The sequence below is a fragment of the Gracilinanus agilis genome, chromosome 2 (genome assembly GCF_016433145.1).
Source record: "Gracilinanus agilis isolate LMUSP501 chromosome 2, AgileGrace, whole genome shotgun sequence".
Taxonomy (NCBI): domain Eukaryota; kingdom Metazoa; phylum Chordata; class Mammalia; order Didelphimorphia; family Didelphidae; genus Gracilinanus; species Gracilinanus agilis.
Genome location: NC_058131.1, coordinates 270,466,031 through 270,536,324, shown reverse-complemented (window position 1 = coordinate 270,536,324; position 70,294 = coordinate 270,466,031). Strand labels below are relative to the sequence as shown.

Genomic DNA, 70,294 nt, shown 5'->3' with positions numbered 1-70,294 from the left:
TCCCTGCCAAGGAGGTGCTCCTGACCCCCAAAGCAAGATGCAGGGAAAGGGAACTGCAAATGGTCCCTGCACCTATAAGATGCCCCCTGTGGGGGGGGGGGATGAGGAAGGGGGTCCTGGAAACCCTAGGCCTAGCTCTTCGAAGGCCTGGAGTACAGTAATGGGAGAAGAATGGGGGAGGGGGAAGAATAGGGGTTGAGACCTGGGGGGCTGCGGGGGTTGGGTTGAGGGATCTGGGCAAGAGGAAGCCACCTCAAGCCCTTTTTCTTCTTGTCAGAGAGTCACCCCACTTAAAGGGGAGAAAAATGGGGGGCTTGAAAGAGCCCAAAGCCCCTGCTTGAATAAGCGGATCCCAGGCTTTGGCTTGCACTACAACTGTCCCTAACCCTCCAAAAATTGCCTTTTTCTCCTCCTCTGACCTCCTTGGGGGCTGCAGGCAGCCACCATACCGTGTCACCACCCCCCACAACTTCTTGCAGGTGTGGTCAGCACCATGAAGCTCTCAGCTGATCTGTCTGCCCTGTGCCTCAGACATGGGCAGAGAGAAGGCATAAGAACTTCAGGGAAAGGAATGATCTGCCCTTTAGCCCCTAGGGCCTCAGGGTCTGGGCTTACACTGTCCCCATCCCTTCTCTCGGGCTTCCCTGGACACTACTGAATAGAGATGGTTATCACTGAGTAGGCGGGGAACCCTGGGGACTGCAGAAGGGACTCCAGGATATGAGGGAGGCAGAGCTGGAGGGAGCTCCATGTGTACCTGCAGGGTGGGGACTCTGCCTTTGCAAGAGGAGGGTCTTTCCCAGAAGGAAATAAGAAGGCAGTCTGGCTGCTGGCTACCTTTATTCCCCACCCCTCCTTCCCAGCAGCATATGTGCATGTGTGCACATCGTATGTGCCCCTAGTTTCCATGGAGCTCATCAATTAAGCCTTCCCTCTGAAAATATCAGAAAAGAAAGGGTTCCCTCTCTTTTCTGCTGGGGTCTTTGGAAACAAGGGCTTTGCCAGGATGCTCTGGGCTTGAAAGAGGGATGTGGGCTCAATGCTCATAAGAGTCCCCTTTGAATTTCCTTCAGGATTCACAAATCTCCAGTGCACATTTATTAAGTACTTACTCTATGCAATGAGCTGCACTAGGCACCAGGAAGTTTTACCTTTTGGTCTAAACACCTGATTAGCGGGGTCTGGGCAAGTCCTGGTGTAGAAAAGACATCCATTCATGCAGATCAATCAATGGAGCACTCGTTAAGCACCTACTAATCTAAGAAATATCTGCTAGCTGCTGAGATACAATGACAAAAATGGAAGTCCCTGGACTCAAGGAACTTCAGAAAAATCAACAACTAATTAGCTTATACAGAGAAGAATTTTTAAAAGTCATTCCTAGGGGCAGTTAGGTAGCTCTTGGATAGAGAGCCAGTATTAGAAAGAGGAGGTCTTGGGCTAAAAATTCAGCCTCAGACACTGTGTGATCCTGGACAAGTCATTTAACCCCCATTGTTTAGCCCTTACCACTCTTCTGCCTTGAAACCAATACATAGTATTGATTCTAAGATGGAAGGTAACGGTTAAAAAAAAAAAAAAAAGTTTTCCTTCAAGTAGTTTGCACTCTTTTGGGAAGAGACAGATACAGATCATTTGAGGAGGGTAAAAGCACTAAAATAGATCAGGAAAGTTTTCAGGTGGCACCTAAATTGAGCCTTAAAAGCAGCTAAGCATTCTAAGAGGCCAAGGAAAGGGGGAGGGAAAGTAGGAATGCATTGGGGGGTGGGGGGAGAGAAGAGAAGTCTTCGAATGCATGGAGAGGAAGCATGAAGTTCAGGGAAGGGCCAGCAGATCATTTTGGTATAATGTAATTAGTATATGTGAAGGGAGGCAACAGGAAATGAGTTTAGGCTGGATCTGTATTGTGAAGAGCTGTAAATGCTAAAGTGAGGAATTTGTCTAAGGTTCTTGAGCAGAAACACCACCATCAGGCCTGTGCTAAAAGACAGTGTTTGCATCTGGAGTTTAAGTAGTAAGCTGAAAACAGTCTAGGCAAGAGGGGATGAGGACCTCCAGTGAGGAGGTGGCCGCAGGAAAGCAAAGCAGAGAACAGATTCAAGAGATGTATGGGTAAAAGCCACAATACTTGGAAACAGTTGGAGGAATGGTGAAGAAATTGAAGGATGAAGTAGGAAAGAGCTCCCCTCTAGGCCCTGTATGTGCTGATGGGAAAGGGATAGAGGAATGGCAGGGGTGGGTACTGGGACCCTGCAGGTAAATACTTATGGAAAAGCCTCTTCCAGAGAGGCATAGTCTGCCCATTTTCAGGGAAGATAGAGGAGGCCACCGAACAGCTCAGGTTGTGAACCCTATACAGATACAAAGAAATATTATGAAGGGTGAGTAAGTGGGGGAGTGATGAGAGACAAGTTCCATTGAAGGACAAGTGGGAGTTTGGTTAGCTAAAAGAGCATCTTCTATGAGATGTAAGAAGCAGTGGAGTTGGGGCTAAAGTTCAGGAGAGAGATTAGGCCTGGATGTTAAGATTTGGGAGCTGTGGATATAAATGGGTGGAAACCAGATAAGCTCAGAAAGAAAGGGAATACATTAAAAGAGAGTCCAGGCCAGAACCTTGTGGGGGTTGGGGGACAACACCCATAGTGAAGAGGCTGAACATGGATAATGCAGCAAAGGACACAGGAAGGATGGGTTGGAAAGGGAGACAGAAATGAGTATTTTCACACAAGCTAAGGGAAAAGGGAAGAGAAATGAGGAGCAACATGGTGATATGGGCAGGGTACCAGCTTTGGAGTTCAGCAAGTCACAACCTCTCTGGGCTCTATCGCTTTGTCTTTAAAATGAAGTTAAACTAGATGACCCCTCCTGCCCAGGAGAGGAAATGGTGAACAAAAGTTGCAGGAGAGGTCACAACAATGACTCAGAAAAAGTCCCTGGACTTAGCGATTAAAAGAAATCAGTGGTAAATTTGGAGAGAATTTCCATAGAGTTGTGGAGTTGGAAGTCACATTGCAAGAGGGGAAAGAAATGGAAGCAAAAACAGCTTTTTCGAAGAGTTTGGTATTGAAAAGGTGTTAAGAAACAGGACAGTAGCTTGAGGGAAAGATGGGTCTAGTGGAAGCTTTTTAGGAATGAAGATGACCTGGGCTAATTTGTAAGCAGTGAAGAAGGATCCAATCAACAGTTAAGGAGAGACTGAGGATGAAAGATAAGAGCAGCAGCATTCTAAGAGTCAGGCTCCTGGAAGCCATGGGAACTGGGATGGAGCACTGAGGTCAGCTCACCTTGGAGAGGGGGCCAACATCCTGGGTAGAGACTATAGCAAAAGAAGAGTGAATGGAGAATGCATTTACTCAGTTCACTTTCTAATAGGGAGAGACAACACAAAAATTTCAGCAGCAGCTCAGAGGAAAATGCTTCATGATCCTTGGTACAGCTTCAAAGCAAATGGTATCGTGTGTTCTTTAATATTATGCCCACTGGAAGCAGCGACGCAGCACAACCTGAGGCCTGAGTCGGGAGCACCTGGGTTCAAATCTGGCTTCAAACATGTAGATGTGGGTCTCTGGGTGAGTCACTTAACCCTGATTGCCTCACCCTTACAATTCTGTCTTAGAATCGACACTAAAACAGAAGGTAAGGGTTTAAAAAGGTCTACTAATACATCCATGTCTGACAGTGAACCAAGTGACTCTGGAAGCAAGAACTTTCTTTTCCAGGCCTTCATGGCTCTGGCTGCTGAGACAACAGGGTCTTTGGCACCTCCTGAAACAGTTGCCAGGTGGCATCTCCACAAAAGTTGATTCCTGGATGGTTGTAGGCACTGGCCTGGAAGGGGAAATGGGGAGGGGATAAGGAGATTCTGCTGTTCCCAAGACTCTTGAGCCCCAAGTTCTAGCCTTTCCTTTCGTGGTCTGGGGGGGATCTAGGGAGTGACAGTGGTTTCGTGCAAGGCTCCCCTGGCTGACCTCTTCTCCACAGGGATTGCTCCTCTGGATGATGGCTTCGGAGGCAAGGCTAGAAGCAAGGCCAGTGGTCTGGGAGGTGCTGCTTTTTCCAGGGCTTTTGAGCTTACCAGCCCATGAATGGCAGTTGGTCAGTGGTTGGTAGTGAGTCTTTTCTCCACAGGAGCCAATTCCCCTAGAAGGGCTGTGATCTGGAAGCCCTGCTATTCTTGGGGCTCTCCAACTCGGGGTTCAGGGTCATGGGGGTCTTGGTAGAAGCAGTAGTCAAGGCGAGCCCGACACATGCCACCACTTGGCAATCTCCCTTGGGATTGTATGAAAAGGTGGGCAGAGGGAAGGAATGATGGGTGGATTCTATTTAATAAAACAGGAGACTCACAACCAGAGTAGGCTGGAGGAGGGGAAGGGAAGGTAGTGTGGGAGGCCTGCGAGAATAGGGCTAATTATGGAAGATTCACAGGATTACCGGCTGGCCGAAGAAAGGGTCTGGTTTGAGACATGAATTGGTAGCAGGCCCAATCAGCAAGGTGGCAGCAGCACACGGCTCAGCCTCACACTGCTTTCAGCAGGATGGGAGAAGGGGATGATGGGACAACTGGAGATAGGACAAGAGGTGAGGGCCTGGACAGTAGAAAACCTTCAGTGGAACTAGTTAACCATGAGGAAGAAAACACAACCTAGTTGTGGCCAGATAACCAAAGTTCTGGATCAGGGAGGTGGGACAGCTCCAGGAATGGGATCAAAGCTAAGATGGTGCCTCTATAGGGGTTGAGAGGGAAGGAAGGTGATGAGGAGGTTGCTGAACTGGGAGGCAGGCCACTCAAGGGGGATCCATGTTTAGATTTAAGCATGTACATGTAAGCATATGCCCGTGTGTGTAGACATGCTGCAGTGTTTTTAGCTAGCTTTATAAGAACATGTTATGGTTTGCAAAGCACTTTACAAATATTACTTAGGGGGGCAGCTAAGTGGCTCAGTGGATTGAGAGCCAGGAAGTCCTGGGTTCAAATGTCACTTCAGACACTTCCCAGCTGTGTGACCCTGGAAAAGTCACTTAACCCCCATTGCCTAGCTCTCACCACTCTTCTGCCTTGGAACCAATGCACAGTATATTTCAAGACAGAAGGAGGTTTAAAAAATACCAATATTACTTGGGTGTCAGTCACAAAAATAGTAATATTACTTAAGTGTCTTATGGCAAGCAAGGCCTAGATTCGTGAAGACCAGTGAGTTCAAATTTGACCTCACTTACTACCTGCATGTCCCTCAGCAAATCACTTAACCTCTATCTGCCTCAGTTTTCTCAATGAAAAATTGTAGACAAAAATGGCAACTACATCCGGGATTGTTGTGAAGACCAAAAGAGATAAATGTACAGTGCTTACCACAATGTCTGGCACATAGTGCTATGGCTATGTTAGCTATTTTCCCATTTTATCTTCACAGTGATTATTCTCATTTTGCAGATGTATAAACTGGGGCAGAAAGAGGTTAAGTCCAAGGACATAGAGCCAAGATTTGAATTCGGGTCATCCTGCTTCTCAGCCCAGCACTATCCACTTCGCCAAATAGCTGACATTTCTGTGCCTATAGGATTTCTCATGTGGGTGCCCATGAACATTTGCTTCTCTGAATTAGTGATGGCAGCCTGACTGTGGGCACCCTGAGGTGTCTGTTCATCCTAAAATGTATCCATGATCTCATCAGTTTGTGGTCTTATCAGTGCTCATGCTACCTCTCAGCACAGATTGCAGCGACTCCGGACACCTCATTCTATGCATTTCTTGGCCACATCCTTTCAATCATTCGCTAGAGAATATTGACTGTTCCTAGAACTCTGCTGGACCTGGAGCCCTCTTAATGTTTTGTGGCAACTAATGCAGCACATGACCACTCTCTTCTCCTCTCATCTGACTTGCTCGCCCCCTTTGCCCATCATCCATGTCCATGTGATGCATGTCCCTGGCCTCTTGGGTCCCTTGCAGGTTTAATTCTTCCAATATGATATACCATAATTCCCATCTCTGGGAGATGGACTATCAGGAAAAAGAAAATATGTCCCTACCAATAAATTGCCTTTCCACAGTACTTTGGGTGTAGTAGAAGGCTCTGTCCTCATGTTCGCTGAGACTGCATCAGTATATGACCTCCCAGTGGCAGCTGAGTTAATGGTAGTGAAGTGACTTTCCCAGGATCACACAGACACGTACGTTCCAAAGTGGGCCTTGTGTCCCCTACTAACCACATTATAATAGGCCCTGAATGTCAGTTCAATACAGAGAACTTCCCTTCTAACAGTCCCATGAGGTGAATACGACAAGTATCATCCTCAGTCTGCAGATTCTGCAGACACTAAGCAACTGACCCATGGTCACACAGTTAACAAATGTTGCCTCATGCTCTCTTTAGGCTTACCTTGCATTCCCAGCACTCAGGATGGTGCCTGGCTCAGTGAAGGGCTCGATGCTCGGAGTGTTTTTTTGTTTTTCTCTTGACCGCTAAGCTCAATTACTTTCCGTGACATTACGCTTTTTCCCAGGGTGACAGGGTATTACGTAGGCTGCTCAGAGACTGATCTAGTTTCGATCCCTAAATATTCCTTGAGCCCTGGAGACCATTTTTGTTCAGCTCAAGTGGAGAGTGTGAATTAGAGAGTGTTGCATGTATGTCAGGAGGAGAGTAGAATGTGAAGCTTTCTCTACCTGTATGAGACCATCTATATCAGTGATGGTGAACCTATGGCACAGTTGCCAAAGATGGCACTTGGAGCACTCTCTGTGGGCACACAGCCATGCTCCAGCTCCCTCCCCCTTCATTACTAGACAAGCAGAGAGACTTGGACAGAACTGCTCCCCTCCCCATCTCCACTGCACCTGAAGACATTTTTCATATGCCCCGCCTCTCTGCCCAGCAGCCAATGGGAGCACACAGGGGGTAAGGTGGGCAGCTCACAGGCAGCAGAGCTGGAGGAGAGAAGAGTGCTCAGGCCACTCCCCTCCCCCTCTCTACACTCACTGAGGACATTCCTCACTTCACCCAACCCTCCACCCAGCAGCCCAATGGGAGCTCTTCCTCCCTCCCCGGTGTGGGGTAAGGAGGTGGGGCAAGATCTGCACTCAGTGGGGGGAAAGGCATTGCACCAAGTCTTGGGGCAGGTTGGGGGCGGCTCCATCTCTAAAACGTTTGCCATCACTGATCTATGCCATCTCAGTCACTTGGATAATTAAGGAAAAATTGAATTTGTTTTTAAAAGCATAGAGGGAGGACTTTTTCTGGCCAAATTAAAATGACTTCAATTAAATTAACAATGCATTTAGACTCCTACCATTATGTTCAGCTCACTGTAATAGACCATGGAGAATCAGAGATGATTTAGATATAGTAACAACCCTCAAGGAGCTTATAGTTGGAACTTCTGCCTGGCTGGCAAGACTATATGGGGCCATCTGTGCTATTCAAAGAGAGGAGCATTCAGATTTAGGGACTGCATATGTTTCCCTGACCCTCTTTCTTCTGATGTGGCCCATTTTGATTCTGTGTTTGGGGGAGGAACCATCCTGGGCAGTACTCCTCAATGCACTTCAGCCTTCAAGGTCAGGAGATGGGGAAGAGGGCTGTACTTTCATGTTGCACAACTTTTTCTGTGTACCCTCATTTGGAATGATATGGCTGGCCTTGTGCACATGTGTCTATATATGTGTGCCCATAGATCTAGAGCTCAAAGGGATCTTAGAGGTCATCTAATCCAATCCCATCATTTTACAAATGAGAAAATGAAAGGCCAGAGAGGCTAAGTGAGTTGCCCACCATCACAGGATAACAAGCTGAGTCAAGATCCATTGTAATTCAAAGTACAGCGCTTCTTCCACTGCATCATGTGTTAAGTGATTTGCCCAGGGCTCCCTTACCCCCACCCCATGTGTCTGTGGGATTTGAACCTCCATTTTCCTGATTACTTAGACCTATGTCCATGCAGAGACTGAAAGGGTAGAGAAGATTTGTGACCATGCCACAGTGAGCCAGGAGAAGGGTCCAAAGGGGCTGGAAGCCCATCCTGCATCCATGAGCCCCTCTCCCATCATAAAATGAAAACGCTGCAGCTAGAAGGGATGCTAGCAGCCTCGGGCTGGACCCCATCATTTCCCAGGTGATGAAACACAGACTTAGGGAGGTCCGAGTCAAACAAAAGAATAAGCCTCAGAGGCAGGATTTGAATCCCTCATTTTCAGACCCTAGAGCAACTCTTTTCCAGTGTAGCTGGGTGCCTTCAGTGCCAGGTTCTCATGCATAACCATGTGGGCTCTCTGAACAGGATTGGCTTTATACTACTGGGCAAAGTACTTCAACAAAGCAGTGCCGCTAGCAGTGGGTGGAAGTTGCAGGAGGAAGATTTCAGCTCACCAAGGGGGGAGGGGCGGTAACAATTAGAGCTGTGGAGAGTGGAAGTGAGAGGGGAGAGACTCCTCACTAAGGGAGGTCTTCAGGCAGAGCCCTGAGGATGCGGTAGGGGAGAATCCTGCACAAGGCCAGGCATATCTGTAAGAAATCAGAGGTAACTTCTACTCTAAAATCATGTTTAACAGGTGCCTCTGACACAGGGGCAAGAGAACCGGTGCTTCTGTGACTCCCTAGGAGTAGGCCTTATGACTTCAGTATTCATCTCTATTGGGGGGACAAACTCATTAATTTACAGGAAACTCATTAATTTGCAAATAGCCAAAACTCATTCCTCACAAGCCATATAGGGTTATTAATGAATGCTCCACCATCCCATAATCAGAGCACAGCAACCATGGCAACTCCAGCTCTAAATTCTCGAGTGGGAACTCCCCCTGAATAGCTCAGCTCTCCCAGAGCTTTCTTCACGGTGAGGTGGGTGGGATGAGAACTATTATCCCCATTTTACAGATGGGGAAAGTAGCTTAGAGAGGTGACATGCTCACAGATCCTAGACAACTAGTGAATGGTGAAAACAGAATTCAACCTAGGTCTCCTGACCTGCAGTCCACTTGGCTTCCCTCTCCCCACCCCCCCACAGTCTCACAGATCCTCCCCAAATTCCCTCTCTCCCCTGCAAAGCCAGGAATTGGGCTTTAGTCCTGGAGAGGGAGCCTCGCCAGATCTGTGACACGGAAAAGGCAATTTCTCCCAAGTCCCCCATGGAGAAATGGCTGTCAGTAAGAGATGGACAAACCCCGAGGCCAGAAATTTGTTCCCAGACTTCTGGCCATCGCCACCGGTGGGAGGGATGGTTGCTGCCAAGCTAAGCGGCCCCAGGTGGGAAGACAGGAGCTGAAATAGGAGCCTCGGGCCACCAGCTGATTCTTGGGTTCTATTTTTCTAGGTGCTGCTAACCAACAGGAATGGAGCTTTCTCCAAGGAACCGGCCAGCACCAGCCCGCCAGAGCCGCTCCAGCACTGCTGTCCCAGGTACCGGTGGGTCACAGAATCTCCGATTACTGTATTTCCAGTCACAATCCCTTCCAGGTCCGGAGGAATCAGGTCTCCTCTCCTAACTCTGCTCCTCTCCCCCACCCCTCTACAGGGCCAGACTCCCCCGAGGCCGTCTGAGACGGAGCCGGTGGCGAGGGCGCCTCTTCTAAGATGACCCGAACGGACCCACCGGATCTGCTGGTGTCGACCGTATACCAGGACATCAAGGTGGCCGCCCCGGGCCCCGCAGCCAGTGGCCCACCATGTGAAAGCCCAATGTCCCGGCCCGCGGCTCCTGCGCCCTTCAACAAGCGCCACTGCCGCAGCTTTGATTTCTTAGAGGCGCTGGACGGGCCCGCCATGGAACCTCGCGGACCCGAACGGCACCAGCAAGAGGTGCCTCCTGTGGTGCAGCGCTGCGGCCCACCTGGCCCTGAGCCTGCCCGGCCCCGCCACCGCGGTAAGGATGGGGAGCCCAAGCGCCGGGCCCGCTCCAAAAGTGCTCCCAGGGCCAAGACCAACCTCGTACCAGCTGCGGTGCCCGCCTCACCCCCAGTCACTCGGAGGGGTCGTGAAGTACTAAGGGCCCCGCCCCGTGAGCCGCCGTCTCCAAGGCGAGAGCCCACCTACCCCGCCATGCGTGCGCTGGCCAACGAACTTCACCCTATTAAGCTGCAGCCTCAGCGCAGTAGTGCTAGTCGTATCTCCCCGCTCTGCCCAGCCAGCCGCTGCGCTCCTCCACCGGAAGAGCCCCCTCGGGCCCCAGCGCCGGCCCCCCACGTACGCTGCCGGGTAGATATCAAGCCTGATGAGGCGGTGCTGCAACACGCCGCCCGTGGATCTCGCTCTGTCCCCCCAGTAGAGAGTCAGGCCTGGGCACGGGTGCCCTTACCTCCCCGGGGGCTCACAGTGCCCGGTCCTCGCCACATGGTGCTGTCGCGCACGCCCACGCCAAGTGACTCCTACAGCGGGGAACCACGGGCATTGTTCTGCGATGGTCCCTTCCCCGGGCCGCCCTCCCGCGACTATTCTGAACGAGGTTGCCCTCCTTTCACTGCCCCGCCTGGCCCCACTAAGTTTTTCTACACGGAAGAGCCCAGCGGCTATTCAACGGTCCCAACCCAAGCCTTCGATAGCTATGGCACCCGCTCTTACCCCGGGCACGGCCTCCAGCCCTACTACTCTGAGGAACCCCAGGGGCCCAGCCCCCCACGGAGCTACTACGTGGAGGAAGCCCGTACCTACCCCATCCAGGAGCCCCCCACCCGTTCCTACTACGGGGAAACCCCTCGTTGTTACGGTCCCCGCTTTGGAGATGATCCCCGCTACATAGAGGATTCTCGAGCTTTCTCCTCTCGCCTTTTCTACACTGAGGACTATACTAAGTACCGCGAGCGAGATGCCCTATCCAGGACTTACCCGCACCCCCGTGGGGGAGGCCAGTCCTGGGGCGATTGGCAACCCCTCCCCTATCGCACCCTACAAGTTGCCCCCCTACCACCTCCTGGCCCCGGGGCACTACTCTCCTCTTGGCATGGAGGCACTGGCACCAGCCCGCCTCGGTTAGCCACAGACAGCCGCCACTATTCTCGCTCGTGGGATAATATCCTGGCGCCTGGCCCACGCCGAGAGGACCCTCTGTGCAGGGGCCGCAGTTATGAAAACCTGCTGGGCCGGGAGCCAAGGGAGTCCCGGGGCCTCTCCCCCGACGGCCGACGGCCTCCTGTTGTGGTCAATTTGTCCAGCTCTCCCAAACGCTACGCGGCTTTGTCGCTGTCTGAGACGTCCCTGCAGGAAAAGGGCCGGGCTGGGGAGGGACCGAGCCGAGCCTGGTACGTCACCCCAGAGATCACCATCACGGATAATGATCTGCGAGCAGCGGAGCGGCGGGCAGGGGGCTGGGAGCACCTTGGAGGCCGCCCCCCTCCACCGATCCCCCGTCCCCCGGCTCGTGACGGCCCTGCCTCAGCTCGGCAGCGCAGCCTGGAGCAGCTAGACGAGCTTATCACCGACCTGGTCATTGACTCCAAGCCACCTACAGGTCCCACGCCCCCGGACAGTGATAGCCTGGGTCGCCAGCTACGCCGCCTCCTGAGCGATGGGCCAACCCGGGGACCGCCCGAGCCGGAGCTGGGGCTGGAACCCGAAGCCGAGCCGGAGCCCGGGTCGCCTACCAGCCCGGATGTCCCACGCCGGGACGAGACGGCTGGCGGCTCCCCGGAGCTGAGTGCGGACGAGGACGACCTTATGACGTGTTCCAACGCCAAGTGCCGCCGTACTGAAACGATGTTCAACGCCTGCCTCTACTTCAAGTCGTGCCACAGCTGCTACACCTACTACTGCTCGCGCCATTGCCGCAGGGAAGACTGGGACGTACACAAAGCCAGCTGTGTCTACGGCCGGGTGGGCAGCGTGTGCCGCCACGTGCTCCAGTTCTGCCGCGAGAGCCCTCCCGTGCATCGTGCTTTCTCGCGCATCGCGCGTGTAGGCTTCCTGTCGCGCGGCCGCGGGGTCCTCTTCCTGGGCTTTCCCAGCCCCGGTTCGGCCGAGAATTTCCTGCAATTCGGCCTGGAGAGCTTGCTGATGTCGCCCACTTACTTGTCTCTGCGCGAGCTGGGCGGCTACGCGGACCCGCTGGGCGGCTACGGGCAAGAGCTGCAGGCTGCCGGGCGTCAGTACGAGCCAGCGGAGTGCTTCTTGCTCAACGTAACCGTAGCAGTGGGACCCGACGTGCCGGCCCGGCCGTCGCCCAAAAGTCCAGTGCCCACTGTGCGCAAGTTCGCCAAGGTGGCCTTGGCTACACCCGGGAGCCCCGAGCGACGGCGGCGTGCACCTCGGCGAGAGCCCGAAATGGAGACACTGATCCTAACGCCGCCGCCTGGAACGGCGGGTCTGGGCCAGGAAGGCGAGGCAGGACGGCGTGCACGCGAGGTGGCCTTCATCCACATACAGCGCGAGCTGCGTCTGCGCGGGGTCTTCCTGCGCCACGAGTACCCGCGCATCTATGAGCAGCTCTGCGAGTACGTGGAGGCCAACCGGCGTTTCACCCCCACCACCATCTACCCCACGGACCGCCGCACTGGTCGACCTTTCATGTGCATGATCATGGCCGCCTCCGAACCCAGAGCCCTCGATTGGGTGGCCAGTGCCAACCTTCTCGATGACATCATGTGACACCCCAACACACATACACGTCCTGGTAGTCATAGGGTTTGGATAAGTCTCCAACTGCCTTGGGTTCTCAACAGCCTTTCTAGAGTGGGCCTTGCACCCAACGGCCTCCTAGCCTAGACTTCCTCCCACAGTCCAACCGATCCTTGGCTTTGGCCCCGCCCCCAATTTGCACCTCTAGGCTTTGGCCCCTTCCTCTGGCTTCCTCTCCCCACTCCCAATTTCCCATCTTCTGTCTACAGCTCCGCCCTCGACCCACAACTCTTCTCTTAATTTTCTCCTTATCAATTGATCCTCTTTCCACCCTCCTCTTCAATTTAGACTGATGATGTAGGTAAGGGCTACATCTTGCTTTTTACTTCTCAGAAGGAAGTGTGTATGAGGAAGTGCAGGGAGTCCTTGCTTTGGATCGATGGCAGGAAAGTACACTATCCAGGCCACTTCCATTCTTCTTTGCTCCCAGGATACTCTATTATCCATTGCCTTCTTCAATTTCTGCCAGTAACCACCACTCCTAACAAAAAGAGAAACTTGCCTGGGATGTAAGAGGTCACAGGCCCAGGGTGAGGAATTTGTCCCTTCTCTCTCCTTCCTACTCCCAGGTGCTTCTTCATACCCACTCATCATCCCCAGTCCTGAACTTCTTTGTTAACCAAAGCTACAGAGGGTCAGTTTAACTATCCTTATCCTACTCAGGTCATTCCCAAGTAGGATTTGTAGGGAGGCCTCCAGTTTCATTCAAAGTGTGCAGATTTTATACTAAGTTCTTGCCCTTTCTCCTCCCTATTCCATTCCCTTAGAAAGATAGGCTGCCTCAGTTGGACTCCCAAACTGGGCTTTCCATCATAAAGTAGAGAACTAAGGGAAGAGATGGGAGCAGGGATGGTGCTAGGCAAAATGGGAAAGTATGGAGAACTTAAATGCCAATGGAGGCTCTGGATGCTAAGTTCCAATACTGTGTCCTCCCCTCCACCTTCCCATTCCCTTCCCAATCCATGTGACAGAGATTCTAATTGATAGAGGTTGTGTGTGTGTGTGTGTGTGTGTGTGTGTGTGTGTGTGTGTGTGTGTGTTTGTGTAATTGGGGAACCAGGAGAGCAGAGCCTAACCTGGGGTTTTTCTCTCTTTGGAGAAAAATGTTGCTGGGACAAGGAAAGGAGATAAATGTGCCTGTTTTTATGTTTGTGTACATATTTGTAGGTAGGAGTCTATGTCCCAGGAGAGAGAGCAGGTGTTCACAAACTAGACTTGTGTGGTTGGGTATGTCCTCACCTGCTTGAATACATGATCTTTGAAAAGAATTTGGGAGTGGAGAGAGCTGTAGAGACTCCAGCATTATCATCCACAAATAAGCCATATTCCTGCCCCTTAACACTGATTCCATTCTCTAGCCCCATGAGAGGATGATGAAAGGAACTCAAGGCCACCGATGTCATGTTTGACACAGGAAAGGCTGCTGCCTAGATGGCTAGAAGAAAGAAGGCAGGACTTTCTCTGAGCTGCTGGAATAAGAGATGAGTCACTCCCAATCTCCCCCTACCATATACCAAATATATCTCCTGTGGGCAACACCCTGTCTTCTCTATAAGGAGAAGATAACATAGTTCCTACAATTTTAGGAAGCTCCTAGTCTGATTATGGAGCTGGGATGAACACACACATAATATATTTATTAGAATATATATATATTAAAACTCATTATTTCATCAGTGTGACTTCACAACTGATATAAGTCACAACTTCCTTCATACCTTAGTCAGTCTTCAAGAGATGCTTTTACTGAAAATAATTTACCTGATGTTCAAGTTCCTGATGATGAGGCCTTCCAAATTTAGCTACACTGGATCTCAGATGACAGACATATATAAGCCATTGCCAGGCCTAAAGTTGTAAAATGTATTAGGACCTGTTAAGGCTTATATTCTGCTAGCAGAACCTTTTAAATATGAGTCACCTCAATGTCATTATGAGGCATCAGAGGAAGAAGAATGTATGTGTGCATACAAAAATATATGCACAGACACATTTGACCAACAAATATTTATTAAGCACATGCTGTATTCAAGGTGCTGAAGATACAAAGACAAAAACAAAACAGTGCCTGACTTCAAAGATCTTATATTCTATGGTGGAAGTGGGGGTGGGGTGGGGAGGGAAACAGGGATAGCATTCACAAATAAGATAAAAGGGAAACAAAGCAAGAAAGGCTTTATTTACCAAAGGAGTGGGGACATGAGCTGAGCCTTGAAAGCATTCTGATAAGTGCAAATGAGGTGGGAATACCTAAATTCAGCAGAATAGAGATACTCCAGTTTAGAGTAATTGGGAGGATGAGAATAGGAGGAAGGAGAGATTATTAAGGGAATCAAGGGATGGACAGGTGCAGGAATTAGAACAAGACTGGGGGGAAGGAAAAGGAGTTGGTAGGTGAGCCTGAAGAAGTGAGGAGAAGCTAAAAGCAATGGGAGTGAAGAGAGGACTTCTACTCTTTGTAGAGATATTGGTCAGACAGTATACACTAGTCACTCTCTGCACCTGAACATTCTCTCAGAAATGAGTGTTGTAATAAGGTGGAGAAAAGGAGGTCAGTTCCTGCTATTAATGTCCATAAGACAAAAAGAAAACAGAAAAAATCTGTACATAGTAACATAAATGCCAAGGATAAACTCAAGTGCTAAAAGAATATCACAAGATCAATCTAGGGTGAGATTATTCAGGTAATGCTTTCAGGAGGAAGTGAGATTTAAGTTGATTTAAGCCAAATTTTTAAAAATGGGTCATGAACTAATAAAAAAAAGAAAGAAAGAAAGAAAGAAAGAAAGAAAGAAAGAAAGAAAGAAAGAAAGAAAGAAAGCATTTCAAATTGGGAAACACCAAGAACAAATGCACAGAGCTGGAAGAAGCCAGAGAGTGTAAGGGTTAGAAATTAAAGGTGATGTGTTAAGAGTATTAGAGCTAAGACAGTGAACTACTTTACTAGAGTGGAGTGGAAAGTTTAGGGCAGGCAATGGAGTAAGAAGAGATGAGGGGGGCCTTTATGCTCATACTAAAAAGTTGTAGCACAATTGATAGAATGCGAGGCCTAGAGTCCGGAGGACATGAATTCAAACCTGGCCTCGGATACTTCCTTGCTATGTGACCCTGGGCAAGTCACAATCCCAACTGCCTAACTTTTACCATTCTTCTGCCTTGCAGCTAATATTAAGACAGAAGGTAAGAGTTTAAAGACAAAAAAGTCATATATAATAGTGATACACAAAGAGACTATTTTCTGTGTCAAGGTCCATATGCCTTCACTTGGATCTTATTAGATCCTCTAGGGTCAGAGCCATCTCTGAATCTCAGTCTTCCCATGAGTGACATGGACCTATGGGCCAGACTAATTCCAATATTCCAGAAGATGCAATTAGATTGGCCATTCCTTCACTTTCCCCCTGAGGTTCCCAAGTTTTCTCCCCTCCCACCCATATGGTGTGTCTCATTCTCAGATACACAAAGAACAGGGATCCAGGTAGAGGGAAGAGAACCGTGACAAATTCTCCATCCCTGGCATTTTGCTCTCTCCTAAATATGGTCTCAGGCTATGTACACTTATCTTTTACATCCCCACACACATCTCTTTTCTATGTCTGTGTTGGGAGAAAGGAGTGTTTCTTTCTTGTCCTCATCCTCAAATCTGCATTAACCTCTTCCTCTCCTTCAGAAAGCCAGCTTCAGAAATTCAGCTTTAGGTCAAAAATTCTCAATCATGGAGGTTGCCTCCAAGGGCCCAGTGGGGAGAAAGCTGAATTAGATATCAAGACCTCTGTGGCTGGGAGAGGCTTGAAATCCTGTATATATCTCCATCTGTATGTATCCATCCAAGGGGATGGATAATGGAGTGGGATGGATTTGGGGGTTCTAACTTAGATCACTCTCCTCCCAGCTGCCCTGTTGACCTTCACCCCACTTAAGTCTCTTTACACCCTGGTCACGACCCTCCCCGCTTCCTTTCTTCCCCACCCCCACCTCCCGTCTCCAGCTGCTCTATCCAAGTGGGAGAGGAGAGAAAAATTATCCTTCAGTCTCCTGACTGGTGAGGGAGGAAAGACACAAGAGATTTATGCGAGTATGCCCTCCCCAATCCCGTTTTCTTTTGCACCATCGCGTATTTGCACGGCGGTTTGCCGCTTCTTCCCACTCCCTGCCGCCTTTCCCCAAAAATTTAAGTTTCACCAAGGAGCCAGGGGCGGGGGAAAGGGGGACTGTCCCCGCTTCGCTACCCACTCTGTTTGGCTATAGCCAACCCTCCCCTCCCTATCCGCTCCCTAACGCGACGGGCTCCCTTACTCCACAGGCTATGCTCCATGCATGAACATTTTGGATCATGCATGGAATGCTGCATCCTGTTCATACCCTGGACCGGGGTCCTGGATGGCCGAGAGGGGAGGATGATTCCCTGGGAGAGGGAACGAGTATTTCAGAGGTGGCTGGAGTTCCTTCGGATAATCATAAAGTAGAACTTGAATGTAGCTTGACTGCAGCGTCTTTTTACAAGGGAAAGTGGCCGGCCCTTGAGGGAAACAGTACCCTGGACAGCAGTCCTATATATTCTCCTAGGAGGGAGGGAGGATTGGTTGGATAAGGGGAGAGGAAAGAGAAAGAATGTCCTGAGGGGCAGCTGGATGGCTCAGTGGATTGAAAGCCAGGCCTAGAGATGGCAGGTTCAAATCTGGCCTCAGACACTTTCTAGCTTCGTGACCCTGGTCAAGTCACTTAGCTCTCATTGCCCATCTCTTACCACTCTTCTGCCTTGGAAGCAATACACAGTATTGATTCTAAGACCTAAAATAAAGGGGGCAGGGGGGTGTTAAAGAATGTCATAGTTGGAAGATATCTTATCACACTCTAATCCCTTTAGGGAAACTGAGCTCAGAGAAAGTAGAAGTAGAATCTAGGTCCCCTGAAATCCAGTCTAAAGTTTTTCCCACATCATCAAGGCTTCTGGTGTATTTTCTATCAGGTTTTCTACCACAAGTCAGCACAATGCATAGCTATTATCCTACCACTCATCTCCCATCCCACCCCACCCCACAAGTTCCTGTTCTGTCCCCTGGAGATTAAACCTCCCCTAATTGTACAAGGACAGGCAAGGACTAACAACATGTCCTTGGGTTGAGGGGTGGGTGACGCCATATCAAGCCAATTGGGGCTTACAGACCACAAGCAGATATTCCAGGAGCTACCAGTATGAATGATTACATTCCCTTTCAATCACCTTTAAACTAACTCAGAGAGAAAACTGCATTCCTGACCAAGTGAGTACAGGCAGATACTAATTCAATTTCAAAGATCAATATAGCATACACTCAATTAAAATGTAATAGAAATCAGAGGTAATATTCATTATCTTTTCATACTTTTCTCCTTCCAATACCCCTCTCAAGGTACTTTAAGGTCCAGCCAAAATGTGCCTCACCACTTCTGTAGCATCCTTTGTCTTACACACCATGTCCCTAGCAGGCCTTCCCAAATATTGCCCTCTTCCCAACAATCTTTATTCTTCCTAAACAAGGGGGACTCACCTTTCTTATGGCCGTTCTCCCATTCTACCTCATATTGTATATTGATGTCCCTATCTTGTCTTCCCTAAGACTGTAAAGCTCCTCCAAAGGCCTGAATATGGAATCAAAGGTGAGTTACTCTCAAATATCAGGCTTCTCTAAGTGGCTCTACCCCTTACACATCTGAACTTGAGCAAGAAACTTGATTTCACTGGCCTCAGTTTCCATGTAAAATGAAAGGGTTGGGCTAGATAACTTCTGAATTACCTAACTGCTCCAAATTTATATTCCTATGACCTAGGCCTTCTCTGTCTCCCTTCACACTGAGCACAGGGTCTTGACCAGAGCAGAGACTCAGAGGATATTGTTCAGAGAAGAAAATGAATAAGTATCTATTCTGTGTAATGTGAAAAACTTGTTCCATAAATTCAAAAACAGTCCTCTCCACACAGTTCCCCGCGAATCCCACGAATTCCTGCTAGTTTCATTCATGCAGGCTCCTCCAACCAGAGTAAAGCAATTTTCAGTTTTCTAGACGAGAAAATTAAATCGCTTTTCCCCTTCCGTAGTTGGACTGTTCCCTCAACGACAGAAGCCGCGTTGTCCGAGATTTGAGCAGCTAAATCCTGATTGGGCAATCCTGGCGATTCTCGATTCGATTGGTTACTCCCACCCCGAGGGGAGGAACTCCAGATAGCGTGATTGGCCACCCAGCAGGTTGCGCTCTACGCGCAGATCTAGGAAAGAGGGAGAAGCTGTGTTGGGTATTGGTGGGAGGGGCAGGTTTGCGCGTTGCGGAAAGATGGCGACGGCCGGCCTCGCTGAGATCCCGGATGTGGACATCGATTCCGATGGTGTCTTCAAGTACGTGCTGATCCGAGTACATTCTGCGCGGGACGCCAGCCTCGATGGCCAGGACTGTCCAAGCAAGGAGATCGTGCGCGGCTATAAGTGGGCCGAATACCACTGTGAGAACGGACCAGACGCGGCCATGGAAGGGGAGGGACATGGGCGGGGTCTAGGGAAGAGATGGGCCGACCTCATAGGCTGGGCCCATTGCGGGTGGGGCGGGGCCTGAAGGTGCGGGCGGGGCCCCGGGTGAGAGGTCAGGACTGAACCCCACGTGGACCTGAAGACCCCTTCACCTGAGCCAGACAATAAAACACCCTTCTAGGGGCGGTGGATTCCCCCGTTTGGCTTCTTCCAGCGACCAAATGCGTCAGTTCCTGTGCCCTCCTCCCAAATCCCAGTGGCTCCCACTGCCCACAGAAGGCTGTGCAGTTGTTTTAATCTCAGTAACTACTGTGGTACAGTGGAAAGAGCATTGGATTTGAAGTTTGAGTGCCTGAGTTCAAATCCGTGCTCTGACACTTAACTATCTTGACCTTGGGCGGTCTCTTAACCTCATTGGCCCTTATTTTCCTCATTTATAAAATAGAGGAATTGGACTGGACAATCCCCGATGTCCCGTCCTGTTATAGAATATGTAACTGAGTACCACTGCCCACTTCGATACAAGGATATTAGCATCCTCAAAGTGGTGGGAGTAGAAGAGGAAAAGCACTGTGGTGTAGTGGAAAAGGACCTCAAACTAGGAGGAGAGAGATCAAGGCTCTCCTCACGGTTCTGTGACTTTGGGAATGGCATTTCCCCCGCTCTGAATCCCAGTTTCGTCTTTTGTAGAAATGGGGGTAATTATCCATGCCCTACATCACTGTTGCAAGGCTCAATGAGAAGCAGTACAGGATAGTGGAAAGAGCGTTAGATTTAGAGTGAGAGAACTTGTATGCGAATGCTAACTCGACTACTTTTTATGCCTATGGTTTGGGCAAGTAATTTAACCTGTTTTCTTATTTATAAGAGGAGATTGATCTGGATGATCTTTTAAAATTTCTTCTAAACCTAAATCTATAATTATCTATGATTATGGTTCACATAGCCTTTTTAAGATTTGCTAGGTTCTGTATAAAATATTTTATTTGTTCCTCAAACTAACTCAGTGGGTTGTTGTTATACTCATTTTACAGATGGGGAAACTGAGGCCTTGAGGTTAAGTGGCATGCCCAGGATCACATAGCTGGAAAATGTCTAAAATTGGGATTCAAAAAGAATATGAGTTTTTTATAAGCTATAAAATGTTATTCACATGAAAAAATTGGATTTAGATCCTCCTTAAAGTCCGTTCTAGTTCTAACATTTTATATTCAAAGAACAGGGAGGAGGTTGTTAAAATTTTTGTCTCCAACGTTGTAGAGACTGTTCTGAGGCAGAACAATATAGGCCCCTTCAGAACTCACCACTGTTTTCCTTAGAAACCCCCTGTTTTGGAATCCCCCTGGGGTCAGGGCAGGACTGAGTCAAGATCATCAAGATCACAGCTTTCTTTGTGCTATCATTCTGTACCCTTTTCTCCCAGCTGATATCTATGACAAAGTTTCAGGAGAAATCCAGAAGAAGGGCTTTGACTGTGAATGTCTGGGTGGTGGCAGAATTTCCCACCAGAGCCAAGACAAGAAGATTCACGTGTATGGCTACTCCATGGTGAGCATTGGAATTATTTTTGTGTTAAGAAAAATTTAGTACTTCTCCCTTAGCCATTTCTAACCTGCTGTCTCACAGATAAATTCATTCACTCAGTAAACATTTAACTAAGTGCATACTATATACAGAGTACTGTGAGTTGCTAGGGGAAGATATGCTATCTTGTTCCTCTCCTCAGGGGGCTTAGAGTTTAGTAGAAGATGATTCAAATACAGTTATAATATGCATTATGTGATGAGTGCATTAGAGAATGAAAAAATATAGTGCTATCACAGATCTGAAAGATAGTATAATATAGGGAGTGAATCAAGTGGCCTCTTGAATCAGGAAGACCAAGTCACTTAACTTCTCTGTCATTCATTTAATGGATAAATATTTATATGGTGCCCACAGGTGACTCTCAAAGTACAAATCTCCACTAGTACAAGAAGTTTTCGGAAGGGTTTCCCTATCCTGATGAAATCACAGGTCCAATAAAAAAATGTGAGCAGGCTGTCAAAGGGGAAGCATTTTTATTGCTCTTACTAAATGTCATTAGTCATTGGCTGGAGAATGTGGATGGCTCATGAAAACCCATCCCCATTCCCGGAACCACAACTTAAAGGGCACATGACTCTAGGCAAACTTTCAAAAGGGCATCTAGTATATAAAACAAGGTCTGCCTAATAAAAGGCACTAACTATGATGTGGAAAGGAAAGACATTGTCCCCAGACCTGTCCTGAGACCTCTCACCCAATTTGTGCTTCTTGGCCATTCATTCTTCTTGGATTAGAAGAGTAGAGCAAGGGCTTCAACTCTCAGCTAAAGGTCAAAATCTACTCTAGGGGTCCAGTGTCTCCATAACCTGACCTTGATTGAGTCACTGGCTGTGTGGTAGTAATTAGTGCTTCTGTGGTTAAAGCTTCCAAGATTTCAGCAAAGAGGCAAGAGTACTGTACTTGGCAGCTAGTGAGACATCATGCCCCTGAGAGACTGAAGATTCATTTGTCCGCTTCTTTTGTTCCTCTTCCTCCAAAGTTAAGAAATAATAATCATAGTTAATACTTATATTGCACTCTAAAATCTGCCAAATTCTTTAGGTATATATTATCTTGTTTTAAATAGGGTGCCCCTCTTGTTGAATTCTAAGGTCCACTGGCACTACCAACTTTTCCCTTTTCTGTCTCTCTCTAGCAGCAAGGGCCCCTCCCTACCAGTACCCAAAAAGCTCCTGACCTTAAAGCAACAAGATCATGTTGCTGGCCTGATATGGCCTGGCTTGGTTCATGGAATTCTGAACTTTAGCATTGATTCTGTGGTATAGGGTAGAAAAGTGATAGTGAACCTTTTAGAGACAAAGTGCCCTTCCCCCACCATCACATACTGGGTATACCCTATTTCCCCTTTACCCTACACAGGGGAAGGAGGAAGTGCTCCCATTGGGCTGCTGGGTGGAGGGGTGAAGAATTTCCTCAGCAAGTGTAGAGAAGGGGAGGGGAGTGGTCTGAGTGCTCAGCTCCCCTCCAGCTCTGCCACTGCCTATGAGCCACCCTTCTTATGTTCTGTGCACTCCCATTGGGCTGATGAGCAGAGGGGTGAGGGATGTGAAAAAAAATGTCATCTGGTACAGGGGATATGGGGAGGGGACCAGCTCCATCCAAGTCCCTCTGCCTTTCTAGTAACAAATTCTGAAGGTGGAGGATGGGGAGGAGAGGGCAGTGCAGCGTGTGTGCCTATGGAGAGCATTCTGTGTGCCATCTTTGGCACCTGTGCCATAGGTTTGCCATCACTGGGGTAGGACGTGCTGAATTTTTAGCTCTATTCGAATCCTAACTTTTCTGTTTATTTTTTGTGCGATATTGAGCAAGTCACTTAACTTTTCTGGGTCTAGGTTCTTTGGTTAAAAATCCTACATTACACTTCATATGAAGAAGCTGGAGAATGAAACATAAACTAGCAAGATAGTTTTTAAAATAATATGTGGGAACCCAGCCTCAGCCACTTCCCAGCTGTGTGACCCTGGGCAAGTCACTTGACCCCCATTGCCCACCCTTACCACTCTTCCACCTATGAGACAATACACCGAAGTACAAGGGTTTAAAAAAATAATAATAATATGTGGGACTTATACACTTTTTTTAAAAGTATATGTCAAATAATGAAGATTCACAACTTTATATTCAATCCTCTTATCTTCTGCCATGTATATGGATATTCTATTCTTTTGGTGTTGAGATCAAAATAAAAAAGTAAACTGTAAAGATACTGGACAACTAAGTGGCTCAGTGGATAGAAAGCCAGGCCTGGAGATTGGAGGTCCTGGGTTCAAATTTGACTTTAGATACTTCCTAGCTGGGTGACCCTGGGCAAGTCACTTAACCCAAGTTACCTAATCCTGTCTGTCTTATGCCTTAGAATTGATTCTAAAATAGAATGTAAGGGTTTTTAAATACATGATGGTATCAAACTGAAGGTTTCAAACTCTCAGATCCTTTCTATGTCTAAATCTGTGATCCTGTTTTCCTTTTGAAAGAAACAAATATGTGTAGGATGAGGAGAACGTGAAGAGGGAGAAGAAGAGGAATGTATATGAAAGTATATGAAGTGGGAGTATATGAAAAGGTCAGCAGTCTGAGTCCCCAAGCCTGGAATGAGAGACTAGCTCCATGTTACCATGGACTATCTCAGTGTGCTCTTAGATAGGCCTGGGATATATGGGGCACAATGGTAGATGAGGGTAAGGACTCTAGGACAGAGGAGATGAGCCCTGGGAAACCAAGAATCTGACCGTGTTGTCTCCTTTCTGTAGGGTTTTGGACGTGCTCAACACTCTATCTCAACAGAAAAAATCAAAGCTCACTACCCCACCTATGAAGTCACCTGGGCTGACGATGGTTACTGATGAGGCCCTGGTTCCTTCCTCCTGGCTTGCCTATCTGTTGAAGCTGCCTCTGTAGGCTGTCAGATGTCTTTGAACTCTTGTCTCCACCTTTTTGTTGTGTTCTGTTAAGAGGGCATGTTGGTGATACTCTGCTGTTACCCTCCTGTTGTGCCTTCCATTGCTGTGGTGCCTGGCTGGGCCTCAAGGGGTATTCAGGCATCCAGTTGGAATTAAAAGTGGCAGCACCAGTGCTGAACCCTGATTTGTGTGTGTGTGTGGGGGGGGGGGTTAGGCCTTCACTCATCTTCAATACCAGACATGTATTAAGCACCAGCTGTGTACAAAGCATTATTTGAGGTGCTGAGATTACAAAGACAAAAATGAAATTCACATTGTCCTCAAGGACTTTACATTTTATTCAGAGAGAGTATTCAACATATATGAAAATAATTAGATAAAAAAGAATGGCAAAAGAAAGAGAGGGCTAATAACTGGACCAGAGTGGGGAAGAAAATCAGGAAAGATCTCATTTAGGAGATAATCTCTCTGGGGTTCCTTTATGTATGATATGGCCATATGAGACCCAAAGGGGTGAGCTCTGGAACCCATATCTGGGCTTAGCCAGCAAAGAGTAGCCCTTTCTGCCACATCTTCTCCCTGCCCTCAGAAAAGCCCTGCAATCTGACTTCCAGCTGAATCAGGCCAATCCCAAGATGGGTTTGGTTTGGTTTGTTTCCTCAGCTCTAACCAAACCAGATTCTAATGATTGGAAGAAGGGTCTTTTCCCATTTTTGAGGGGTACTATGATGAATGTCTCTATGATCAATGGGTTATCATCTTCAATAATCCTGTGCCACGTACTAGAGAACCTGATGTTCCCTTTTCCATGGGCACCTGCCTTTCTGTCCTGAGGACCTAGCCCGAAGCCAGTGTGGTGTAGGCTGGCTCATCCTGGGGTTGAAGGGCAGGAGAGCACTAGTTCAGCCCTTTAGGACCTGATAAGGAGAGGAGGGGGTACAGCTGGAACAGTGTCTCCCCGGGTTTCCTGTGCCTATTCCCAAGAGTTTCTCTGCCCCATTTTATGGCCTGATTGCCTCTGCTTGAGGCCACTATCCTCAAGGACATCTTGAAGGGGAAGGGGCCCCAGCAGGACTTTGCGTAATTGAGACCTAGGCTCTGCCTTCACTTTGCTTGCTCAGGCTCTACTCAACTCTAGCCTTGCCCCTAAGTATTTCATTTCCCAGGACTTATACTCGCCAGCTTTTGGTCATTCCCCAAACCCAAGAGAGTTGGATGCAGGGATTTCTTTCTATATCCCTTCATGATAGAAACCAAAATGAGACTGGGGCCACCTGGGTAAAACCAATTCGAATCTATTTACTAATGTTTTATTCATGCCTTTTTGTTTTTATACCTATTATCTTCTGAGATCCACCACCCTTGGAACAAAGATAGTGAACAGACCAATGCAGATAGATTCCTCACCTCCGCCTATGTTTTTTCATCTGTTCTCAAGGACAGAGTTTGGTCATTGCAGTTAATCAGCATACACTGCCTTTCACTGTCATCACTACTCATACAGTTGTCTTGGTCCTTTATGAAACAGTAAATCCCTGTCCAATCAAGGGGCACCCATTTTGTTTCCAGTGCTTTGCTACCACAGAAAGTCCTGAGATGAGTATTTTGATTTATATGACACCTTTCTGCCTTGGACCTCCTTGGGGTAGAATACCCAGTAATGGATTGATGAACAGGAATAGTCTAGTGACTTTTTCATGTAATTCCAGACTTTTCCAGAGTTGTACCCATTTGCAAAACTAGATATGTGCTCAAGAGCAACTAGGTGGTCAGTAGATAAAGCACCAAGACTACTCTCAGGAAAATGAGTTCAAATCTGGCCTCTAATACTTACTAGCTGCGTGACCTTGAACAAGTTGCTTAACCCTGTTTGCATCAGTTTCCTCATCTGTCAAATTGGCTGGAGAAGGAAATGGTAAACCCCTCCAGTATCTTTGCCAAGAAAACTCTAAATGGCATCACAGAGAGTCAGACACGACTGAAACAAACAAAAACAACATTTGAACTCACAGGATATAAATAGTTGCCAAAAGAAAGACCAACAAACGATATGAAGATATGTTCCAATTTTCATAATAATGGGAATATAAATTAAAATAACTCCAGGGGCAGCTATGTAGCTGGTGGATAGGGTACCAGGCCTGAAGTCATATAGAGGACCTAGGTTCAGATTTGGCTTCAAAGGTGTGGCTGTGTGACCCTGGGCAAGTCACAACTCCATTGCCTAGCCCTTACTGGTGTGACTTAAAACTGATGACTAAAGCACAAGATAAGGGTTATTTTAAAAAAAAATCACTTCATTATCACATGTTACACTTTATATCAAGTGTAAATGATGATCAAAAACAAATAATTGAGGTGGGCAAGACTGAAAAGATAGGTACACTGATAGGCTGGACAAATCTGCCTTTTCAATGGATTGGAGAAGGCCCAGGTACCTTTTAGAATAATAAAATTATAGTAGGCCAGCCTGGAAAGAGACCTTAATGATCATCTGGCCCAGGGATCTACAACCTTTTTGGCCATGAGATCCCTAAATGCCACGTTTTTTAAAATGTAATTTCATGAGAGCTGTACAATATGTTTAATACTGAATACAAATAAATATGTGCGTTTTATGTAAGAACAACACTTTTAAAGTACAATAAGTCTCTGAACTGTTTTTTTTTAAATTTTAAACCCTTAACTTCTGTGTATTGACTTATAGGTGGAAGATTAGTAAGGGTAGGCAATGGGGGTCAAGTGACTTGCCCAGGGTCACACAGCTGGGAAGTGTCTGAGGCCAGATTTGAACCTAGGACCTCCCGTCTCTAGGCCTGGCTCTCAATCCACTGAGCTACCCAGCTGCCCCCTGAACTATTTTTAATAACGTTATTATGTGCTAACCAATGATGAATAAAGTACATTAATGTGACTTCTGGTGCTGCATGGTTTTGCTGATTATTAATCAAAATTATTTTGATTATTAATCAAAAAACAAGACTTAATGGGGCACTATAGTACTGATATAACTGCACACATACATATAAAACTCCTTTACACTAAGAAAATTGCTGAAATAAAGAGAGAAAAATTCAGGGAAGAATACTTTTTCCTTTCCTTCTCTCAAGTCAGGCAACAGGAGAAGAAAAGGCTGCCGGCCTACTGGTTAAGCCATTTGGCCACATAAATTAAGTAGGAGATCAGGAGGTTACAGAAAATAACATGATTTGTGTGCAGGCATTAGTAAGTAGTGGGGGAGGAGGGTGCCTTTTCATGGAAAACTGGCCAGGACACATCACACACATTTCCTGGTACAGGTGTTTATCAGTGCTGCCTACTCAATCGTTCTGTATCAAATGAAACAACTACTGGGGAGAAATGCTTCCCACTAATGAAGCATATGTAAAGATGTAATCTGACTCTAGTTCCCCTTTAAGAGCAGGTAGAAAAGTTAAAAACAATAACAATCCCACAAATAGGGAGTGCAGACCCCATGAATGCACTGAGATAAAGCCATGTAAATCAGAGGCAGAGGGGTAGAGAATGTAGACAAAAGTGATCAATCACAATACAGAACCCCAAGATGTCAGTAACAGGTGTGGAAAGAGTAAAAAGAGGAACACACAGCACACCTACCAAGCCGAACTAAAGACCAGGATTTGTCTCGCTCGGCAACATCAATGAGGGAGCTTCTATCTTAGAAGATAGTTGTGGTACGGAAAGGATCATGTGACATATCACGTGACACACGATGTCATGCATAAACTGTTAGTTACTGTGCCTCGGTTGACTTTATGGCTCCTGCAGAAAGAGCCATACATCTGGCTCAACCCTCACCCAGACAAGATAAGTAACATCCCAGTCCCAGGTTACCTTGGGGTGGCATAACCTAGACTAGAAACTGGATTTCCTGCTCTCAAACTGTTCTTCCACTTATACTGCCTCCAGCCACCTAATGCTTGCTGAGAAGCACACAATTCATGAGTTGCCATCTACTAGATCAGTGATGGGCAAACTTTTTAAAGAGGGGTGCAAAGGAAAAAATGCTCATCTGTCAGTCTGTTTCTAAGGCAACTCTTTTGAAGTTTCATTGTATTGTATTCTACTCATTGTATTGTCAGATTAGGAATAATGTTGTTAGGCTGGAGAGAACATTTCAGGGGGCCACATCTGGCCCTCAGGCCATAGTTTGCCCATCACTATACTAGATGATCTTCTTCTGCCTCTATCAGGGGAGCACTTAGCCCGGTTCCTGTTTCCTAAGTCAGTCACCAGTATGCCCAGTGCACCCTTCTGGAACCTTCCAGGAACCAGAAGGAGGGCCATGATTTTGACCAGACCCAATGGAGATGAAATTTGGGACAGGATCCATTCCCTTATAACAAGATAGCCCTTCAAGACACTCCACTGTGGTCTGCTGACTTCCCTTCACTCTTCCAATCAACACCAAACTTCCTCCTCCAACAATTAATTCTATCCCAACTCACTTTAGTTCAATTCATAGTCTATTGGCCCACCCCAGCTTTGAGGCTTTTAAGCCCCTGTTTGGGACATTTCTGCTATGCTCATTCCTTCCCACCTAAACCTGCTGAACAACCTTAGTCATAAGGGAACAGTAATCCAACAAGCATTCATCCGTGTTATCTTCTGACTTTTAGCTTCTGCCCAGCTTTCATGAAAAAGTTTGCACTTAAATGCACTGTTGTCGACGAGGGTCTGACCTCCAACAACTTTCTCCTAGTTGGTTGGTTATTCCTGACCTTATCACTTTGGGCTCTGGTAGGTAGAGTAGCATTGATCCCACACCTGAAGCCAACCATTCCTTCCAAACCTCAGTCTTCTTTTGCCACTTTATCAGGGAGGCACTTAGCCCTAGTTCCTCTTTTTCTAAGTCAGCCCCCGATATGCCCAGTGCACCCTTTCTGTCTAGTCCATGTGAGGGTGGATGACAGGGAAGTAAGCTAATGTGTTTCTGGAAGTCTGTAGCTTGCCATGTGGGGTCCAGGGATCAATGCAAGCTCAGGCTTAAGCGACCCACATCCCAGGGGCCAAGGGGGCACATCCCTCCCCTCCCTGGAATGCACTTTATAGCCAGATGTTCAGCATTGTCAGCGTTGGCTTGAGGTCTTTGGGGGGGGGGGAGGTAAGGAGTCCCAGGAAATGCTGCTTCCCTGGGGTCAGCACTCTGTAGCAATAGTAAGCTGATAACTGGGGCAAAGTCCCCAACTTGGGCTTTCCAAGCTCTGCCTGCTCTCTGGTCATTACACAGTCTGTTCCTCTGCTTCCCAACTTCTCTCCTCTGCTCTCCCTCTTCCTCTGCCCCCATTCCTCTTTCCATTGCACCCCTTCTCTCTACTCTGCCACCCAGCCTCCCCTCAATGATCTCCTCTGTCCCAGAGACTATGTACCTGCTCGTCTTCCTCCTCTTCCTGGCCCCATTTTCAGGTGAGTTGTTATGGGAAGTCATATTTTTGCTAGAGAATGGAAGGAAGAGATGGGGATGGGGTAGGGGTGGGGGCAGGTACTTCCAAGAGAAGCTTACCTGGGTATTTGGGAGCTAGTAGGTGTCCTTCATCTGGGAAGATGGGAAGGGGAGCAGGAACAAGATCTTTGAAGAATGCCTGTTATCCCTTTACTGTCTGTGTCCCAATCAGTAGAAAGAACACTTAGGACATATAAAGGGAGCTCTGCCTGGCCAGAAGGAGAGGTGATCCTGAAGTTATCTCACTTCCAAAATGTTTGTGTTAGGCTCACCTCCAGAGGAAGGGGGCTACGTTTAGGACCTTAAGTGAGTGCCCTGGGGGCAGCTGGGTGGCTCAGTGGATTGAGAGCCAGGCATAGAGATAGAAGGTCCTGGGTTGAAATCTGACCTCAGACAGTGCCTAGCTGTGTGACCCTGGGCAAGTCACTTAATCTTCATTGCCTAGCCCTTACCGCTCTTCTGCCTTGGAACCAATACACAGTATTGATTCTAAGATGAAGGTGCGGATCATTTGTTTTGTTTTTAAAGAGACCTATCATCATGTGGTGAACCTCAGACACATAGTAACTTATTGTGGCATTATCAGTGGATAATTCACATGACTCCCTTCCCTTGTCCTTGTAATGTTCATAGACTCTACCCAGGTTCTTTCCCTACCTGATATGGGTTCCCAGAAATCTGTACTTCAATCCTTCATTGTAGAAGGTATCCTCAATGCTGTAGTCTTGGAGAAGCAGAATTTCTGGGTCCTGATCTCAGTCGTCTCCTGGAGTCCAGGAAGATCTCATTCCTTGTACCATGTCTTAATTTTTCCTCTGAAAATAAGCCATTGGTACACCGAACCATTTTTATAAGCTGGAAAAACCTATCCTTTCAATGGCCCTTTCTTTTTCTCCCTCGGTCTGGGAATTGACCTAGAGGGACCTTCACAGTTGATAAGTCTCAAGCTTGGAAGGACATCGTGCTAACATTCCTCCCAAGAGAGGTCTTCATCTTAGGGCACCTACCTCAAAAAGAGTTTCCTCCTCTACCCTGAACCCCAGTTTCAAAGTGGGAAGGATAGTGATGGGAGAAAGATGGAAGGGAATCCCAAACCATCATCCAGTCCTCTCTCTCCTTCAGTTCAGTCACATGTCCAGTCTGTACCAGTAAGTCAGTATGTGAACTCTCGGAAGACTATCTGCAATTTTGTGTGTGATTTCTGGGACTGCTTTGATGAAAGCCATTGTGGTGAGATATACTGCCAGTGCCCCTCCCCTGCCACCCTATTACAGAAAGCTCTAACCCAAGGCACCCTGCCAGGCCAAACTCAGTCTTTCTCCCTACCCCTCCCCTTCTCCAACCCATACCCTGGCCTCTGCCTCCAGCAGGAGACATGGTATGAAGGAGTACACATAACAGGATCCTGAAGGGATCACTCGCACCAAGGAAAGGGCAAAGAAGGAGTTGTGTAGCTGTAGCTTCCCACCTTCCATTGCAGTCCTGATTAGAAGCAAGGGGAGCATTACTCTCAGCATCATATTGGGCACCTCTGAGCCTAGCATTGGAGGGAAAGATCTGTCAAGAGTAATAATCTCACTGCCGCTCCCTGTCCTAAGGCCAGGGAGTCTGACTTGACATAACTTCCTGGGCATCTCAAGGTTACCACAAAGAGTCTCCTGCCCTGGGTGCCCCTTTCACCTGTGACTTTGAGCAAGACAGCTGTGGCTGGCAGGACATCAGTACTTCTGGCTACCGATGGCTCCGGGACCGGGCAGGGTCAGCCTTCAGGAATCCAGAGCCCCACACTGACCACACATTTGGCACTGACCTGGGTAAGATAAAGAGAAGTGTTTCTTCCTCATTCTTGAGATCCTCAACTATCTTCCCCGAGGTCCTCATCCTCTCCCCTGAGGCCCTCATTCTCCTAAATTTGGTCCTTTACCCAGGCTGGTACATGGCTGTAGGCACTCATCAAGGAAAGGAACCAGCTATAGCTGCCTTGCGCTCCCCCGTCCTCCATGAGGCAGCCCCAACCTGTGAAATAAGGCTCTGGTACCATGGAAATATCCAAGGTAGGAGATCACAAGGCCCACCCACCCTTACATTGCCTCTCAACCTCTTCCATCTTCTCCCCTTGAACATCAACTTTGCTTCCCTCTCCAGAATCCTCTGGGGCTTCCATTCCTTGGTTACTGGCCTCATACCATACCAACCCTAGGTTGGAAGAAACGTTCTAAGGAGTGGGAATCCCACTCCAGGAGGAGAGAGCTCTGGAGGGTAGTTGGAAGGTCCAGGTAGAAAGGACTCTTGGGGGAAGAAGATTAGGAAGACTTGGGTGAGTTGTGTGGGATCCTCAGAAAAGAGAACTCATTTTTTCATTAAACACATTTATTGATGCCGACTGGGTGTTTTAGACAGAAATGAATAAATAAGACACAGGTTATGGCCTCAGGAAACTCATTGTCTAGAAGAACTGGAAGAGCACTGATGAAGAAATTTGTTTTGTTTCCCTGTGCATATTTGTTATGAAGATTTTCTTTTTCTTTTTCTCAGTGGAAGGAGGGGAGGTGGGAAAGAGAGAAAACAGATCTTTGTTCATTCAAAAAAATTAAGAGGAAAATAAATGGCATTAGATAAGGGAAACTTGTGGTTGGAAAAGGGTATCTTCGAGGAATCTAGAGGAGTCTCTGATCCCCAAGAGAAGTTCAGGAGCCATCCCTAAGACCAGCCTCTGCCTTTGTAGATGTGGCTGATCTTCGAATGGAGCTAACACACAACTCAGAGACACTCTTGTTGTGGCAAAGTATAGGGCAACTGGGAGGAAATGACTGGCAAGAGCTTGTGGTGGCCACAGGCCGTGTTCAGGGAGATTTCTGGGTAAGCTATGGCCTAAAAGAAGGGCCTTAATACAGGGAGGGTATCTGGCGGAGTGGGGGTGACCCTGTAGAGGTACGGGAGAATTCCACATAGGCTTGTCCAGAACAGGAACTGAGATTCCCCTTGCCCTATCTCCCTAGGTCACTATCTCTGCTACACGTAATGCCACACATAGGGGAGCCATGGCCCTGGATGATGTGGAGTTCTGGAACTGCGGCCTCCCTTGTAAAATCCTCTGTTCCTGCCCCCTGTCCCCTAAGTCCTTATCTCAAGGCTCTGGGTTATCCATATCCCCTCCATCCCTAAACTAGCATCTTCCTCCCAGGAAAGGGGTGCACCACAAAGGGTGGGATCTCAGCCCTGCCTACCTTTCCACAATGTTACTTTAAAGCACACATAGAGTCCACAGGGATTCCTGAGCAACCTTCACTCCCTTAAGTGATTTTTCTTGGTCTATCTCCCTCCTTGCCTCTGGGTCTGAAACAGCTAAACTAACCTTCTCATACTTGGCTCAGCCTCTCAGAATAGCTGTACCAGATACCAACACCACTGTAACAACCATGCCTGTGTGGAATTGACTGAGCTGTGTGATGGGGAGGACAACTGTGGGGATGCCTCTGATGAGGACCAAGTCTCCTGCAGTGAAGGTGACAGTGGGAAGGGGATGGTGTGGTATAGTAGGGGAGAGACAATGGCTGAGAGAGGAGGAATGAGCCCTTCTTTCCCATCTGCAGTTGACTATAAAGTGACAGACTTTGAGAATGGGCTAAATCACTGGACAAACACTACAGGGTGGGTGATAACCCAAGGTTCTGAAGCCTCTGTTGCCTCCGCTGAGCCAGTTCGGGACCACAGCAAGAATAGTGCATCAGGTAAGATTGGGAGCAGAGCATGAAAGCAGTAAGTGAAGTGGGAAGCTTGAATCCACATTCCAGGGACTACCTCCAGGAAGGGGTCCTGGGCCCCAGAAGGGAAGTCCTAGCTAGCCTCCAACATATCTCTTCCCCATTTCTAGTCTCCCCAGACCTCCTATTCTTCCATTGCCTCCTAAACCTCATCTGCCTTCTAACTCCCTCTTCATCCCTTCATATTCCTACTCTAGGATCTTTTCTACTTTCCAAGGCCGAGCAAGGAAATCCTGCTGTCCTTGTCAGCCCAGAGTTCCATCCTTCAAATACCAATGGTTGTTTGGTAAGTCAGCAAGGGCCATGGAAGCAACACCTATATGGCCAGGATATGTGGGAGAAGGAGACAGGGATGACTTCTATTCCATTCCAATGCTATCAATCCCAAGTCCACCTGGACCCTTGTCAAGGTCAGACAGAATAGGGCAGGCACCCTCTCCCTAGCCTGACTTTCATCTTTCCTGTCCCCCCCCAGTTCACATTCTATTACTACTTGCATGGCTCTGAGGATGGAAGCCTACAGCTGTTTCTGCAGAACCTGGACCCCGACTCACCTCAGACAGAGCTCATACGGACTCGCCACGGGGAGCTGGGGACTGCCTGGGTTCGGGACAAGGTTGACATTTACAAGGAGCATCCTTACCGGGTAAATGGGGTCATGGACTTGTAGAAGACAGGTCTAAGGGCACAAAGAATTCTGGTCTTGGAGCTAGCATCAGAGGTCTGCTTCAACTACAATTCAGTCCAATCACCCTTCTTCAAGTCTTTATTAAGGACAGATTTCTGAAGCCGCAACATATTATGCCTAAGATATCTGGGGAGCCAGAGATGGGGGTTGGGGATGGTGGTGGTGAGGAACCTGGTGTTCACTGGAGCAGGTCAGGTTTAGAACATGCAGTTTAGGGAACATGGTCAGACAGGTCACCCAAATGGGGAGATGGTCCAGATTAGCCATGTTGTTCTCTTAAAGACTAGAAATAGGGGGCAGCTGGGTAGCTCAGTGGATTGAGAGCCAGGCCTAGAGACGGGAGGTCCTGGGTTCAAATCTGGCCTCAGACACTTCCTAGCTGTGTGACCCTGGGCAAGTCACTTAACCCCCATTGCCTAGCCCTGTAACAAATAAAAGTAATATAGAAGGATATATATATAGAATATATTAGGGTTTAAAAAAAAAGACTGGAAATACTAACAGGCCCTGCTCTCAGAAGATTCCTACTCTTATTTTTTTTAATTCTTACCTTCTGCCTTCAAATCAATACTAAGTATCAGCTCTAAGACAGAAGAATGGTAAGGTCTAGGCAATTGGGGTTAAGTGACTCTCCGAGGGTCACCAGCTAGAAAATGTCCAAGACCACATTTAAACCCAAGTCCTCCTGACTCCAGGCCTGGTTCTTTATCCACTGAGCCATCTACTTACCCTCAGATTCCTTAGACCCATGGTGGCAAACCTACAGCACAAGAGCCATCTGTGGGTATGAGAGCCATTGCCCCAGCACAGAGTTCACCAGAGTTCATTACTAGAAAGCCAGAGGGACACAGAGTAGGGCTGCTCCCCTTCCCCTCTCCACAGGCACCTGAGGACATTTCTCATATCACCCACCCCTCTAAAAAGTTCACCATCACTGCCTTAGACCCTTCAGAACAGAATCTCTCTCCTGAGCTCCAATCCCACCTCACCAAGTATCTACTGGACATTTTCAACTGGATATCCCATAGGCAATCTCAAGCTCAACATAGCCAACATCTCTCCTCTCCCTAATCTCCCACTTTTGTCAAGGGTGCCACCATCATTCTCATCCTTAAAATCATCCTCAACCCTTCAATCTCCCTCTCCATGCCCCCCCTCCACCATATCTAATCAATTGTCTAGGCTTGTCCATAGTACCTCCACCACATCTGTATCTTTGCCCCACTTTCCATTCTCATGACTCCTCCCCTAGTCCAGCCCCCTCATCACTGCTTGGCTGAACTATTAAATTAGCCTCCTAATTGCCCTCCCTAAGTTACTTCTCCTCATGCCAATCCATTCTCCATACAACTGCCGACATGATATTCCTATGGCACAGGTCCTAGCAAGTCAGTCCCCTTATGTCTAGTATACACCACAAACTCCTTTGTTTGCCAGTTCACAGTTTGGCTGCACCCCACCTGCCCAGACTTATTACACTTTACTCTGCTTCACGCATTCCGTGGTCCTGCCAAACTGACCTACTTGCTATTCCTCACCCATGGTTTCCTTTCTCCTTTCTCCATACCTTTGTCTAGGCTGGGCCCCATACCTCCAACACAATCCTTCTTCCCATCCCTATCTGTTGCAATCTCTGATTTCCTTAAAAATTCAACTCAAATGCCACCTTGTACCTGAGGTCTTTCTTGATCCTCTGAGCTTTCAGCTGTCCTCTCCTATCCCTGGACCTAATATTATCTTGTACTTACCTTGGACATATTTACACTTAGATTTTGTTTCCCTCAATAGAAAGTAAGCCCCTCAAGGGCAGGACTATTTCATTTTTGTCTTTGTGTTTCCAGCCCTTAGCACAGGGTCTGACAAAAGAAAATGGCTTAATAAATGCTCATTGACTGATTGGCACTTAAAAAAAGAGATGGTCTTTGTTAGAAACAAAAAAAGTAGCACTATGTGGGAGGGATGTCACCTAGAACTTCGAGCTGAGCTCCCTACCACCTCCCAACAGATCCTCCTGAAGGGACAAACTGGGCCTGGAGGAGTTGTGGGCCTCGATGATCTGATATTAGACCAACACTGCAAACCAGCGAATAGTGAGTGATAACTCTCACCGTCACACCTTTTGCAATCATTCTGCTTCTGCCCTGAGCTCCCTCCCAATCCTTCCCTTCCCTACTTCAGAGAGACCAGGAACTGCAGGAGGCTGTGGGCCCAAGGGTAGTCACTCTGCCCCACTCTGCTTTAGTTGGACCTAACACAGATAACCCCTTTTATCCTCAGAGACTGAAGATACTTCTCCCCCAGAAGCCTCTATTCTTGGACCCTTGACTGCCTTTCCCCTACACCTCCAGAATATCACCAAAATTGGATCCAGGCTTCAGAGAGACAGTTTCTGTGAACCTGGTCATTTCTCCTGTGGGGATTTTTGCCTCCCTCCAGAGCAGCTCTGTGACTTTGTGCCCCAGTGTGAAGGGGGTGTGGATGAACAGAACTGTGGTAAAGAGTGGGTCCTGAGCAAGTGGAGGACCTGATGGTCCCTCTCTTTAGTCCCAGACTCTCCTTTTCTTGGAGTTTCTAACTGGGAGGGAGAAGGGTGGTCCCTCAGGGTCCGATTGGGAGGAGAAGGGATATGTACATGAGTTGGGCAGAGAGAAAGTACTCTGAGTGAGATCAAGAGGGGAAGTCACTGGGAGTGTAGTCTAAGTAAATTACTTGGTTCCAGGTGGAACAAACTTTGAGTCAGGTCCTGGGGGCTGGGAGGATGCCAGCGTGGGTCACCTACAGTGGCAGAGGCTCAATGTCCAGGAAAACCCTGACCCCAAGACCGACGCTAAAGGGAATGAAACTGGTGAGTTTCCTTCCTTGCTCTCCCTCAGGAGTGGCATCATTTTCCTGATCTATTCTTAAGTACTTGCTGATGTCTTAGATACCTCCCCCATACTGGGTTTCATTGAATCCCCATGTTCTTAGAGAACTCTCTGTCTCTTCTAATCTTCTAAACCAGAGGACTCAGAGTAGGGGATAGAACCCATGAGTTCTCTGAGTTAGGGGGAGGCATTTCTGAACTTGCAGATGCCTACATTAAAAGGGGGCTGTTTCTTTCCTCAGGATACTTTCTGTTGGTGCAGAGGGCATGGGGACAGCTGACAGGGGTGGCCCTGGCACGTACTCCTGTTCTAGGTCCATCTGGTCCAGGCTGTACCCTCAAGATGGCCTATTACCTCCAGGGCCAACCCGAAGGTACTTCTTCCCACTTCCAATTTACTTCTAACCTATACCTTCTACCCAGCCAACTTAAAGCATGAGTCCTTTGTGAACTTCCCCATACCTGAGTTTCTTTCCCAAGAGTTGTCACCAATCTCCACTTCTCTCCACCTCCTGGCACAGACATTATCCCTAGCTCTTTAGTTTCTGGATGTTCATTGAAGGAGAATATCAAAAACAGTTTGGATTTCCCCATATCCCCAGGATTCCTGGCACTCCGTGTTGTGGAGGATGGAGCCCATGAACTGGCCTGGCAAATTCAGGGAAACGGCAATGATACATGGAGATGGGTAACAGTGCCACTTGGAGAAAGAGAAAGACCTTTTCAGGTACCCAAAGATGGCCCTAGATGAAGAGCACTGAGTAACAAGAACTAAAAGGCATGATTAAAGGTTTATCTTGGAGGAAGGAAAACTTCAGGGATTACCAAGATAATCTACTTCAGCTCCCTCATTTTGTAAATATGAAAAAAGTAAGGCTAGGGGTCACTAGGCAGCACAGTGGATAGAGCAGCTGGCCTGGAGTTGGGAGGACCTGGATTCAGATCTAGCCTCAGATACTTCCTAGCTGTGTGACCTGGGCAAGTTACTTGACCATGTTTGCCTAGCCTTGGTCTTTCTGTCTTAGAGTTATTACTAAGACAGAATGTAAGGGTTTCCAAAAAAAGGAAAGAAAGGCTAAGAGTTTGAGAGACTTGAGCCAGCATCTCAAAGATGGTAAACAAAGAATTCAGACTCAGATCTTGTAGCTTCAAATGCAAGCTTTGCACCATTCTGTGCTGCTGCCTTAGTGGCTGCCAAAGTGTCTTTGAGAGTCTGTAAGGTTGTCATGTGGAAGAAGTATTAGATTTGGGCTTCTCTCCAAAAGGAAGAGCCAGGGAAGAGGAGTAGAAGGAAGTTGCAGAGGGATAGATTTCCACTCAATGCAAGGGAAAACCTAGTCATAAAGAACAAAACTCTAAAAATGGGCCCAGCTGCCTTAGTAGGGAGCAAATTGCTTTGCACCAGAAGTCATCAAGTAGAGGCTAGATGACCTCTTCAAATTGCCATGGAGACAAGACAGGGGACACCAATTTTGAGATGATGTGACATGACCAAAAGGACTCGTGTTGATTTGTGTTGCTTGACCAGATGTATTGGTAACAATAGAAGACTTCTTTTCAGTAGGGATAGAGAGATGGTTTGTGGGCAGGGATAGATATGCAAAAGAAAAGGAGAGTAACAAAAACATTTTAACTATGTACTAGAAGAAAACAAAAGAGATATATAAAGGAGACACAAATTTAATGAAATTATACATTTTTAAAAGCAAACAATATGAAATAGTTCATAGTTCATCTTGTAATCTTTATTCTTGCTCTTCTTGGAATATTATATTAATAATAAGAGCTAACATTTAACTAATGTATTAATTAATAATTTTTATATTAATAATAATATTTATAGAGTGCTTTAATATTTGCAAAGCAAACCACATATATTATCTCATCTAATCCTCAAACTAATCCTATAAAATAGGTATTATTATTCTTTTAAAAACTATTATGCTTGTTATATTTTGAAGTCAGCTAGGCAGTATAGTGGTTAAAATGTTGAAACTACAATCAGGAAAACTTTAATTCAAATCTGACACTGACAAGATCAGGCATTTACTATATGTATGACCCAAGGCAAGTCATAACCTTTGTCTGCCTCAGTTTCCACATCTTTAAAAGAGGAATAATAACACCTATTACCTAGAGTTGCTGTGCAGATCAAATTATATGACATTTTTTTTTAACCCTTGTACTTTGGTGTATTGTCTCATAGGTGGAAGATTGGTAAGGGTGGGCAATGGGGGTCAAGTGACTTGCCCAGGGTCACACAGCTGGGAAGTGACTGAGGCCGGGTTTGAACCTAGGACCTCCTGTCTCTAGGCCTGGTTCTCACTCCACTGAGCTACCCAGCTGCCCCCTTATATGACATTTTAAAGTGTTTTAGCACAGTTCCTGACACACAGAAGGCACTTAATAAATGCTGCTTGTCCTCATTCCCTTGCCATCCCTATTTTATATATGAGGAAATTAAGACATGAAAGAAGTAAAATGACTTGTCCAGAGCCACACAGCTAGTAAGTATCTGAAACAATATTAGAATTTAAGATTTCCTTATTCTTAAGTATAGTGCTTTATCCACTATACCTTCTAGTTGCCTCTATTGAAATATTTGTTTGTCGATTGTTTACTTAATAATAAAGATGGTTTTCTTGAAAAGGAAAGAGGGAAAGAAGGAGAAAAAAGGAAGGAAGGAAGGAAGGAAGGAAGGAAGGAAGGAAGGAAGGAAGGAAGGAAGGAAGGGAAAGAGGGAGAGAAAGAGAGGAAGAAAGAGAGAAAAGAGAAAGTAGTTAGGAAGGAAGGAACTAACCAACCAACAAACAAGCTAACAAACAAACAAAGCAAGCTCATTGAGTTTCTTGAAGGGGGAGGCTGCTCCAGACATACTGAGTCTACAAAATTAACCTGCATATAAATCATCAGCATTTCTATATATTTCCAACAAAACTCAGCAGCAGAAGTTAGAAAGAGAAACTCCATTTAAAATCACTCAAAACAATGTAAAATATTTAGGAATCTATCTGACAAAACAAACAGAGGAATTATATGAACACAACTTTTCACACAATTAAAACTAGATCTAAACAGTTTGAAAAATATTAACTGCTCAAGGGTAGGATGAGCTAATATAATAAAAATGGCAATCCTACCTAAATTAATCTACTTATTCAGTGCCATACCTATCAAACTACAAAAACACTTTTTTATAGAATTAGAAAAAATTATAACAAAGTTCACCTGGAAGAACAAAAGATCAAGAATATCTAGGGAAATAATAAAAAAAAAATGTGAAGGAGGGGGACCTAACAGTACCAGATCTCAAACTATACTATAAAGCACCAGTCATCAAAACAATATGGTATTGGCTAAGAGACAGAAGGGTGGATCAGTGGAATAGACTCGGAGTAAATGACCTCAGCAGGCTAGTGTATGATAAACCCAAAGACCCCAACTTTTTGGACAAGAACTTACTATTTGACAGAAACAATGAGTCACTTCTAGGAACATCCCTGAGGTAGGAGAAACTGCTTGAGGTAGGCAACCCCCTGCCCCAAAGATGATTCCTTCATTTCGTTTTTCTCCCTCTTTATTTCTATCCCAACCTCCAACATGACCCTCCAAATTTTCCTCAGCTGGAACTCCTGGGGAAGGTGGATTTGAAAGTTCCAGGGACAAAAGGAGTTGGTGTAGATGAAATTACCTTTGTGAATTGTGACCCTACTGTGACTACAGAGAAGGACACAGGTACCCACACTGAATAGCTGTCTAACCATTTGTGACTCCTTTCCCTTTTCTTCCCCAACTCAAATTCTCCAACTATTACTCAAGATCTTCCTTTGGAAACCTCCACTTGGGACCCTCAACCCTGGAGGGCATTCCCCTGTAGTAATCCCCTTGTTGGGAGACACAGGGATGCAAAATGGTGCTTCCCTATATTTTCACCTGGATGGGAACCCGAAATCAGTGGGGAGTTCCCTTACCATAAATGTAGTTGGAGGAGATTGGTGGGTAGGTTTTGCTTCTCCTCACAGCACCCCTGCTTCTCCCTCTTCCCTCTCTTTGAACAGAACTCTCTTGTAACTTTGAACGGGACTCCTGTGGCTGGTACCCTGAACATAAAACTGATGCCCTGTGGCGAAGGGCTTCACGACAGGGCCCAGGCTATGACCATACCACCAGCCAAGGTGAGATCAAGATGTTTGGTTCCCCTCTGGCTGGACCTGTGCCCTAGGCACTCTGGTCTACCTCTTCAAAGGGAAACAAGCTTAAGCAAGCAAGGGTTGAGGGGAGGGGAACAGGGAGGGCTGGAGTAAAGATCAAAGTAGGAGTCGGGGTAGGGGTTGCCATCCCAGACACTCTCATCTCTCTGAAGGCCACTTCATGTACCTGGATCCTACCATGCCTCCTGCCCGAGGAAGAGGTGCCCGTCTCCTCACAGCCCTCCAGGTTCCTCCGACCCACCATGAGTGTCTCTCTTTCTGGTACCACCTCTATGGGCCCCAGATTGGTGAGTAGCCCTACGAAGAGGAGGGATTCTCAGGCAAGAGCTGGGTCTCAACCATCAGTAGGACTGAGAAAGGCACAAAAGCAGAGTAGAGCAGGAACCCTGATTTAAAGGGTTGGCTAATAGGGTCCTTACCTCCTCCCCAGGGACGCTAAGCCTGATGCTGAGACGAGCTGGACAGGCTGATGTGCACCTCTGGGCACGGACAGGAACTCACGGCAACAAATGGCACCAGGCCTGGGCCACCCTCTCCCACCCGCCAGATCCTATCATCAAGTACCAGGTGAGACTCCTGCTGTCCTTGTTACCTCGTGGAAAGCTCTCTACCCCCAGCCCCACAGGAAGCTCAATCCCAGCCAGTCAGTCAACAAACAATCATTAATCGGCAGTAAGGCACTGTGCTGAGTGTTAATATAAATAAGGCAAAAATGGACTTTGCTGCCAGGGAGCTCAAATTCTAATGATGGAAACAGCATAGAGAGACATGGGGCAGAAGGCACAGGCTTAATGAAGACAGGGACCTGGTGCCCATCATTGAGATGGAAGCAACCAGGTGGATCCTAAAATTATCCATTGGTAATGTCCTGGCCTGGATACCCTCAGCCCCAGTAACCACCATTTTCTGTCCTCCAGCTGGTGTTTGAGGCTCACAGGAACGGGTACCATGGCAACATAGCGGTGGATGACATTACTGTGAGGCCGGGTTCCTGCTGGGCCCCTCGGCACTGCTCATTTGAAAATTCAGCTTGTGGACTCTTATCTAGTGGGCAGGGAACCTGGCAGCGACAGGGCAATGCCACAGACAGCGTCAGAAGGGGTCCACGTGCAGACCACACTACAGAGACCTCTGAAGGTGACTGAGGATTGGGAGGGAAAACTCAGCGGTAGGGGCTGGGGAGAGCATGTGAAGAACAGGGTAGGCCCAAAGGTGCCCTGGGTCCAAAAGGAGGGCTGATATGGGTCAAGCACTGGGATGCCCAGGGGAGGTGCTGACATGGGGCAGGTGTTCTTTACCAGGGCACTACATGATGGTGGACACAAGCCCAAGCGCCCTGCCCCAGGGCCAGACAGCCTTTCTGACCTCAGAAGAATACTCACCACTAGCCCAACCTGGATGCTTCACTTTCTGGTATCATCTGAGCCTCCAGAATCCAGGTGAGGAAGGAGTGGGCACCTTCGAGTATAGAAATCAGGGAGACGGCCTGTACAGGATAGCTTAGAAATATCTCCCTCTCCGCCCCCAGATCCCCACTGAGCAAAAAAAACACCCCCTCAGAGAAGTGAAAGAAACCTTTTATCAGGTTAACTCAGAGTTCCCTGAAAAGCCAGAGTTAAGCAAATTTCTCACTTGGTCCATGCCACAATTAATTCTCTTTGGGAGTCACAGAGCTTGGAGAAAGGATTCTAAACCCACAGGATGGGGTGGATAGTGGGCCCTGCCTTGCCCTGTTCCTCAGCTTCCCACTGGGGCATTCCCAGGCACACTCCATGTCTACGTGGAAGAGGACAAGAGACGCCGGGTATTCAGTGTGAGTGCCCATGGTGGTTTCACCTGGCGCTTGGGCAGTGTGGATGTCCAGCCTGAAAAAGCATGGAAGGTGAGCAAGTGGGGCAGGGTTTTGGGAATTCTCATACCAAGCTGCTGTGAGTCATGGAGTGTCCAATATGGGGAGGGGACCAAAGGCTCTTGCTTTTCCTGGGCCCATCAGTGTTCAATGTCAACTAGATCTGACATGCCGGACCTCTCTGTCCCACTCCCCAGGTGATATTTGAGGCGACTGGTGCTGGAGTAGAACACACATACATTGCTGTGGATGATCTGCACCTAAAGGATGGGCCTTGCCCTCAGCCAGGTAGAAGTCTAAGATATCTGAGGCCTTAGGAAAGAGACTTGGAGTGGAGGAAAGGATTAGGACCATTGAGGGAAAAAGGGCATAGAGGGCTCCAGGCCAAGATACTCATACTAGAAACAAGGAGCAATATGTTTATATTTTATTTGCATAGCATTAATTTGTCAGAATACACAAGAATCTTTCCCACCCAATTCCTTTCCTGGAAGGGGCACGAGACAGGTTATCCCCCAAGCTGCCAGGATGAATTTCCTCTAAGGAAACTCTCACTGCCTCGACACTTTAGGGATGAGGATGGGGGCAATGATGAGATAATAGGGATGGGGATAGAGATGATAGTGATTGGAACAGTGGTGGTGATAAGGATGGGGGCTGCTTGCAGGATCCTGTGACTTTGAATCAGACATGTGCAGTTGGAGTCACACACCTTGGCCTGGCCTAGGGGGGTATAGCTGGGACTGGAGCAGTGGCGCCACCCCCTCCAGGTACCCCCAGCCCCCTGTGGACCACACCCTGGGCACCAAAACTGGTGAGTGTTCTGCTTACAAGTGGCAATGAAAGTGAAGATTATATATCCTTATGTATGTCTAGAGTAGGGGTTGGAATTGGTAAATACTTGGTGGCTAGAAGTTTTGCCTGGGGTTCTACTAATTCCACCTTGTGTCTGGCTCCTGAGAAAGCAGGTATGGACTTGTGTACCCCAGCCTGTCATCCCAACCCTATCTCCATCCTTACCCTGAACAGATCTAACGCTGCTCCCCTTACCCTCCCCTTCCACCTACCCTCATCCCTTTCCAAGTCTCTGGGGGAGCAACAGGTACAGAACCTAGGGGAGGAGGGCTGTAGACCTTGGAAATGGACTTCAGACTCACTTAGAGAGGGATGCTGAGGAAGGGAGTTGAGGTATGACCAACTATAATCATTCAGTGTAATTGCAAGGGGCCAGAGGGCATAGTTTGGTCTAGACCTTTCTAGATCCTACCAGGCTAAGACACTCCAGTCATATTTGGGATCAGAATCGCCCCCATCTGGGTGGGGTGCCCTGAGGAAGCTTGGGGACCTATACCCTGCTGGGTTCTCCCTAGACCTGTGCAGGAAGAGCCACAGAGCCTCCTTTTATTTATTTATTTTTTATTTATTTTGGACCTTTACCTTCTGTCTTGGAGTCAATACTGTGTATTGGCTCCAAGGCAGAAGAGTGGTAAGGGTAGGCAATGGGGGTCAAGTAACTTGCTCAGGGTCACACAGCTGGGAAGTGTCTGAGGCCAGATTTGAACCTAGGACCTCCTGTCTCTAGGCCTGGTTCTCAATCCACTGAGCTACCCAGCTGTCCCACAGAGCCTCCTTTTAGATGCTCCCCCCCACCTCACTGTCTGCTTCTCTCTCTCACTGGTTCCCAGGTCACTTTGCTTTCTTTGATACCAGTGTTCTAGGCCCTGGGGGTCGGGCAGCCTGGCTTCGAAGTGAGCCTCTCCCCCCTACTCCCGTGGGTGGTTCCTGTCTTCGATTTTGGTACCACATGGGCTTTCCTGAGCATTTCTGTAAGTGGAATCTGCATGTGGGACTGCTGGGAAAGGAGGAGATTCAGATAAGAGAAGAGAAGGGAAGGGAAGGGAAGGGAAGGGAAGGGAAGGGAAGGAAAAGGAAGGGAAGGGAAGGGCTGATTTCCTGTGGAGGGAAACAAAAAAGGTCTTCCTTGTGGGAAAGATCAGGAGGGTCAGTGATCAAGTCCCTGATCAGATAGGGATGCCTTGTCTAAAGGTGGGACACTGGACCTAAACAGACAGGTCACCTAACCTCACCCAGTGGTGTCTTGGCAGACATGGGCGAATTGAAGGTCCTTCTACTTAGCTCCCAGGGCCTGCTAACCGTGTGGGGCACTGGAGCATATCTGCGCCACCAGTGGCTTGAAGGCTATGTCCAGGTGACTAGCCCAGTGGAGTTTCAGGTAAGGATAGGGGTTGGGGGGATGGGAAGGCCATGTAGTAGAGCAAAAGTGGAGTATGATTCAAATCCACATTTCTTTTATCCACTGTGACCCTTGACTCTTCTAACCTTGGTAGATCGTGTTTGAGGCCACCCTGGGAGGCCAACCTGTCCTGGGCCCTATTGCACTAGATGACATCGTGTATCAGACAGGGCAGAGCTGTGAGCCACCAGTGCCGAACCGAGGTGAGATGCTGTAGGGACCATGAGGGAATAGGTCTAAACAGGCAGATGGGCTAATATTCCCAGCCCTTAGGTCACATGTAGCCCTGTGCTTCCCTTTGATGACTGGTCTGACCCACCAGATCTCTCCATCATTCATATCTCTAAAAGAGCCACATTCCACTTAGCTCCGTCTCACACTTCTCTTTTCCTGTTCATGGGAGACCAGCCTCTGGCTCCTTCCTTCTTACCCTAAAACTAGAGCCCTAAGATGAGATGAAAGTGGAGGCATATGATTATCACAATGGAGATCTCACCAGCCAGGAGAAATCTATCTTTCCTCTTCTTTAGGGGTATGGAAGTGTGTCTCTAAAAGAATGTAAATATTTGCAGGCTTGAAGAGGTTGAGACAGAGGTGTTGTAGCACTGACTTGGCTCTCAGCTCTGCAAACCCTTGCTCTAAGAGGGAGCTATATGAGACAGCTCAGGCCATCAACTACTTGAGGGCTACTGCCAGCAGGGTCTTTAGGAAGGGGTTTTAGAACAATATGATTTTGGGTGTTTATTTCCCACAACGGGCAACTTGCTCAATATTGTTTGAAGACCAGTGACTGGTATCCTGAGGTCCTGGCAGACTGACCTGGGCTGGGACTCTATGGCAAGGAGGGTTCCAGCAGGATAAATGCAGGCTCTGGAAAGGTAGAGCTGAAAGCCTCAAAATGCAGCACCTCTAGATTTAGCCTCTTATGATCATGGGAGCTCCATACTCTTCTCTACTCACAGAGGAATCTTCAAAACCTTTGACAATACCTGTGGTGATGATCACCTTTTTGGTTGTTCTGATCCTGGGGTTGCTTGCTTTTGGTGTTTGGCATCGACTGAAGAAGGGAGGCTACCCTTTCATGAGGGAGAAAGAGGAGAACAACACTGCCTCTGGCTTTGATAATGTGGTTTTCAACTCGGTAAGTCTGCTTGGGAATTGTATTTGTGAAGGTGGGAAGAGGGCCTGGGGACCAAGGACAAGTGGCTCCCTCTCCCTCCTTTTGAGGGAAAGCCTGACTCCTGATCTTGTTAACTTTGGCTAAACCATTTGTTTGAGCTTTGGCTTTCCCCAAATTGTAAAACAGGAGGCCTAAGAGGAATGGAAAGTATCCAAAACTCTTGTCTTGACCAGTGACATCAGAGAAAAAGCATTGACTTAAGTCACTAGACTTGGATTCAAATTCTACCTGTAACCTCAAGTAAATCATTTACCTTCCCCAAAGCCTTCCTTATCTGTCAATGAAGGGGCTGGATCAGATGGCCTCTAAGACCTCTTTCAACTCTAGATCTTTGATCCTGACTTGGAAGATGTTTGAGTGAAAGGGGTTAAAGTTGGGTGACTACAATGTGAACACTTTTTTGATATTGCTGTGTGAACATCTCTTTGCCAAGATGGATGATATTCAAGTGGAAAGTCAGTGGAAGATCTGGTATTTAGCTCTTAAAGAAATAACCTCCACACCTGTAGAAAGACGTGTATTTTGTAACTACTGTGGTATTGTCACACAAAGCTCTGTGCTAATCATGCGACTCATTAAGATAATTCAGCACTCTCCATTTCAGGATCATGTCACCTTGCCTTCAATAACAAGTGACCAGTAAGCCACCCAAGATGAAACTTGAAAAGAAATCACTTGCAATTTGTGAACACTTCAACTTCAGGTATAGGAGAGAGCCCCTGTTGGGGTATGGCCTCTTTCAACATAGAGGCAGGCCAGAGATGCCCAGGGCAACAGAAGGGCAGCTGTGCCATGCCTGCACAGCAAATATTTAATGCAAAAGTTAAACTTTTGAAATTCATTTCTGTTGACAACTATTTTCTATACAAGGTAGCTTCTCTTTTGGTTTTGAAATGAAATTTCACTGAATGAGATAGGCCTTCTTGTTCTTTGAATAAATACACTTTGTGGTGTTGACTTCAATTTTGCAGAAATTCATCTTTAATCAATGAGAATGTCACAGGAAGTTTGGTGGAAAATGGTTTGTATTAATACTTTCTAGTGGACAAATTTAAAATATATATTTTCTATCACACTATGGATATTTAGGCAAAAGACCAATCAGCAACTCTACCTTGGCTTGAACATTAGAGACATTCAATGTTTGTCCTGGTGGCACCATTTTTTATGTCTATTGGCAGGCTGTGAAATGATTCTGAAGGTAGAACTGTTCATTATGTATATGCTAGGAAACTGAATTTGCAGACTTGCCAAGAGGCAAATGGAGATCCAATTAAAAAGTACTGGGAAAAAGCCCTCTGGTAATAGACCAAAATGAAATCATAAGACAGGGAATAACTGACTCAGCGAGAGTATCAGACTAAAGGGATGTGGCAGGTTAGTAAGCACAAGGGCATTTCTGTTCAAACAAAAATAAAAATAAACATAATGCAAAGGTGCAATAGGATTGTAAGTCAACTCTTTTTCCCAGTCCATCTATATCAGGCCTCTTTTAAAGAAGGTGCAAAGAAGCTGCAAAATTACAAGGAAATGGAGAGAAAAAAGCTCAGCCAAGGGTACAGACTGAAGGCAAAAATTCAGCTTAGAGAAAATAAAGGTGAGGAACAATATCCTGCCTTCAAAGACCTTAAGAATTCTCCCTTCTAGCAGAAGCCACCACCAGCTTCCCTTCTGTTCATAAAGGATAGAGCTATGGTACATAAGGACCCTAAGAGGCATCATCTACACACAATGAAAGAAAAATTCCCCAAATATCATTTTGGGACTTCAGTAAGAGGGAGGAAAAAAGGCAGTAAGAGGCCAGGGATATGGATAGGAGTTAAAACATTTTCTGGGACTCTCCCTGCCAGTGAATGCCAGTCCAGTTAAGCTCACTAGTGCATCAAGATGCCCCAGGAACTTAGATCTTTGAACAACACTTACGGATAATTCTAACACAATCGCCTCTTTCTCACTATTGGTAAATGACACTTGAGGCCTCTTTTGCTTCTGATGTCCTTGGTTGGCCCTTAATCTTAAATATACTCCACCTTTTTTGGGGAGGGGTACGATGACCACAACACTATGATAAAGTCGGCTTTAACACACTCTGCATTGGATGTATAAGAAAAACTAAAATCTATCTGGCTGGATTAAAATCTCAAATTTTTTTCCTTAAACCCTTACTTTCTGTCTTGGAGTCAATATTGAGTATCAGTTCCTAGGCAGCAGAACAGTGAGGGCTAGGCAATTTGGGGTTAAATGGCTTGATTGGGGTCACACAGCTAGGAAGCACTTGAACCCAAGACTTCCTATTTCTAGGCCTCTATCAATCCACCAAGTCACCTAGCTGCCCCTCAAGTTTCTTTTCAAATACATAAGCTTCTCTGCTTTCTGGGTCTGAGACTTATCATGTGTTGTGTGTGTTATTCCTGTTGGCTCCAGACTTATCATGGATAGTGCCAAAAGAACTGCCAACTGCTTGTAGATACTTGGTTTAAGAAAAGTTTTATTTCTACTCCATTTAGAATGGGAAGCATACAATATGGAGTAATGTCAATTTACCTTGTTCTCATACAGTAAATTGCATTACCTCCTGCCAGAGAAGATTTAACTGAGCAGAAGAATTTTCAAGATGAAAACAAGATGTGTTCTTGGCATGTGTCTGAATCTATCACCCAACAACTTAGGCCATTACATTTTCTCTAGTGCTAGAGGCCAAACACAAAAAATTCCAAAATGTGCTGCTAATTAGAGGGTCAAGTTGAGACAGTTCTAGCTGCTTTCTCTGGGTCTAAGTACAGGTCAGATCTAACTGAAAATATATTTAATGAACTGAGTGTTTTGTTTTGGTTTTTTAGAAGGTCTAGATCTATTTTTTCATACTTTGACAGCAGATTCTGAGAAAGGTCCGGTTTCAGCAAACTAAAAAGTAACTCTTTGCCACAAACAAGAAGGGTAACAAACTTTTATTAGTTTCTCTTGAAAATGCAGGCTAGGGAGAAAAGAGGTCACTTACGTTGGTGACACATTTGCACTCTTTGCAAATCAGGGAACAGGATCCCTGGATGCCAAACAGATATAACCCCCTCCACACTAACCCTCCCCTTAAAACATATTAATTTAAATTGATCCCATTTCAACATATGCCCCAAATGCCTCAAAAAATTATAACTGCTTCTAGAGAGAGAAACATTTTCTGACAAAATTAAGAGGATTATTAGTTCTGGCTCCTCAATCTTCAGAATAGAAAGGGGAAAAAAAAGTCAGGAGAATCATTTAATTTGCAAGGTTTTTGTTTTTTGTTTTTGTTACAGCAGGTATAGATTTGGAAGGTTCCTCCCCCAATCAAGTCTGATACCCCTGTGTTCTGCTTGGCAATGTGAAGAGACACATTGGTTCTGGTGGTGAAGGAGAACCCGCCAGACGAGATCAGTCTGAACGAACTGATTTCGAGGCTTTGTGTTCATTTCCCCTTTGGTCCTGTCTCAAGTGGCTTTCCAATGTCCTTTCCACGAAGCTTGAGACCTAAAAAGAGAAGCGTTAGGCTCTCTGAAGATTTCACCCTACCCTCGACTTACACAGCTTTCAGACAAAACAAATGGCCAAGCAGCTCAGCAAGTTCTTTTCAGAAGTCAGACTTTCAAAACAGCCACTGGCATTAGCCCATTTATCAGTCACAGCCCTCCTCCAACTATTCACTTTCCTGCCACCCTGCCTTGCTAGACTAATACTCTCTAGCATGTGGTACATATTCACTTCCTCCTCCAAATACAGAAAAACAACAGGCGGCCATACTTTTCATCTCATGAATAGGTGAGATGAAAAGTATGGCCGCCTGTTGTACTTTGTGCTGATTATTCCATGGCCAGTTTAAAAGATCCATGGTTACTTCTGATCTTAAGGAGAATTTAACTTAACTTAAGCTTAAGGAGAACAATCTAATTCATCAGAGTTAAGGGAATGTTTCTTAAAGAACTAAAGGAAAACATTCTGGCTTCTTTTTCACCACTACTCAGAAAGGTAGTGGCAGAAAAGTAGGATGAAGATGCTTCATCCTGGGTTGTTAGGGCTTTAGCTGTGAAATGAAAATAGCAACATTTGGGCTCAATTGTGAAGAGAATGATCCTGATTTAACTATCAGGGAACCTCTGATTCAGAGGCCTCTGCAAATAACCCATGGACCACAGTGGGGAGAAACAATAGATCTTGGAATGAGGTTTCTTTTCCCTTAGTCCCTAATGAGAGGCCTTTGATTTAGGAATAATTTTGGCAAAAAAATTTAAAAGATAAATCCCAAAGGGAAGAAAACTAAAAGGTACCACTCCCTCATAAGTCTTATCTTGAAGCAAATTTTCTTTCATTCCCTAAAGTCTCTCAAACTTTGTCCTAAGCCAGACTAAAGGCCAATATTTTCATTTCTAGAAATGAAGCTCTTAGTAATACTGAGATACTGCCACCACTTCTAAAGATAGGGAAAAAACAGCTCTCTTCTTCCCCACCCCATTAACTTTACTTTTTCCCTGTGACTATATTGTTATGGGTAGCAAATGGAAAATACAAGCTCAAGTGCCATACTTTAGTGGTCCATAATAAAGATACTCACCAATGGCTCTTTCGATCTTGCCCAAGACCTGATTATTAGGAATGGCCCGTCCGCACTCATAGTCAGCAATAACTTGGGGCTTTTCATTGATTTTCTAAAGAGAAGATGTGCTTTAAACACATCAGTTCAGTAGAAGAAATTCTCAGAAAGAAACAAGCCAATACATCCTACAAATTTCTTCCCGTTCTTCAAAGGGGATATGAGTTGATAGAAGACATGACTATATTCAGGGAGCTACTGTAAATTTTGGATCATAGATCTACGAGCTGAAAGGGACTTCAAAGGTTTAAACTCTTCATTTTAAAGATAAGGAAATCAGGCTTGGAGAGATGGGAGGTCCTGGGTTCAAATCTGACCTCAGATCCTTCCTAGTTGTGCAAGTCACTTAACCCTAACTGCCTTACTGTTCTTCTGCCTTCAATCCAATACTTAATACTGAGTCTAAGATGGAAGGCAAGGACTTTAAATAAATAAATAAACAAACAAACAAACAAACGAATGAATGAATAAATAAATGAACAAATAAATAAATAAATAAATAGATAGATAGGTAGATAGACAGATAGATAAATAAATAAACAAACAAACAAACAAACAAATAAATAAAGATAAGGAAATAGAAGTCCAGGGAGGTTAAGTCACTTGTTGACTATCACACATGGGTTTGAAAACAACAGAGGTGTTATTTTAACCTAGGACATGGTATTCTTTCCACTGTACTTCACTGCTTCTGGTGCTAGATAAGTGGTTAGGTTCAAAGGGCTCAAGACACTGGAAACAGAAGAACTCTAGTTAAGGCAATGAATACAATCATTCAACATGATCATGGGATTCTTGGCAGTTAGCTATGAGTGTCTACTATGTGCAAGGCACAATGATACGTGAGGCTATGTAATCCCAACTGCCTAGCTCTTACCTCTCTTCTGCCTTGGAACCAATACTTAGTATTAATTCCAAAATGGAAGGTAAGGGTTTAAAAGAAAAAAAACAGAGCTCATTAAGGGGAATTACATGAACTAAAGTTGGGAAGCTATGTTCTAATTGGGTTGTGGAGAGCCTTAACTGCCAACATGAAGAGTTTGTATTTGATCCCAGAAACAACATGGTTAGGTTTTTTTGGGTCAGCAAGTCACATGCAAAGATCTATAGCCTGGGAAGATTATTTGGCAACTGTATGGAGGACTGAGAGAAGGAAACCTAGAAGCAGGGAGACCAATTAGGAAAGACCATGTAATATGCTATATGAGATAAGGTCCTAAGGCAGCAAAAAGAAGTTATAGTTGAACTAGATGTTCTATCTTGATTTCAAGGAGTCTTGGTTCAACAAGCAAGAACACACTGATTTCTCTAGTATGTATTTGGTGTGTTCAATAAATACTTAACAACCAACACAGCTATTCTTCTAAAAACTCCTATCACTGAGATGAATCTCTATTTACTAAGTACTTACTGTAGCCAGATCCTTCTGTGTCAGTCCCTTGCTCTGCCGGCCCTGTTGGATTACTTTGCCCACTTCTAGAGTGACTCTGTCATGGTGAAGTTCTTCAGTCTCTCGATCCAGCTTGGCTGTGTTCTTCGTGATGGAGTGCTGTTTGTTTTGGCCAGCAGCCCCTATGCACAAAATGAGAGAAGGTAAAGAGGGTTGAAACCGAACATAAGGAAAGCCTTTTCAAAATGGTGAATCAGATTCACAGTTCTCCAAATGCTATTAATGTTTACAGTATGAAACTAGACTGTCAAAAGAGTCTTCCTAGGGCACCAACGTGGGCAAAAGGTGACTCTCTTGGCCATAATCTAACCAAAGCTGCCTCTGCAAGTCACTCTGATGTGACCATATTATTACTTCCTATAAGTCCAAGAAAAATAATTGCCCAGGCATGTCAGAAATTCAACTGTCAAGTAAGTCCTCTGCCTAAAGATTAGATAGCTCTTTTACCATGAACTAGTAATATTAATTTCTCACCTGAAGTTCTCAAGAGGCAACAAGTGGAAGTGAGTGCATGAACTCAAATGCATGGGAGCATGCACACACACACATATGTAAGTGCACACACATGGACTCCCTAATATACAGCTTCCTTTGGGGACTTAAAAAAAAAAATCACCTACATTTCTTGGAAGTCTCCACATCTTCTCCTCTTCTCTGAGCTGCTAAGATGGCCTATAAAAATCAGAAGATATTTTTAGATCAGAATTGTCTTGCAGCATCTAGTATGTATTCATTTAAGCTACTAACTAGACAATTAGCCCCTTCCTAATCACTATTTCTTTTTAGAAAACTGATACATAATGATGTCTGGTTAAATAGTCAAAGCTACTAATATTAAAATCCTCCATGGGCATGTACTTTGGAAGTTCACAATAAATTGCTACCAGATGAAAGAGAAATTGCTTCTTTGGAGTAGTCGGTGTCCTCGGGGTTGGTGAAAGCAGTAAATTTCTCATCCACCTTCAGTCAAATGGCACTGAAATTTTCTTACAAAATGAGACAACTTCAGACACTGCTCTGATTATAGTTTCACTTGATGTATTTGACTTGTTCTCTAAAATTTTCATTAATATTCAAAAGAACAAGAATTCTTTCTGAAGAAAAAATGATAGATTTTAATCTTAAGTCTGTCTTGAGACCTGCGAACATTTTGATGTTTCTGGTAAAACTCAAAAATTGCTTACTTATGAACAAGAAAAGGCAAAATACATGTGTATTTTAGTTAACTCTTCTGATGGCTACTTATAGTCTTAAAATCTTGTGAATGTAATAAAATCAATTTAGCCGTCACTTGAACAAAATTCAAATCATAAGTCAGCCCAAGCCTAAACAATATGAGGCCTCCACAGCTAATCATAGAAACAGAAAAGAACTGTTTATTCTTAAAGACTCTTTCCCTGGGACACAAAACATAAATAAAAATAATGTATTTTCCCTTTAACATTTTTAATAGACTGGCTTCTTAATTAAATTCAGTAAGCAGAGTATTATTCCCCCAGTTCCTATTATGAAAAAAAGAAAAAGAAAGGTCCCTGCCCTCAAGGAGCTTATTTGTATTGGGGAAAAACATAAACCACACAGATAAGTGAATGGAGAGTAATTTGGGAGGGAAGGAGGAGTCAACAAAGGGGATCACTGGGGGTGGCAGCTGAGTAGAGTGGAACAAAGCTAGGAATTATAAAAAAACAGTTAAGGGGGTAAGAGCTTTCAGGACATGGGAGACACTATGTGCAAAAGGCAGAGAGGCAAAGGCAGGATATGGAAATACAAGCTGATAATTGATTAGGAGCTCTGTAACACTTTTAATCCTCCCCTCCTATACCTGCACAAGAAAAACTTGGTTTTCTTTATACTCGGCCATACTCCAGCAATAGAAAGATATTGGGCTTTCTTAATTAAGGAGGATTTTAAACATAGAGTTACAGTGAAGATTCAGACCATTAGCACAGACTAAAATCCTCCTTAATCAGTGGGTGAGCTTTTCTAATTCCTCAACCCAGGTCAAAGGATCAAAGAGATAGGACAACTGTGCCAAACAGCAGATTACATGGTTGAGTGATGAATGGAGCTAATAGCAGCTTCTCTAACTTTTAACACTGAATTTCCTCCATTAAGTAACCATTGCTGACAGCACCTATGGGATTATTCTTTACTTCCCACATGCCCACCCCAAACAACTTTTTAAAAAAATTATGAAATAGGGATAAATCTCTCCTCTCCTATTTCAATATGGAAGTAACCCTAAATTCTCAAGAACTACATTAATACTGTACAAGTTCTGTCAGAGCCTGCTAAACTTGAAAAGATTTGTGAGCCATTAGCAATTTGGGTATTTGCTGTTCAAAAACCAGCCTAGTTAAAATTCAGAAAGTAAATCATCAGTAAAGCATTGGCCACGGTGGTTTATTAACTGTCTAGGAAAGCATAAAAATATCTTTTACCAGGTATTTCTTCACAACTGTCCTGTGAGAGGGATGGTAAGTATTACCTCCATTTTACAGAGGTGGAAACTGGGTCGTAAGGAGCCCTTGATCATAAGCCTATAATCTCAGGGCTACTCAGCAGTCAGAGTTGCTATATCTGAAGTGTAGAGAAGCCACCCCCACAGATGAAATCACAGACACTTGAAGACAGTCTCATGAATGAAAACAGAAAACACACTAACTACCCTTTACAAAACAAAGATACCCCTGGTGCACTTGGGAGTAGTTCCTCTCCCGAACTAGGCTGATGTTATCGATCTCTCTAGGGCCCAGCAGAAGGCCCTGCGGCCAGGAGGCAATTTGGCACAAGTTTGCTGAACCGACTCAAACTTGGGCTCATAGTTTTGGCTTCGGAAGAGGCCATCCTGTGCAATCCTTTTATTTTACGGATGAGGAAACTGAAGCCCAGGGAGGTTAACTGAAGTGCCCAATGCATGAGCCCCGGCTCCAACTGAAACCCGAGGTCTCTCTTTCCAGGGCCCCACGCAGTGGGGATGCCAAGGGAAAGGCTGCCATCATCTCCTGTCCCCTGGGCCCTCCTCGGCCCCGGGGCTCCGAGACAGAAAGGGGTCCGGAATGGCGGCCCTCGTCCAGGCCTTCGGCTCTCAAGCTCTGGGGCTCGGCACAGGCCAAGCCGGGCCGACATCGTTCTCTTCTCCGCCCCGGTCCCCGCGTGGCGACGCCGCGACCCGGGGAGAGCTGTCCAGCCCGGAGAAGCATCAGGCCCGGTGACTCAGCAGCGACTGCAGCCGAGGCCTCAGGCCCATGGCGTCGGGCCCCGCGAGCCCCAGCCGTTCGGGGAACCCGCAGCGGCAGACTGCCGGGCAGGCGGCGCGGCCTGGCAAGCCCCGGGCTCGAGTGAGGACGCGGCAGCGGCGGCCGGTGGGCCGTACCTGCTTGGACTTGGCCTGGGCCGCCGTGGGGCCCTTCTTGCGCAGAACCGTCACCGTGTCCCAGTCGCTCTCGGCCATGGCGGGGGCGTGAGGGGGAAGTCTTCGCTCGAGGGGCAGCCGGACTCTGGGAGCAACGCAACGCAACGCAACGCTCCGCCAGCCTCGATCGCTCGCTACTCTCCTCGCTCACCGGCCGCCCTACGTCTGCGCGGTCAAAGAAACCACACCCCGCCCTTCGGACCGCGAGCCGCACCTTTCGGCCCCGATTGGCCAATAACAAGAGAAGGAGGCCGTTGTTTCCTCCAGGAAGTCGGGGAGAATCTGCACTGGAGCTCGACTGAGGAAACGCCTGGGGTAGGGGTTGGTGAAGAGCGGAGGCAGGGGGAACCGAGAAAGTGGCTTGCACTTGGCAAAACTACCCCATTCCAGCATGCAATTCGATGTATGACAGGTTTAGAGAAATTCAGTGGCTGGAGAGGAGCACTACAAAGACCAAAATGCATTTCGACTTGTTAACAGCCCCTGGTAGTTGGGCGAGTCTGAACGAGAGGCTTATTGGGAATTGTAGTCTTGGACAGGTGTTCTGGTTTGGCTTCGAGGTCCAGTTGCCTAGTGTGTTGTTCTTCCACCTACCCGGTTTCTCCTCCTTGTATTCCGTATAGAGACCGGAAGAACTTGGTGTCTGGGTTTCAGAAGCCTGGGACAGAAATAGGAAAAGGACCCAGGAGCTGTGACCGCCCTTAGGGCTCAGGTTACATTCCCACCTTGTTCCCACTTACTCCTGGCCCTCACACATAAACTACTTAGAACACGTAGTCCCGGGGAACAAAATCACATACACCTAGAAACAGCCGGGAAGAAGGGAAGAACCCAGGACTCAAATGTGACCATCCAGGCCGTTCATAGCAGAAGAGCACGACAAAAGGGGACCAAATTAACTTAGTCACATATTGAAAGGGTATAGACTTTAGAACTAGAAAGATCCTTAGACACCATTTGACCAAGTGTTTCTTTTAAAAAAAAAAAAATCTTTCTGGTTTCTTTCAAGTCTCTCTCAAAATGCCACGTTATTCAAGAAAACTTTTCAGGACCTTCCCCCTGAGAATACTTTCAATATTCCCTATATATATATCTTGTTTGTATATAATTGTTTGTTGTTTCCCATGTTACTATCTTGAGGGCAGGGACTATTTTTACTCTCTTGGGCATTCGAAGTAATTTATCACGGAGTGCTGAGCCTGGAGTCAGGAAGACCTGAGTTCAAATGTGACCTCAGACACTAGCTGTGTGACATTAGGCAAGTCATTTAACTTTAAATGTAAAAATGGGGATAATAATAGCACCTCCCAGGATTACTGTGAAGGTCAAATGAGATAACTTTTTTTTTTTAAGTTCCTGGCACATAGCAGGCACTATAGAAGTGTTTATTCCTTCCTTCCCTTTCTCTCCATTGTGCCTGCATATAATAATTAGTAAATCCTTAACTGTCTGATCATGACCTTTGATCATTTGAAATACTTCCTTTGCCTATGGCTCTTCTAGGTGTCCAGGACTCAGTATTCTCTAATTTACCATGCCTAGACTAAAATGTCAAAGTTGGAACATATCTGAGCTTTAATGCCTCTGGCACTGTTACTGTAGGGTTAAGGGAGGTACTGTGTTCATTAAAGATCATTAAAGAGAGCTGGGAAGATCCTAGAATAACAAGAAGACAATGTGATGATGGCAAAATAAATTCCTTGAAAGCCAAATACAAAAGTATCAGACCTTCCACGATTTTGCAAGTAACCCTGCCACCCTCCTACAAAGCCAAGGCTTTGAGAAGATTAGCAAAGAAACAAGTCTAATGGAGACCAGTGGAAATGTATGTTGCTAAGCTTAAGCCCTAAAAACCTGTCATAACCCCTGAAGAAAGTGCTCTGATTGTTTCAGCTTCTGAAAACAGACCAAAAAATTGACAGCATAATATTTGATGATAATACAAAAATGAAAAAGGCCAGAAGAAAGGATATATCATCATAGTAATGTGAGTTGGTTTTTCACTCATGTCCAATTCTTCATGACCCTTTTTGGACTTTTCTTGGCATAGAGACAAGACTGTTTTGCCATTTCCTTCTCAAGCTCATTTTGCAGATGGGAAACTGAAGCAAACAGGGTTAAGTGACTTACAAAGAATCCCATAGCTAGTATGTGTCTAAAGCTGGATTTGAACTCAGAAAGACAAGCTTTTCTGACTCTATCCACTATGCCACCTAGCTGCCAATCATAGTAAAGATTGAAGTAAAAAACGGAATAGTGAATTAAACATAATAAAAAGCATGACATTTGACAGAGGCAGCATCTCTCCGTATTTTACTGATACAACGAAAGGTCAAAAATGTGAATTTCAAGATACCTATGCTCTATTAAGTGAAAAGAAACTCTAGTGTCTATTATAGCTACTCTTGCAATGTTTTTATGCCCTAGTACATGGTCAGTCTTTGTATATGTACCATGTGCTACTAAAAGAAGGTATATTCCTTTTTATCCCTATTCAATTTTCTCCAGATAGATACCTATTAACTATTAACCTATTAATTTTTCTAAAATTTCATTCACTTCCCTTACTTCTTTCTTATTTATTTTTTGGTTCAATTTATCTAGTTATGATAAGGGAAGGCCGAGACCCCCCCACTAGTATAGTTTTACTATCTTTTTATTATAGCTACTCTTAAAATTACAAATGTCCATAGCCAATAATTTCTGAAGATGTCAGTAGAGAATCTTTTAATACATTGTTTTGAAATAGGCTAAAACCTGGATTAAAGATTGTTGCAGAAAAACCTCCTGGTTTTTGTGTCAATAGACATTGTGTTAGTAGAAAGAATAATCAGAAGATATGTCTATTTCATTGGTGGTAAAGTGTTTGAAGAAGAAGAATTCACCCTGAATCTTAAAGATATTCAAGGTCATGACTTTAGAAAAATTGGAAAGGTTATTATGATAAAGAATGATAGCATGCTTTTGAAAGAAAAGAGTAAAAATCCCAAATTGAAAAACATGTTCAAGAAATCATTGAACAGTTAAAGATTATTTCTAGAGCCTAAGAAAAACGAAAATTAAAAATGTACTGCCAAACTTTCTGGTGGAGTAAAACTGTATTAAAGGTTGGTGAAACAAATAATACAGAAGTAAATTAAAAAAAAAAAAAAGACTGAGTTACTGATTCATTAAATGCTACATGTGCAGGTTCAAAAGAAGGAGTAGAATCATGTGATGATTGTACATGGCTTTAATGCATTCCAGCCTTAGCAACCATTGCTCCAGCTAATAAAGATAAAAATTTTGAATAAAAAATAATGAAAAATGACAAAAATCTTTGAAGTGATCATTACTAAGAATGTAGAGGTTAAGATCATTGACAACTGAGGAAATTTCACAGAGATCAGTTATGATACCATATTTAAAGACTTTGTGAATATGGGGAAAAAAAAGAATTGATAAAACTAAGGAGGCAAGACCTGCTTTGCTGGATATCACTCATATCATTTCCCAGTTAACCACAGCAAAAAACTGAAGTCATTGAAATTCTTGAAGAAAAGAAGGAACCTGGCATAGGAGGGATGGATGGCATGGATGTGGGCATGGAAGGTAACATATCTAATTTCCTAGACTTGTGTTCTATCATAATGAGCTGTGATTCAAGAGATGTCTCAAGAGAGAGTTCTTCACTAACTTCAGAGGAGTTAGTTGGAGATACTGATTGAAGTAAAAGCTGATATTTAAGAAAATCACTTATGATCATCAGGTATAGTTTAAACTGACAAAAAAGTAAAGATTTCCTGCCATTGTAAGGAATTAAATTTAGGGTTTTACTAAATATATGAGAATTCTAAATAATATGGTGGTCACCAACTTAAAAATATTATAGCTCAAGTCAAAATGACTTTCACTAGTTTATTTGCAAAAAGGTGGAAAGAGTAAAAGTAGAGAAATATAAAAAGAAGGTATAGAAAATGTCTAGCCTATCACACTAAGTGTTGCTCCAGTGTCCAGCTCAGCCCCAGCAAGACTGGTTAATCCTCAGCCAGAGAACTCGGTGGTGTCTTATACAAAGGTTCCAGCAATTCAGCCTCCTTCAAGAGAAGGAGGCCTCTCCAGAACTAATCTCTCTAGAAGCCAGGAAGGGAAGGCCAACTACTCACTCATCCAAGATGAGGTCTGAAGGAGAAGATCCAGGAGCAGTACTTCAAGAAGCAATCTAAGAGCCAAGGTCCCAAGTCAAAGCTGAGGTCCAAGTTCAAAGCCACCTCCAAGAGGCAAGTCACCAGCCAAAACTCCAAGCCAAATACCCCTTGGACAGGAAGTTCAGGACTTTTTACAGTCCTTTTTCCACGTGACTTCATGTTCCTTCCCCTCTTTGCAGGAGCCAATCACAGCTTCCAAATTACCTAGCACTGCCCAGGGGGTTAGTATCTGTGGGATCCACCTCTCATCCTCTGAGGGTATAAACTCTTATTGAAGAATTCACAAGTTTCTGACTCATTGAATTAAAAGGGTGGAGCCCTCCAAGTAAATGATTTGTGAACACCCTTATTTAGTGTTAAGTAGGAGTGTTTAAGTTTTTGGTTGATTAATTCAAAATAGACAAAGAGGATAAATAATTCCCTTTCACACAATCATTATCTAGGCCTACAGATTATTAGTTTTTAAACACTTACCTTTTATTTTAGAATCAGGACTAAGTATTGATTTCAAGGCAGAAAAGTGGTAAGGGTTAGGCAAGGGGGATGAAATGACTTGTCCAGGGGTCACACAGCTAGGAATTGTCTGAGGCCATATTTGAACCCAGGACCTCCTGTCTCCAAGCCTGGCTTTCTATCCATTGAACCACCTAACTGCCTCTTATTTTATATTTTGGAACTGGAAGATATTTGTACATTCCTGACAGTGGATGCAAGATTCATATGCTTATGCTTTACTTTCAGCATTCTACTATTTAACTGTTAATTCATATTACTAGAAGAAATTGCCATTACTAGAAGAAAGATTCAGAAGCATCTTTTCTGTACAGAGTAAGACTAATTAAAATTATAGTAGAGAGGGAAACTATAAATAAGTTAAGTGAACACAAAATAGTATACCTGTCAGATCTCTGGGAAAGGAAAGATTTTAAAACCAAGCAAGAGTTAGAGAAAATTACAAAATGTAAATTAAATGGTTTTGATTATATTAAACTAAAAAGCTTTTGTACAAACAAAAACAATGTAGTCAAAATCAGAAGGGAAACAACAAATTGGGAAAAAATCTTTATAACGAAAAACTCTGACAGGGATCTAATTATTCAAATATACAAGGAGTTAAATCAATTGTATAAAAAATCAAGCCATTCCCTAATTGATAAATGGGCAAGAGACATGAATAGGCAATTTTCAGGTAAAGAAATCAAAAGTATCAATAAGCACATGAGAAAGTGCTCTAAATCTCTAATAATTAGAGAAATGCAAATCAAAACAACTCTGAGGTATCACCTCACACCTTGCAGATTGGCTAAAATGAAAGAAGGGGAGAGTAATGAATGCTGGAGGGAATGTGGCAAAATTGGGACATTAATGCATTGCTGGTGGAGTTGTGAGCTGATCCAACCATTCTGGCTGGCAATATGGAACTATGCTCAAAGGGCTATAAAAGAATGCCTGCCCTTTGATCCAGCCATACCATTGTTGGGTTTGTACCCCAAAGAGATCATAAATAAACAGACTTGTACGAAAATATTTATAGCTGCTCTTTTTGTGGTGGCAAAAAACTGGAAAAGGAGGGTATGCCCTTCAATTGGGGAATGGCTGAACAAATTATGGTATATGCTTGTGATGGAATACTATTGTGCTAAAAGGAATAACAAACTGGAGAAGTTCCAGGTGAACTGGAAAGACCTCCAGGAACTAATGCAGAGTGAAAGGAGCAGAGCCAGAAGAACACTGTACACAGAGACTGATATGCTGTGGTAAAATCGAATGTAATGGACCTCTGTACCAGCAGCAATGCAATGATACAGGACAATTCTGAGGGATTTATGGTAAAGAACGCTACCCACATTCAGAGGAAGAACTGCAGGAGAGGAAACATTTAAGAAAAACAGCTGCTTGAACGCATGGGTTGGGGTGGACATGATTAAGGATGTAGACTCGAAACTACCACACCAATGCAATTACCAACAATTTGGAAATAGGTCTTGATCAATGACACATGTTAAAACCAGTGGAAATGTGTGTTGGCCATGGGTGGGGGGAGTGCGGGGGGGGTGAAGGGGAAAGTGGGAGCATGAATCATGTAACCATGTTAAAAATGAATATTAATAAATGTTTAAAATTAAAAAAAATAAAATTATAGTAGAGAAATATCCATTGTGTGGCAATCTTTGTGTAATAATTTTCTTTTGCTTAAAAAATTTTTTTTCTGAACCTAACACCAAATAAAGTTTCTTATTACACAGTAGAACAGAAAATGAAGGTTATACATGAAACTAAAGGTCCTTATTATGTCTGGTTTGCTCTTCTTTTTAAATATATAATAAGTTCAATCTGTAGCTTTCAAAACTGCCCTGTTGTCTGTGCTTCTTTCCAGGCTTCCTTTTGTTGTCTTTTCTGCATTTTAAAAAAAACTGGGTCACCTTGCCTCATCCTGGCTGAAAGTGTAGGTACTATTCACAGGCAATCCCACTTTGATTAGCACAGGTGGTTCAACCAACTCTATTTTTTGCCTGGATATCTTTCTTTCTTTCTTTCTTTCTTTCTTTCTTTCTTTCTTTCTTTCTTTCTTTCTTTCTTTCTTTCTTTCTTTCTTCCTTCCTTCCTTCCTTCCTTCCTTCCTTCCTTTCTTTCTTTCTTTCTTTCTTTCCTTCTTTCTGCCTTCCTTCCTTCCTTTCTTCCTCTGTCTCTTCCTCTCTCTCTCCCTCTCTTCTTTCTCCCTCTGTCTCTGTCTCTATCTCTCTTTCTCTTTCCTCCCACTTCCTGCTATCCACCCTTTAGAAAAAGAAAAAAGGAAAAAGGGGGGGAAAGCCTGTGTAGTCAAGCAACACAAATTCCCATATTGGTCATGTCTGAAAATATATGACTTATTTCATATCTTAAGTGTATCACTTTTGTCTGTCAATAGATTGGTAGCATACTTCATCATTATGCCTCTAGAATAATAGTTGGTCATTGAATGAATCTGTTTTCAAGTCTTTCAGAGTTATTTTACTTTATCATATTATTGTATAAATTGTTCTGGTTCTGGCACACTTCATTTTGTATCAGTTCATATAAATTCTCCTAGGTTTCTCAGAAACAATTCCATTGTTTCTTATGACATAGTAGTATTCTATTACCATCATATACCATAATTTGATCAACTATTTCTTAATGTATAGGCATCATTTCTTTGTTACTACAAAAAGTACTGCTATAAATATTTTTGTATATATCCATCCTTTTCTTTTTTTTTCTGCTCTCTTAGGGCTATAGGCCTAATAGTGGTGTCTCTGAGTCAAAGATATATACACAGTTTAATAAATTTAATGTCATGGTTCCAAATTGCTTTTCAGATTTCTAGCTCAACCAATAGGATATTAGTGAGCCTGTTTTTCCAAAGCCATTCCAACATTTGTCATTTTCCATTTTTATCATCTTTGCCAATCTTATACATATGATGGGAAACCTCAGAGTTGCTTCAATTTGCATTTTCTCTAGCTATTTGTGATTTGTAACATTTTTTCAAAGACTGTTGATAGCTTTGATTTCTTCCTTTGAAAAACACCTATTCATATTCTTGGATCATTTATCAGTTGGAGGATAGTTCCTCATTGAAATTTGAGCCAGTTCCTTATATATTTTGGATATGAGACCTCCATCAGAGGAATTCACTGTAAAGATTTTTCTCCAGTTACCTTTTCCCTTCTATTTTTAATTATAGCAATCTTATTTGTATAAAATCTACATAAAATTATTCTATTATGCATAGAGAGATTATATATTATATTATGTAATTTAAATTGTTAATTTTTTTGCCTGTAATTTTCTCCATTCCTTATTTGGAGTATATTCTTCTATTTTATTTGTGGTTTTACCTTTTATGGCTAAGTCACATATCCATTTAGAACTCAGGTTGGTATAAAGTATGAGATATTGATCTTTTCCTAATTTCTGCCAGACTGCTTTCTAATTTTCCCAGTCGTTTTTGGAGGGAGGGGGAAGAGAGAAAGAGAGAGAGAGAGAGAGAGAGAGAGAGAGAGAGAGAGAGAGAGAGAGAATCCCAGTAGCTGTTTAAATTAGTAATTTTGGGGAAAACATTTTCTCAGTTCCTATTTTTTTGATCATTGATTATCTCAGAGTATACTACATCAACTTCCATTGAGGCTTCCCTAGTAACCAAAAAACAAACAATAAAAGAGTTAAGCAAAACCCAGAGGCACCAAGATGTGGTCTGCTAGTATATGCACTATTTCACACTTGTCATACACCTTTCTATCTAGAGGAGTGTGAAAGATCCATCACCTGTCCTCTGGGACCAAGACTAATCATTACAATTATTTAGCATTGAATTGCCTTCTGGTGTTTTCCTTTATGTTTCTGTAATCATTGTGCACATTGTTCTCTTGGTTTAGTTCACTTTACTCCATATCAGATCATACAAGTTTTTACATTGTTCTTTTAATTTCTCTTATTGATTTTTCTATATGGTAAAATAACATCCTGTTATATTCATAACCACAATGAATTTGATCATTCTCCAGCTGATGGGCATTCATCTTAGTTTTGTTTTTTACTACCTCAAAAAGTGGCAGCTGGGTGGCTCAGTGGATTGAGAGTCAGGCCTAGAGATGGGAGGTCCTGGGTTAGATACCTGTATTAATTTTTTTTAAATCCTTACCTTCTATCTTAGAATCAATACTATGTATTGGTTCCAAAGCAGAAGAATGATAAGGCTTAGGCAATGGGGTTAAAGGACTTGCCCAGGATCACACAGCTAGGAAATGTCTGAGGCCAGATTTGAACCTAGGACTTACTGTCTCTAGGCCTGGCACTATTTGCTGAGCTGCTTAGCTGCCCCCTGTGTGCTTATTCTTACATTTATTCTGACATTTATTAGCTGTGATACTATTGGAGAAGACACTTAACCTATCAATGTTTATTTCCTCCATGATAAAATAAGAATACCATCTATACAATCTACCTCATAAGGTGATGTGAGGGGAGTGATTTGTAAACTTGAAATAACTTTATAAATAAAATTATTATCACATTATACCCTGACCTTCCTTACTTAAGAGTGAGGGGTGCTGGGTGTAGGGGTTCCTCCAGAGGCCCATGGTCACAGGAAATGATGATTGCTTAATCCCCTAAAAAGATATAGTAAAAGGGGGCAGCTGGGTGCCTCAGTGAATGGAGAGCCAGGCCCAGAGAGGGGAAGGTCCTGGGTTCAAATATGACCTCAGACACTTCCTTGCTGTATGACCCTGGGCAAGTCATTTAACCCCCATTGTCCAGCCCTTACCACTCTTCTGTCTTGGAACCATTGCACAGTATTGATTCTAAAACAGAAGTTAAGGGTTAAAAAGAAAAAAGACCTAGTTGAGATCTTCTTAATTCTGAAGTACAAAAATAGTATAAGTTTTTAAGGAGAAATCCCAAAGGGGAGAGAAATGAAAGGCACTGCTCTCCCAGGACTTATCTCGAGGCAATATTTATTCCATTCTCTAAGGTCTCTTTGCCACACCCTACTAGCTCAATTCCCTTCAGTGGTTCAAGCAACAGCAAAGTGGTTAAAGTTCACCAATACCCAGACAAGTTCAAGCAGGAAAGCTCCTTGTGTTCTCCTTCATTCATCCTATCTCCAGATTTGGGAGCCTGCAGTGGGCTCCGGACCCCCAGGCTACCTCCAATGCCTCAGAGAGTCTGATCCCTAGTAGAGGAAACAACCCAGCCCATTGTTAAAGTCTCATATTATTACTGTAACTACCTCTTAACTGCTATCCTTGCATCAAGGGCATTCCTGCTCAAGTAAGAATTAAACTAGTTGCTCTTTAAGAAGCAATGGCCATAGGGGGCAGCTGGGTGGCTCAGAAATGGGAAGTCCTGGGTTCACTTCCTAGATGTGTGACCCTGGGCAAGTCACTTAACCCCCATTGCCTAGCCCTTACTACTCTTCTGCCTTGGAACCAATACATAGTATTGAGTCTAAGATGGATAGTAAGGGTGAAAAAAAAAAAAAAAGCAATGGCCATTAAGACTTTGTTGTTGATGGAGCCTGCCATCTTTGAGGGAACAAACTCTATGATAAAATATGTCAATTATGCCCCAGATTAGAGGCCATCTCAAGATTCAAGAAAGCAAGTGGTGCATGGGTCGATGGGAATGCAAACTAAACGATCACCCCAGTGCAAATATCAATAATATGGAAATAGGTCTTGATCAATGACACATGTAAAACCCAGTGGAATTGCTAGTTGGCTATGGGAGGGGGGTGTGAGGAGGGAGGGAAAGAACATAAATCATGTAACCATGGAAAATTTTCAAAATTAATCAATAAAATAAAAATAAATTTAAAAAAAAAAGAAAGCAAGTGGTGCTATGTTAATTGCAGAAGAAAAGCCAATAGTGCCAATAAACTTGAAGCTGATTTCTCTTACAATATTCTTCATTTGCCTTTTTTGTGTTCTCTTACTAGACAATGTCTTGCAGGAGCTGGGAGATCAGCACATCGTATGACATATCGATAAATGCTAACAGAAGTTGTCATCCAGGAATAAAATGCAAACATATGGATTTGTGATGTGGACCTCTTCAGTTCTGGGATGAAAAGGATGGCCGCCAGAGATCCCACCAGGGGCTTTAAATTAGGCTTGTCTTTGACTATTATTTTGTCAGTCGAGAGCAATAGAATTTGAGCCGTGAAAACTTGCTTACTGAGAGAGGGAAGAAATGCCTTGAGTCTTTGATACTTAATATTGAGATCAGATTTTTCAAAGAGGAACCAATTACCATGCCGTAAGGGTAGCACAAATTACTTTGAATGGACAAAACGTCTTAATCTATAAAAGGGGAGAAAGCTCAGAGTTCTTTTCTATCAAGAGAAAAGTACCAGCCTGGTAGTACTGGTTTGCTTTTGTTGGATCAGATACCAATACTTGCTTATTCTGATACCTCTACCTTCCTCATTTTTTTATTGTTCAGTCATTTCTGACTCTTTGTGACCTCATTTGGGTTTTGTTTGGGGTTTTTTGAGCAAAATATACTGGTGTGGTGGGGCAGCTGGGTGGCTCAGTGGATAGAGTGCCAGGCCTGAAGAGGTTCTAGATTCAAATCTGACCCCAGACACTTCCCAGCTGGGTGACCCTGGGCAAATCACTTAACCCCCCTTGCCTAGCCCTTTGCCCTTCTATCATAGAGTTGTTACCAGGACAGAAAGTAAGGATTTCTGTGTGTGTGTGTGTGTGTGTGTGTGTGTGTGTGTGTGTGTTTTAAGATACTGGAGTGATTTTCCATTTCTTTCTCCAGCTCATTTTACAGATGAGCAAAGGCAAACGGGCTTAAGTGACTTGCCCAGGGTCATGCAGCTAGGAAGTATCTGAGTTCATATTTGGACTCAGGTCTTCTTGCCTCCAGGCCTGGTGCTTTATTCATTTTACCAACTAAATGCCTCTTATAACACCATATAAATCAGAAATAGTGATATGTATTATAGAAATTGAAGTCCCAAAGCAAAACATTGTAAAACAATGTAAAACAGGATATAAAACACAAAGCCAATTAAAAAAAAAGATAGCAGCATTCTCTTCTTTAAAAAAAAAAATTGTTCTTTATGTTATAACAACCCCTTGGGTTAAGTAGTTCCCTAAAGGTTAGTCCTGTGAAGCTGCTTATACATTCTAGACTGTATAATAGGAGCTCTTATGGGAACAACAGGCATGTGGGGAAATCTGGCTCTGCAACTTGTCCTGTGACTCTCAGTGCCTGCATCCCTTGAGGTGGCTAAGAGCAAACCTCTCCAGTGAGATGGCCTCTCCTTGGTTCAGCTGAGATTTCATAGCATTCCTGAGTCCAAAAGTCCTTTTATTCTAATGTAGGTGACACAGGGTTCAAGCCTGGTTTATTTGCAAAGGACTCTCCAGTGATGGCTGGATGGTGCATGTCTCCATAGGAGTATATTTGACATCGGAACTTTAAAAAGGAGAGACATCCTTCTCCCTTTCTGTTTTAAGAGTGTTCACATACAGAGCGTTCTAAACTCTCATCAGGGATAGATCTGTGGAGAAAGAGAATGCAATTAGGAAGGTGACTGAACAATAAAAAAATGAGGAAGGTAGAGGTATCAGAATAAGCAAGTATTGGTATCTGACATGTAGGGGAAAGCTGACTTTTCAATATAATCCCAGTTTCTAGCTTCCCTTCCTAGAGACTTCAGGGAATTTCCCCTTGAGTGAATTTGGGACCTTTCTCTAGGTTAAGCAGAGACCTCTTACTTAATGTGTTTATAGAATAACATATTTTAATAATATCTCTGATTTCTGCTTATCTGCTCAGATAAATGGATTTACTCACTATTCACTATTTGTTGTTGGTTTTTTTGGTGCTGAAGCTATATGATTTACTTTCTACAGAAAATATTCTTGTAAATCATCTTTCCTCTCTTCCCCTACCCAGTTCTTTTTCATTTTATTTTTTATTTGAAAATATTTATTTAATTAATTTAGAATATTTTTCCGTGGTTACATGATTCATGTTCTTTCCCTCCTCTCTTCCCACCTCCCTCCTGTAGCCAACGAGCAATTCCACTAGGTTTTACATATGTCATTGATCAAGATCTATTTCCATATTATTAGTATTTCCACTAGGGTGATTGTTTAGTCTACATCCCCAATCATATCCCCATCAACTCATGTGTTTTTCTTCTGTGTTTCTGCTCCCAGAATTCTTCCTCTGGAAGCACTATTCACTATTTGTGATGGTCTTTTGTGTAACTAGTACTGGAGAGAAGTCAAACCTTTGGATATGAGATTGTAGTACTCCTTCATCTCTAAAGGATAATGACCGGGAAAGTATTTTGAATGTATCATAAAATTATTCCTCTAGACTAGCAATATTTGACAAGGTAATAGCACTTACATAGTACTTGCTATATGTTAGGCTATGTGTTTAATAATTTTAAAATATTATCTTAGGGGCAGCTAGATGGTTCAATAGATGGTGAACCAGGCCCAGAGACAGGAGATCCTAGGTTCAAATGTGTTCTCAAACATTTCCTAGCTGTGTGACCCTGGGCAAATCACTTAACCCCCATTGCCTAGCCCTTACCACTCTTCTTAGAATCAATACTGATTCTAAGATGGAAGGTAAGGGTTTTTCAAAAATAAAAATAATAATTTTAAAAAATAAAAATATTACAAGTAGAATTGAAGTCAAAGATCAAGTTTTGAATTCTTGCAGTGACGCTAGTTGCTTGACTAATAAATCATTTTAACTTCAAAAATAAAAAAATAAAATAAAATATGATCTCATTTGATTCCCTGGGAGATAGGTGCTTTTTATTATTCTCATTTTGCAGTTGAGAAACTGAGGCAAGCAAGGGATAACTTTCTTGCCCAGGGTCTCACAACTAATGATTCTCCCAGACTGGAGACTTCTATTAGGATCTAAATCTAAATCTAGAGCTCTCTGCTCTCTGTACCACCATCCCAGCTAATCTGCTATCCCCAATTTTAGGAGAGCATAACAGCCAGCCTTCTGGTTGACCCTTTCTCCTGCTCCCCTCCAGGGATGACTCAAAGCTTCTCGTGGAGAGGGATGGGTATTATTCCTGAGAAATCCATCAAGTCTTCATGCCAAACCACACTTAGACAAACCCATGCAGACATATACATACACATGACCCACATGGACAACACATATAACCCTCTACATGTACTCTATTGTCTATCCTACTGTGAATAGCTTCCTTGATTTCTATTTACTTGGATGAAAAAGTTTTACTAGCTAACAGTGACTGTCTTTCGTGTGACAGTATGTGATCCAAGGGAGCTAAGTTGGCCAAAAATAAACTCTCATCTCCCAGGATTTCTCTCTCAGAACGACCAGAAAAAGATGCTTTTTATTCTGACCCACTTAAAAATCATCACATCCCTAGACTTCAGACATCTCATGTGTAGTAGATAGATATCTTTCTAGCTCATTCTGCCCTCTTTAAGACAGGAGAGTGGAGAAGGGTACCCCAGCCACTGCTCTCTACTTGCTTCAACTAAAAATGGAAATAGGGCTTTCTGGATCCCAGATCTTATCTCTCTATTTATATCCCTGCCCCACAGACTGTCTGGGGCCCTGTGGCTCAGGCTTAAACCCTGTGATATGAGCCCATCTGTATTACGGTAACTTTTGTTTTTATGTCATCTACATTTCCCATTATATTGCCTTCCCACCCCCACCTCCCACCATTCTTTACAACAAAGAGTTAAAAATAGAAGAGGAAAAAAAGTCTGCAAAAAGAACCAGCACATCACAAACGCAGGACCTTCAAGGTCACTTTTCTGACATCCTTAGAATGAATGTCTCTCCTCCGGATCTCGAAACCCAAGAAACCTTGAATCGATCCTCTTCCATTCAGTTCAATACCACGAAACTTTATGTGATGTCTATTTGGTTTTAGTTTGTTTTTCTTCTTCAGAATTCCCCCATATTCCTCCCTTACCAAAGGTGCCAAATGGAGGGAAAGTATATGATCAGAGTAGCATCAGGGGATTAACATAAAAGTCCAAGCACGCCAAGACATGACCTCATCACAGCACTGGAGCCCCAGACTTTTCAAACAAAGACAATTGATTTCTTTATGGTAGACTGGCCAGACACACCAGAGAGAGACGAAGTGGGGTGAGCTGCCTGCTATCGCAGGGACTCTGTTAAATAGGAAATGCTGCCTCCGCTTTACCTCCTCCTTTTCCTGGATATCCACGTGTTGGAAACTGTGGTT

General features: G+C 44.8%; 4 protein-coding genes across 6 annotated transcripts; 3 read left to right on the top strand and 1 right to left on the bottom strand.

Moving 5' to 3' along the window:
- The first annotated feature begins 9,569 nt into the window (after window positions 1-9,569).
- On the top strand, window positions 9,570-12,572 carry AJM1 (apical junction component 1 homolog). The gene has a single exon (XM_044661239.1). The coding sequence runs from the start codon at window positions 9,570-9,572 to the stop codon at window positions 12,570-12,572; it is 3,003 nt and encodes a 1,000-aa protein (XP_044517174.1).
- A 6,300-nt stretch (window positions 12,573-18,872) lies between these two features.
- PHPT1 (phosphohistidine phosphatase 1) lies at window positions 18,873-23,770 on the top strand. The gene is made up of 3 exons (XM_044661238.1): window positions 18,873-19,080; window positions 20,529-20,653; window positions 23,443-23,770. The coding sequence occupies exons 1-3, from the start codon at window positions 18,915-18,917 to the stop codon at window positions 23,533-23,535; spliced, it is 384 nt and encodes a 127-aa protein (XP_044517173.1). The 5' UTR covers window positions 18,873-18,914; the 3' UTR covers window positions 23,536-23,770.
- A 5,182-nt stretch (window positions 23,771-28,952) lies between these two features.
- On the top strand, window positions 28,953-46,508 carry MAMDC4 (MAM domain containing 4). The gene is made up of 26 exons (XM_044659668.1): window positions 28,953-29,019; window positions 30,179-30,286; window positions 30,697-30,870; window positions 30,985-31,110; window positions 31,782-31,915; window positions 32,056-32,140; window positions 32,431-32,787; window positions 33,018-33,106; window positions 33,296-33,466; window positions 35,514-35,598; window positions 35,786-36,001; window positions 36,228-36,353; window positions 36,614-36,745; window positions 40,430-40,546; window positions 40,735-40,869; window positions 41,013-41,149; window positions 41,500-41,719; window positions 41,884-42,021; window positions 42,346-42,464; window positions 42,629-42,719; window positions 43,099-43,245; window positions 44,117-44,257; window positions 44,537-44,664; window positions 44,780-44,888; window positions 45,648-45,826; window positions 46,470-46,508. The coding sequence occupies exons 1-26, from the start codon at window positions 28,953-28,955 to the stop codon at window positions 46,506-46,508; spliced, it is 3,570 nt and encodes a 1,189-aa protein (XP_044515603.1).
- A 2,290-nt stretch (window positions 46,509-48,798) lies between these two features.
- EDF1 (endothelial differentiation related factor 1) lies at window positions 48,799-55,614 on the bottom strand. Of its 3 annotated transcripts, none has more exons than XM_044661236.1 (5): window positions 55,316-55,614; window positions 52,560-52,611; window positions 51,955-52,061; window positions 50,451-50,544; window positions 48,799-49,372 (listed from the first exon to the last, which is right to left on the bottom strand). In XM_044661236.1, exons 1-5 carry the CDS (start codon window positions 55,391-55,393, stop codon window positions 49,311-49,313), a joined length of 393 nt encoding a protein of 130 aa, XP_044517171.1. In that variant the 5' UTR covers window positions 55,394-55,614; the 3' UTR covers window positions 48,799-49,310. The 3 variants fall into 3 exon arrangements, with proteins under 3 accessions (XP_044517171.1, XP_044517172.1, XP_044517170.1); XM_044661237.1 differs by having other exon boundaries at window positions 51,964-52,061; window positions 55,316-55,613; XM_044661235.1 differs by having other exon boundaries at window positions 51,901-52,061; window positions 55,316-55,579.
- Between the last annotated feature and the right edge of the window lie 14,680 nt (window positions 55,615-70,294).

Coding starts and splice junctions, on each gene's coding strand:
- EDF1 (XM_044661235.1), bottom strand. CDS start 55,393: ATGGCCGAGAGCGACTGGGACACGGTGACGGTTCTGCGCAAGAAGGGC. Junction 52,612..55,315: donor CCCAGGCCAAGTCCAAGCAG/GTACGGCCCACC, acceptor TGATTTTTATAG/GCCATCTTAGCAGCTCAGAG. Junction 50,545..51,900: donor CACAGAAGGATCTGGCTACA/GTAAGTACTTAG, acceptor TCTTCTCTTTAG/AAAATCAATGAAAAGCCCCA.
- AJM1 (XM_044661239.1), top strand. CDS start 9,570: ATGACCCGAACGGACCCACCGGATCTGCTGGTGTCGACCGTATACCAG.
- PHPT1 (XM_044661238.1), top strand. CDS start 18,915: ATGGCGACGGCCGGCCTCGCTGAGATCCCGGATGTGGACATCGATTCC. Junction 19,081..20,528: donor TAAGTGGGCCGAATACCACT/GTGAGAACGGAC, acceptor CTTTTCTCCCAG/CTGATATCTATGACAAAGTT. Junction 20,654..23,442: donor ACGTGTATGGCTACTCCATG/GTGAGCATTGGA, acceptor TCCTTTCTGTAG/GGTTTTGGACGTGCTCAACA.
- MAMDC4 (XM_044659668.1), top strand. CDS start 28,953: ATGATCTCCTCTGTCCCAGAGACTATGTACCTGCTCGTCTTCCTCCTC. Junction 42,465..42,628: donor AGCCTGAAAAAGCATGGAAG/GTGAGCAAGTGG, acceptor CCCACTCCCCAG/GTGATATTTGAGGCGACTGG. Junction 43,246..44,116: donor CACCCTGGGCACCAAAACTG/GTGAGTGTTCTG, acceptor ACTGGTTCCCAG/GTCACTTTGCTTTCTTTGAT.